Consider the following 71732-nt stretch of genomic DNA (forward strand, 5'->3'; position numbering starts at 1 on the left):
CATTCTGCTAAATTAAATATAGGTAAAGAAGAGAAATGCAGACATGGAAGTTAGGCATAATATTTTGAAGGAAGAGAGAGATATATGTAGAGGCTGGCAGGACTCCCAAAAAAAGTGTTAAAAGAGAAATTCAGGGAAAAGAAGTGTGAAGAATACAAAAAATTAGTGAAGGAGGACATCTTTCATGGATGTTTTCAGGGAAAAATAGTTGCGGCTTATTTTGAGGCTTTTATGCCCAAGACGGTTGATAGAAGGCTAGTTTCTATTTTAAATCTTGAAGAGTCTCAGATATATTTCTCTGTCACTTTTATCCTTACCAGTGTCACACATTTGAATACAGCGGCTTTACAGCAACACAGAGGAGGAGAGGGAGCCTGGACCTTGCCAGGTATCATGCCGAAAAGCAGCTAGTGCCATTCTGCAAATCTGTGCTCCGCCATTGGGATTTATCTTTGTGTTATTAAACACAGGGCAATGCATCGCCCCAGACAGCTCACAAAATAGCAATTCACTTCCAGCTCCTCTACGGATGTTGTAGTGCTAATGAAGCAAAACAGATCTCAGGGAATATAGCCACGTACTTAGTATGTGTATGAAACAGCTGTAATAGGACTCTGTTACGGCTGAGATTGTTATAGTTTTAGTGGAAAAAAGAATTAGGATTGAAATTGCAAAACAACCCTGCTCCTATAAAAAGTGAAAACGCGCTTGGAGAAATGAAGGTTAATAGAGTTAATTGTGGCAAGTAATACAAGAAGGCAACTCATGCTAGAGAACATAATCGTGATTCAAATAAAGGGGAATTGCAATTAAATGGAGGTTGGATAAACATGAATATCGCAGGAAGGTTTCCCAGCACAGTACCAGGGGGTTCTAAGATGCGGAGGCAGACGTGTGTATGTGATCTAGAAGTAGAGAGGCCACCATTGCCAGTCCCTCTGGGTGGTCCATTGCTGCGGCAGGTTGCCCATGCTGCTGTGCTGCACAGTGACACGGGCAACAACGGCAACAAGTGGCAATAAATTGAGTTAAGTTTGAAGGCTATTTTGCCTGCAGCTGTAAGTGGCAGGTGATCTCCCTGTCTTCATCCCAACCCCCAAGATTTCTCGTTCCTGCCGTTCCCCATTTCCATCCCCATCCCGCTGGGTGGGGGGCAGCTGGGTGGGAGCCTGGGTGCTGGCCCAGGCCAACCTGCCACAGTACGGCTCTGGGCCGAAGAAGGTGAGGGCATCCCACCCCCAGCTGGGGGGACAGGGGTGCGCGTGCTCTCCTCACACCGCCACCTTAGGCAACAGCCTATACCAAAGTATATACAGCAAACTTTTATATAGATGGGTAAATATTTATACTTGCCACATATGACGGCAAAACCTGACATTTTCTGTTAGTTTAAAATCCCTGATACTTTATTTTAGATGTACTGTGTCATCTCCTTTATATAGGTAATTATAATCTTACTTACTACAGTTTTTTCATAACTGACATTATTTTTAATGCGGACATTTAAAGTGACGTGCAGTAGTTTGATACTGAACACTGAAAGGCAAACAGAGGCTTTCCAACCTTACTGAAACAGGTACTTGTGCTTATTTCTTTCATTTGTCGAATTATAAATGTTCCTCTATGACCTATATGACATGAAGGCAATCAAATGTATTCCTCCCAGGACAACCATAAGACTTCCAAACAAGCTTTTTAATTTTTTTTCCCTTTTCTTTCCTTTTACTTGTAAAATATTTTTGCTACATTTTCAACTTTTAACTACATATGAGCCGGCAATGTGCTCTTGCGGCCCAGAAGGCCAACCGCGTCCTGGGCTGCATCAAGAGGAGCGTGGCCAGCAGGTCGAGGGAGGTGATTCTCCCCCTCTACTCTGCCCTCGTGAGACCTCACTTGGAGTACTGCGTCCAGTTCTGGAGTCCCCAACATAAGAAGGACATGGACCAGTTGGAAAGGGTCCAGAGGAGGGCCACGAAGATGATAAGAGGGCTGGAGCACCTTTCCTATGAGGACAGGCTGAAAGAGTTGGGGCTGTTCAGCCTGGAGAAGAGGAGGCTCCGGGGTGACCTTATAGCGGTCTTCCAGTACCTCAAGGGGGCCTACAGGAAAGATGGGGAGAGGCTGTTCAGGAGGGCCAGTTATGATAGGACAAGGGGTAATGGTTTTAAAATAGAGGGAGGTAGATTCAGGTTGGATATTAGGAAAAAATTTTTTACTATGAGAGTGGTAGAACACTGGAACAGGTTGCCCAGAGAGGTGGTGGATGCTCCATCCCTGGAGACGTTCAAGGCCAGGTTGGACAAGGCCCTGAGCATCCTGATCTAGTTGGAGATATCCCTGTTCCTTGCAGGGGGGTTGGACTAGATGACCTTTGAAGGTCCCTTCCAGCCCTAACCATTCTATGATTCTATGATATCTCTATTAAGAAAATCTAAATATACTGTATTTGAATACAGGATGGTATTCATTCACATTCTTCTAAAATTCCCATAGATTGTACTACATAACACAAACAGAACAAAAAAACTCCTGAGAATTTACTAAGAAAATCTGTCAAATACTGTTCAATTATTTACAGTATGGTTTAGAATCATTGTTTCACAATCCTTTGTATATTGTATCATAATGATATATATTTCCAGTTACCTAAGGAGAATGTGCACTGGAGTTTTATTATTCTCTACTCTGAGCAAGTAAACATCTCTCTAGAGACTAAGCGTTTTTTTCCCCCAAAAAAAGAAGGGGGAGATCTTTTGCTTTCAAATTTCCCTGTTTTTCCAGTGTTAACTGTATTCTAGACTTTGAAGCAGACTTCACAACCTCATATACAGAGGCTAGTTATGAGCCCTTACTGTCATCTTTAAGCTTGCTCCTTGAAATTTTTTATCCTTTAAATATTTTTTTTTAATCTTTACGATTTCCTCATGTATTTCTATCAGCTTACAGGCTGTAATGAATCTTAAAAATGGGCTTTGACTCAAAATGTGTCCCTGATGTTTTCTGGACCTAATCTTTAACAGGTTAGGTCACTGATAATTTAGACATCAAAATAATCCCATGAGTATTAGGATGGATGGCAACCCTTGCGAAAGTGAGATAAGGTTGAGAACAAAGTGAATAGAAACTAATTGTGAAACCCCCCAGCACACCTTCTCTGTATTTTTATTTCTGCAGTTGGCATGTGATACAATAATTGTCTCATTCACATTCCTGTCTTTGCTGCTTGCTAACTGAGTTTGTTAAGTTTCTTGTATCAATCAGACATACATTTATCAGCAACCATTCTCAAGATCATGACTCCACTGCCTAAATCGGTTGTTGAAACTTGATTTCCATACTGGAATAATTTATGTATCAAGGTCATTTTTAAACTCAATCAGTCACGCACAACGTTTTTCTTTCCCAGTCTAAAATGACATTTTATTTGCATGACCTTCTGTTTACTGAAGCTTGGTAAAAGACTACTCATTTTTTGGTATTTTAAAGTTTTCACAAAATTAATTTCCTGAAGGTATATTTCTTTTTGTCACGATACAGCAAGTATATACAGGACCTAGACTAAAATAGAGGTCATGTAGATGACAGAGTAACATTATTACACAAACCAGCTCTAAGGATTCTATTCTATATACACAAGTTTTGGCATCCTCCAAAATGAAGGTAGACACGGGAAAGTTAAGGCCAAGTTGCACACCTACCTTGAACACATTTTGTGTAGTCTGCTGTACAATGTTTCTAGAAAAAACAGGTTTCACTGGTGAGTGACATTTTCATTTCCTAAAGGAGAACAGGGGTTTGAGCACATATGTATTTATTAATTCTGCAACGAACAAAACTTAACTCTGCAAAATTTGTTTAATTCTCATGAAAATGTCATTGTTTTGGCTCTGACTTCCTGGCAGTTATTTTTTTCCACAGCTCTTGCAACTACAGTTACTAGACAGTTTTACATTATGAAGTAACTGGCATACGCTCTAATTTTGTGCTTTTCCAGAAAAAAAAAAGAGCTTTAAAAAGGAAACACTGAAATGTTTATCGCTTGTGTTTACCAAAAAGTGGAGCTGAATCTTCCAGTTATTTTGCTTCCTCCTCTGCCAAGCATCATCTCGTGAGAGGATGGAGCACTCTGAGCTGCCAGCCATGCAGAAGGAGCTCTGCACGGCTTACAGGTAGTGCAACGATGTAGTGAAGGGACAATTTTCCAAGGAACAATCTAGGCTAACAGTCTTCAAAACTACAACAAGGCTTTCTAAAACATTATGTTTAAGCTCAGTGAAGGCAGCTGTTCACCTCCAGTGCAAAACTATCACCAGATAAAGCAGTACTGCAGAAGAGATCAATGTTCTCTAAGTCACCTGTCTTGCTGGACTAATCTTCTTCATCTAATTTTGATGAAGGTGTCCCCATATATTTGCTTGCTTTAAACAGGATTTGAGAGAATTTTTTAAACATGGATCCCAGCTTAGTTCATAGAGACCAACACACCTTCAGCCTCACAAGGAGTATGGAAAGAAGTAACTAGTTCTCACAGGACTTCTATGTAAACAAGAGCCGTTTAACTTACTTTTCTGCAGCCAAACTACATACATCTAAAACTTTAATGCCCTTGAAATCTCATGGGGCTTAAATAATATCACTGTTAAAAGGTATCTAGCTAGGAAGAAGACGATAAATCAAGCTATGAAGTTCCTTTTTTTTTTTTCTTCACTGAAGAGCTTTTACCAGACAAAGGATTCCCAAAAGCTTTCCTCCACTGAGATTTGAAAGCCTGTGAGCCTGGTATCTGTCATTTGTCCAAATTAAAAATGCTAATACATCTAAATCCAGGTAAAGGTGAATCTCTTCTGCTACTACTTTTATTTTGCCTTAATTTTATCACACATATTGTCAGCTTTTTCACAAAGCAGGAAAAGTTGTGTCCCCCTATACGAGAAATATGAAGAAAAATACCCTAGTTTATCTATTTAGCTAGCGAGGTGATGCAGGCAGTGAAAAAAAATCATGAGGAGCACTTTATGGACTCAGGACACATCCTGATAAATACTATTTCTAGACGTAGAGGAGATGGAAAGAAGTTTAAATGGAATATTGTGTTTTTCAGAACGTTCTTAAGATAACAATATTTAAGGCTAGATAGATAGTTTTCTCAAAGAAAAATCTTTCTCAAAGCTTTAGTTAGGAAAGAGCAATTAGCAGTTCTTGGAGTTAATTTTACATTTATAATGGTAATTTTATTTTTCCACTTTTTAGAAGCAAAGTATTCTGCTATTCACAAAGCAGGATAATATACAAAGATGATTTACATACAATATACTCTTAGACTGCACCTTCTTTCCAGCCTGTGAGTCGTTTTGTTACAAAGTGCATGGAGAGTGCCACTACGGCTGTGTATCCTGCTGCTTTGATCAAGCGTGCTCACCCACCTGCTTTCTTGCAACTCCATAGGAGAAATGGGAGTTGTGAAAATGACAACAGTGCACTCCATGTAAGCATAGGATGAGAAACACTTTATTTATAACCCTGTCATATTGAGGCTACCCTAACCAAAAATAAGCTTGAAAGTAATCCTCCGACTTGTTTCTCTGGATTCTCCAGTTTCTTGAAATGCAGTGCATAAACCAGAGGTTTGTACTTCGCTTTTGGAGAGTCATAGCAGCATGGAGAAATCATCAAGGTCAGCTGCACTGTGGACAACTCCACATCTATCTGTGTCTTTTAAATTATACTCTCGTCTCTTCCTTACTGCCAATTATGGTCTGTCACCATTTTTCTCATACAGGTCTGGAGTGGTTGCCAAAGGGCCAGACAGAACCATTATGCTGACTTTGCTAAGACTTCTTCTGACACGTGTAATTATGGCATTTTTTCCCAGCTAGGGAGCACAATATTGAGGCCTGACACAAATGTCAAAGTATGAAAAGGGCATTTAGTGCAAGAACTATGGCACTGACGGCTTTACAGACAACTTAAAAACTTCTGTTCTGATGTCTCAAAGGGACCAAACAACCAGGGATATGATTTCCAAACAGACAGTTCTTTCACATGGCCCTTGAAATACATTATACTCCTGTGTATGTTAAGAAGTGTTTGCTACTAAGAAAACCCTGTAAATAAATCTGCTTGCAAATAATAAAATTCTTAGTCTGTTTTCTCAAGCTGAAGCCAAACATATACACTAACCCTGATGGCCACTTCCTTCTGTTTTACTACCAGCTTGACGTAGAATTTCATGTACCTGCACTGTTGGTGAAACATCATTATGTGAAGTCGGCATTTTTTCGTTCCCAGAAAGTTTCTAAGTCCTGACAGCTTTTTTAGCACAAACAAGGCTCTAAATCAAAAGTAAACCCAATGGTTGGCCTACCTTTGCTGTAACTATACCATTTACTATAAAAAAAAAAAAATCTTGCTTTCTCCAGCAGTGAAAACAACTGAAAATAAGCCACAGATGGATTAATCAGAAGGCAAGGCTGAGGGACAGTCACAGGAAAAAATCTAGCCTGTCAGTTCTGATGTTGACACGGATGTTTACAAAGGCTTTCAGGCAGCTTGATAGGGTAGAAACTCATAAACGAAGGGCAAAAGATAGTATTACATTTTCTAGTTGAAAATGTATTTTTATATAGTCTTGGTTTGTGAAAGGTGAAGAATTACATTTTTATCAAGGTGCAGTATGGGCTTAAGGCTAGTAATCTCAGTATTAGACTATAAACTTACATAGCTTGGAGTTCTTCTGATGTGCTCTGACAAATGTGCTCCATCTTGCATTTATGACAAAACTCTTGCACAGATGGATTACAGTTACCACCATGGTACAACATATGCTTATAGCAACTGGACATAGGTGGTATGTAATGCTATCAGCCAGTACTGCAGCAGGTTCCAATGAAACAATAAGAGCCTCAGGTATTTTCTTTTTTTTTTTTTTTTCCCCCACTGGGTTATAAATCAAGTAGGTTGGTTTGAAAATTTCTTCTGAAACAAAAGTTTTGGCAAGTGTAATGCTAAGAACTGGGAAGAGTCACAACCATAAGTCAAAGGCTGTTATTGATTCTACTGCTTTCAAGAAAATAACATGACAAACAATGGGAGTCAATTGCATTTGCTATAAAGACACCTTTCCAGATGGACATTAATGATGTCAGTAACTGCAGGTAAAAATAAAAGTTTATAAAAGTTACTTCATGGTGACGATATCAAGTACAAAATTTCTCATACTTATAGTAGGCAGCCACCAACACAGACTTCCATCGCTTTTGACTGTATGTATAGTCTTGACAAGCATCCACTGAGGGATGAAAGAAAACAGACAAATTTATAACTGCTGAAACTAATGGATTTGAAATAATTTCAAACTGATGTTTGAAGTTTTGTAAAAACCCCTTTGGTCAGCACAGCAGAAGTCCGTTACATTGTTTACAGCATAGAAATTCCTTGCAGTTTCACACAGATTGACATTGCTGGCTGCTCTGCTATAATGTGTGGTTACTCCGCTCTGCTCACAGACTGAGACAAATGTGTGATTCCTCTTTACTGAATACTTTCAAAAAATATGAGGATCTGACTGAAGTCATGGTTGTAGTGATTAATGTAAAGCAACATTATCCAGCTCTAACAAAGTATTACGTTTAGTTGTTATGAAGATGCAAATGAGATTACTGGGAGATAAATGAACAGGAGATAAATGAACAGGATGGCTGAAGTCCAGCAAAGTATTACTAAAGGTCTATATATGACATTTGTGGCATTGTATGAGGAAATATTGCATGAACTTTAGAATAGTCCAAATGTACCATTAAATGAACTCATAATAAGGGCTGATAACTGAACATCGGTGTATGTTTAATGTAAGGATAATTCACCGGTGAACTAAAAAGCTCATAACATATGATAGGTAACTAGAGAAAAATGCATTAGTTGGCGTTTAAGAAAGTGGTTAAATGTAAGAAGCTAAAACTTGAAATGTTTTCGTTGGTGCTGCTTGACAGATCAGCAAGATTGAGTCTGATTATTGATACACAGGGTTATGCTTGCTATCTGCCATGTTGCACTAAGGAAGAAACCCAGGTGAGAAATTTGGTCATGAAGGGAGCTTTTGCATTTGGGTAAACCTGTCTGAATCTGATTCCCAGAAGATTTAGATGAGTTAAGTCAATGGAAATGCTATGGGCAGTGCTGAGCAGCTACAACACTGTGGAGCAATATGGCAAACACTGGAAGAAGAAGACAGTATTACTGTTCTGTGTGCTGTTAACTTCTTTAGAGGACACCAATAATGAAATGTTTATTATCAGTCATTTGTCATGGGTGTGTGTCTCCACAATTCCTATCCTTACATGCCTTTGGGCTAGATCTCCTTTGCATCACTTATGTACATTCTTGTTTTACCTTATCTACAAAGGCATCCAGAATGAAAACAGTGAGTTTGTCCACATTTAAAATACCGCTTTCTTTATTGCAGTGCTAATGGGAAATTCAAGCAAAGGAAGACAAAAAAACCTCCCCATTAAAACCTAAAATCTCGGAAGATTCAGTTTTTGGGTGCGCAGAAGTATTATCCAGCATCAAACTCTTTATTATGAGCCATTATTTTCCTATGTCAAAATTATTTGCCATAAGTGATGGCTCTACTATATTTCATTGGATTCGCTTCAAGTCCTGTATCTGTTACTATGACAGACTTTAACGGAGGCTTTTAGAGGCTACTTCCTGTAATGCAACCCCAAAGTTGCAAAATAAAATCGGGAACACCAAAGAATTCATGTGTAGACTGGCTACAGCAATACCATCCAACACTCAACAAGATGAGGCAGCAACTTTGATCATCGGCTATCTGTTGTCTTCTATGACAATGGTTCTTCTAGGATAGGTGTCAACATCCACAAATATGTAGCGGACCTCAAATCTTCCTCTCTCAGGATTCTGTAAGGAAAACAATTTCAGGCTGTTTTTTCTCTTTTGGGGAGTTTAAATTCAAGATTAAGCTTGTCAGCTACATCGAGCAACTGTACATACCTCTTTGACTTCCACGTGGACTGTTCCTCTCTTCCCTGGTTCAGAGCCCTCAATATAGAACTTCAAACGCATATGTTTCAGTCCATCCTTTACGTATTCAATGTGACTAAAAACGGCAAAACAAAACCAAACCCTAACCAACCCAGCAAGGATACCTATTATATGCTAGTTAAACTTCAAATTTAAACTTCTTATTCGGAGGAGGTGCTTAACTATTTTGTGAGAAAGCGTATTCCAATGCAGTCCTTATGCTACCATGGACTCCTTCTCTACTGCTCTTCCTAAGCTTTACTGAGAGCGTATAAGGACTAGCGGAGTTAGAACAACTAATTAGTGGTTGAGGATTAACAGATGAGGTGCTTAAACGTCCGCACCCCAGTCCTCCCCTCAAAACTCAACAGCAATCCAATGGCTGAAGATTCTGGAATTTCCTTGCATTTACCCTAAAGTACCTCCAGATTCAGAACCTCCAGATTCAAAACCTGACATCTAGAAAGGAACACCCACATCACCAAGACGGACAGGGTTGGGTTTTTTTAGGCACTTAAACTAAGTTACCAAGCCAAAACACATAATGTTTTGTCAACTTAATTATCAAGGTTGGTTAAAACACATCAAAACAAACAGTTTACTATATGCGTTACTCATTTTGGCAATAATTTTGTTCTACTGAAGCTGCATAACTTTGGAACTGACAGCAGATCTCTAACCTAAATGCTGATATTTAGACTGAAGTTGTATTTCGCTCAAGTATTACATAAATAGAAAGGTCATGTCACTTTCAAGGCATCCATTTCCAGAAATTAATGGTCAAATTAGATTTCTGGTGCCAGTTTGTTTCCTACTGAATACTAACTGCTGCATACTACCAAGCTCTTATTTCCATCAGTCATGCCCAGATACACACTGTGAATTAAACTTCCAATACAGCTTAAGGTGACGTGATGGGTTACAGAGAACAAAGATGAAGAGCCTTAGTGCAGTAAATTCACATTCAAGGTGTTCATACACAAAAAACATCTGCACATTTTGGAGACATTTAAGGTCATCCTTATACTGTAGGCATAAACTCTATAATCTCACAAAGTCCTCAGCTTAAAAATTTATTTAAAATACTAGACTTTCAAAATTATAGAAATTAAATAATAGGAAAGCTAATATTCCATTTATTATTTGCAGTTTGTTTTATAGACAGATGCTTAAAACGTTTGTGAATATCCTTCTCATTTAGCAGCTCCACTTTAAACACTTTTTCAGAGTCTGGTGAAAAGATAAACTTCCACTATTAAAAATCATCTTCCTCTGGAAAAAAATTCTCAATTTCATGGTTCGAGTTATGTATCTGGGCTCATGAGTCCCATCCTGTATGAAAGCTCCTTGAATAAACTCAAGTCAAAGAACCCAATGAAGACAAAGCCTGTACTGGGTTGTAGTGCAGGGAGGATTTACATTTTGTAAGAATTAGTTCTGTTGTTTCCTCAAAAGGAGAATAATAAATAGCCACACTCATGAAAGGTTTAGGTGAGAGATGTTTTGTTAAATACACAATAGAGATGTGGCCTCAAGCACCAAAAAGCAGTATGAGAAATGGGCAGTCAATACTGTGTATCACCTCAGGACAATATAGTCATGACAATCTGTACAGTCATGTAAATCCTAGCTTTAAACGGGGCAAGCCGGATTCTTTTAATTCTGAAAGTTAGTACCTCTTACTCTTTTGGCCTGACAAAAACTACTGCTTCGAAAGGAGAAAAACTCCTAAAAAATTTCACGCTATTTGAGGGTTTCAGACTGTAAGCAGTCAGATCCTTGCTCCCAAGATGCATGCCTAAGTCTCTGTACTACTCTCTTCAGACTTATCCTATTTTTTGGAGAGATCAGCTCTATGTTTACTGTGCTGACTATTGTTTGTTTTATGGCACTCAGAATTGGCATTTTATATTGTATGTGCTCTGTGCAGTATGTCCCATACAGGAGGTACTGCAAAAAACTGCTTTCATTTTCACTCAGATGTGACAGGGTACGTCACATACAGTTCATTAATCTAGATCTAAGTTGCTACGATGTGACTCAAAATGTTTTTGCTGTGCAAAAACTACTGTCTATATGGGGCAAACACCGAAGGGCACCTGACAAGCTGTCGTCTTCCTCTTCTTGTTGCCTCTCCATAACCTTTAATAGATTCACCAAAAACACCAATTATCTACAAGAGAAAAGAGGTTTGAGTTGTCAGAAGGTTATTGCATTCAAACAGATATTCCAGTATCAGCTCACGCCCCTGCTGTGAACGCATTTTCTTTCAACAAAATGCCCCTTTGCGGGTCTGATGTGTCAAGAATAGAAGATTTTATATTAAAGAAAGCACTGTAAGGAAAATTCCTGTATTTCAGTGCTTTTCTTTACAGTCACATATTAAATGTTTAAAATAAATCCTACTAGTATCTTCCATTTGTACTGTCCTCTAAGATTATGACATTTTAATCTTCTTAATATGTATTTTATACTTTACTGACATTTTATGCAAAAAGGAAAAAAAAGTATGAAATATTTGCTCAAGTCTCCTCCAAGAGAGTGTTTCACAGTTCAAAATGCAAATGCATGCTCCTTCACATTTTCTAAAAAACCACTATTGTTTATGAAATTCAGCTTCCTTTTTTTTTCAGATCTGTAAAGTCAGACCAAATTAACCTATTTTTAAACTTAAAGTTGGTTAGAAAAGGAGGACGATTTTTACTGTATAAGTACTAGACAGAAGTTTTAATTCTACAAACTTGCTTCAAAGCAGTCTTCGTTTTTATTCTAGTGACAACTTGTCACTTCATTTCTAGGTTATTCTCAGTGGCATCTGTGGCAACCTCGTTTGAAAGCTATTCCATGCATTTCCTGTTTTGCCTGAAGTAGTGTTTTTTAGAATCTCCTTTTAGATTGATTTTTGTTTACATCCAGCTATCTTATGTGACTGCGTGATCACATGACTGTTCTCTGTCTCTTTTCCTGTTAGCTACAGGAATGCTGACTGTCTTTCAAATGAAAAGTTTAAATTCCTGGAAACTTAAGCAGTGCTTTGCAGAATGACAGAACCCTAGTGAAGTGTTACAACAGAATAACTGTGCTGAGGAAAGGCAGCAGGCTAGATCTACAAAATTTAAGTGGGATCAGTTGCCTCCCTGACCTGCAGACCTCCTTAAATACCGCGTTTAGTAGGCACTCAGGTATTTCGGTAAGACTTTCTGTATGGGGACGCATGCTCTGAAGGGGCAGACTCTGTATTTGCATCAGTTGTTGCGCTATGATACGCTCGCCTGGCTTTTAACAGGCTGATTCACTCAGGCTCAGTGCTTGCACTAACTTGTCCTGATATGCTCCAATTTGGAGCAGGCCCACCTCTCGCCAGCTAAAAGCACAGGCATGTCTGCCTGTGTTTGCCTGCTAAGCACCACGTGAGTCTTCTTGTAGCTTTGCTTGTGAGATTCCTTGTGCAAACTTTGACTGCAAAAGAGGTGTAACTACTGAGAAACATAAACTTGTGAATAAGGTTCAAAAACTAACCTCAGGATGAGATCTGCATTTCTCCAAGGCGTCTCCATAGATCTTACTTGGACTAGAAGAAGAGAATAGCTCTTTAAAAATCACATAGAACAAACCACCTGTAACAGAAACAGCAGCAAATGGAATGAAAACTGATCAAAGCAGATGGAATTAATGAAAAGTGTTTTCTGACAAAGAATATAGTTTTTAAAAATAACCTGTAACACCAATTCCAACAAGCACCACAATAAAATAGGTAAAGTCTCTTCCAGCTTCTTTCACTGAAATAGACAGAAAACACAGAAGTTACAACCTTGGGATAGTAAGACTTGCATAGTTTTCTTATATAAACGCTCTTCTATTAGTCTGCAGATCAAGTAACATTTTCGCAGAAGAGAAAATTCCAGTAACAGCTTCCCCAATGCCTCAGCACTAAAAGAAAGAGACCATGGAACATCTCTTATGTCGTACAGGGCATATTTGTATCTCTGTTTTCCTATTAGATGTTTTCAAGACCTAGAATAGCATTTATTGCTACTTTTTGTGTACAAGAGCTATTTTTTTTAAGAACTAATGAGGTATTTAGCAGTATTCAAGTTACCATGTAAACCCACAGCCACCACAATCCTTATGCAGAGAAAGGGAAAAGTAAAAATAAAAAATAAGCTTACAAATTGCACACATTGACTGAAAATAATGGATTTTATGAATTCTCAACCAAACGAGCAACAAAAAGGAGGGTTATTAAGACTAAAATATATATCTTATTTATAGAGATCGTTAACTGCAGTTTATCTGATTCAGTTTTTATATACTAGTTTTGACATAATGTACTGCTAAAAGCATCAGTATACACTCAAAAAAAAAAGTCATGAGATTCTCTGTGACCAAATATTTTTTGAGAACTTGGACAGAGACTACTGATCTTTTCAAGTGACAAGGTGCGCCCTTCAGTGAAGTACAAATTACCGAGGAAACTTTACTAACCATTCTTCCTGCAGTCTTCTAATCAGCTGAGGGTGTTTTTCATAAACCTTTTCAAAGCACTTAGAATTTCTGAGGCTAAATATGTAGTAACCACTTTTCACTGAAGTGAATGAGACCAAAAAAAGTGACAGCCATCCTATAAAGAAACTAGTATCACACTCAGAGCTTTGACAATTTTGCTGGAGGTAAACTTATTTTAACAGCATCGAGACAGGTTGTATGCGACAGGTTTTCCTTTTGAAAAGGAAAATTAGAGGCTACTACATCTTATCCCTGATGGGACTTAAACACTAAATCAAGGAGCCATTTGGAAGGAGACATGTAATTTCTGTTCTGCTTGTGCAATACATGCACCGAAGTGTTATCAACTGCTGCAAACAATATGATGTGAAAAGAAAGGGGCTAGTTCGTTTTCTGAGAATTGTACTTTTTTTTTTTTTTTTCCCAACTCCTGAGTTTTGGGGCTACAAAACCTCAGCCGCAGCAGTAACTTTCTCCATGCCAGCCTTCCTGAGCAGCGCACAGTACTCCCACTCACGAGTGCCTACAGCCAGTCTTACCTTTCTGAGCAGCCGACAGCAGAGTTTCCTCGCTCCGGCCCCTTCGCACGGACACCTGTTTGCCATCGTCGCCTGGCTTTCCAGCTCTCAGCCCCCCCGCTTGCGTCCCGATGCTCTGCCGGGCGCCCCGAAGCAGCAGGGCGGGCTCCCTGCGGGCGGGCTGGTGCCGCCACCTCGGGCAGAGGCAAGGCCCGGTCCCCGGCGCCGTCCCCGTCCCCAGCAGCGCCCAGCCAGGGGGAGCGAGCAGCCATCTCCCCAGGCAGCCCCGCAGCCCCGCCCGCGCCAGGGAGGCGGGCAGCATGCCGGGGCACGGCTCCAAGCGCCCTGGCGGGAGTACGGCGGAGGCAGCCGAGCTAAACGGAAAGTTCCTGCCGCTCGCCACCGCCACCGTTCTCCTAGGGAACTCCTCTGGGAAGAGTCAGGGCAGTCTCCCGCCCTGAGCGCGGCTCTGCGGCCGGCGCTCCAGGCCAGGAACCCCCATTACCCTTTACCCGCCGCCAACACCGCTGGCCACTGCCCCGGCGGAAATCTTGGTGGTGGAAGGGAGGAAAGCAGCGGCGGGCCCTGGGAGCGGTAGTTTGCACGGGCTCCCTCTTGCGCCCGCCGCTTGGAACGGCTCCCAACAGGATCACTACAGTGACCGCCATGCCGAGCGCCGCCACGGCCACAGCCCGCCCGCACGGGGCGGGAACCCGCCGGCCCGGGAACGCGGGGTGGAGGGGGCTGCCCGCGGTGTTGTGCGCTTGCGGTCCCGGTCATCTTTTTTAAGCTGTTGGGGTTTTATTTTTGGGTTTTTTTTTTGCACATTGTTTTTTTGATCTTGCACACATAGGTGCGTAAAAGCGATGCAGTTGGCGCTTCCGCGAATGGAGAGCAGAACGCCCGAGAAGACCGCGCTTCGGCTTCCCGGGGAGCGGCGCACCGGTGCGGAGCCGGAGCTCCCGCCGGGGCGGGAGGGGCCACGCTGACGGGACGCCTGTCGGAGGTGCCGACAGGGGCTCACGGCGGGAGTCACTGCGGTTCCCCGAGGTGTTAACGCCTTCCGCGTGCCCCGCACCGGACTGCTTGGGACCCAGCGCCGCCGCGGCGGGCACGGCGAGGTGCGGCGCCGATCCCCCGGGGCGCAGCCAGTCCAGCCCGGCTGCTCCACTCGGCGCATGCTGCAGCGCACGGTGGAAGCTCTCGGGAGAAGCGGCGTCCCTTCTTTCCAGTTAAAAATAAACTTCTAGGGATGAACACGAACTCCCGCGGATTGCTTTTCTCCCGGGCAGCGACAGAGCAAGGGGCGGTGCCGCTGCGGGTGTCCGCCCCCTCGGCCGGGGCAGCACCGCCTCCGCCGGGCTGGGCGGCCTCACGTGGGCGGTGGCAGCGCCCCCTCCCCCCTGTCCGGCGCGAAGCCGCCGTCCCGCCGCGGAGGTGGCCATGGCGACGGGCCGCGGCAGGGCCCTGCGGCTGTACGGCCGTGGCGCGCCGCCGGCAGCCGACGTGGCGGGTTCCCCTGGCGCCGCCGAGGTCGGGTCGCCGCGGCCTTTCCCGCCCGCTGCCGTCGCCGCCGTCCCTCGGCCCGGCCGGGCCGCCGAGCCCAGGTAACCTCCTGGGCTGCTGGAGGGCAGCCTCCCTGCGTGGGCTGAGGTGAGGCCGCCGCCGGGCGGGGAGCAGGGCTCTGCCTCCCCGGGGCTGCCAGCTTGTCCTTCGTCACCTTGTCCATGCGGATGGGTTGTTGTCTTCGCTTAACTCCCGTAGCTCCCCTGGGAAACACCTTCCAGCCCCCATCACGGGCCTGCTCCCTCACGGCCATGGTGCTCTCTTGGGCCTTCCCCTGGCGCTACGGAGGGAGATGTCTTTGTAGAGGTGACATGCCTTGAGATGGGAGCACTGGCGTGTCCAGGTGTGGGGAAGGTCCAGGTTTAAGGCGCTATTTTCTGTCTGGGTGGTGGAGCGTAAGCTTGGGTATGTGCTTGAGCTTAGAGGAGGTAGTGTAATAAGCAGTAGCCTGCCTACAAAGTACTAGCTAGCTTAGTGGCTAATGTGTATGTACATATGTATAACGTTCAGGGCAGCCAGGCCTTTGTAATAAATAGGAGGATTTCGTTGTGGAAGGTGTGATTAGCTGAATTCTTACAGTACAGTTTCAGCTTCCAAAAATTTAAGGCACCAATCTTAGAACCAAAGTTGCGAAAGCAGGTTTTTCTGCTAACCTATTTGTACAACCCTGGGTTTCACAGCTGGTTCATTCTCCCTGCTTTTTTAACCTGTAAATGGAAAGGATAATACTCACCTTTTTAGAATTTGCAGTTGTTAGCTGAGGAAAAAAGAAACAGATGTCAAAACATTGCTGTCTTCTCTGTTTATTGCCAGATATGCTTTAACGTTTGGAGAAGGAGACAGGCTTTGTCACTACTTACAGCTTTCTGTACATTCTTTGAAATAGATTTGTTCCCTGACCAGCAAAAACCCAATAGTCATGTCGCAAGTACCACAGGCTATGAAAGTGAAAATACTGATGCAAAACTGAGTCCCACAGATTGAAAGCTAATGAAATAGCAATTGAGGTGATTGTGCCTCCAAGCAAGAGCATCTCAGTTGCTACTAGAAGTCTCTAAGGAGTGGGAGTAACAGCTGTCATAGATTTTTAACTTGGGCAGGCAAGCTTTGTAAATGTGTAAAAGTGTTTCATTAATACTAATTTCAAATCTTAGCACACGCAATACTCGAAAAATAGTTTATGCAATGGATTGGCTGTTGTTTCTTCATACCTTGAGAATATTTTTGTTTTGGAAGATGCAAAAATTCAGTGCTTTTTTTGAATTGAAGCTTACAAAAGTGGTAGATAGTTTTCAAGACGTGTAGGCAACATTTTTCCTACTTCAGAAGTCCTTTCCTGGGGTGAAGAAGAGGGAGGTGCAAGAAGTGGTTAAAAAGAGAGCAAGAAGGACTGAATACAGGCAATGCAGGATATGCTTGCACCAGGTAAAGTGTGTTGCAAAGTCCAGGATCCAGCTCCTGATGTGAATTACTCCTGTACCTGGAGTCTGTGTAGGTATGTCACTGTAGCGTGTGCCCAAAGTAGGTGTCTCTGTGCTTTCAGCACAGGTACAGGGCAGCATAGCCTGGAACATGCTGCCCAGAAAGATACAGAACTGGTATTTCTGCTCTGTTTAACACAACTTGTATCTCTAAATCCCTTTAATGGCTTTTGAAAAATGCAGTTTGTTACAGCCTCATTATCTAAGTATGCTTCTTGATAATTTTGGAATCATAGAATGGTTAGGGTTGAAAGGGACCTCAAAGATCATCTAGTTCCAACCCCACTGCCGTGGGCAGGGAGACACTCCACTACACCAGGTTGCTCAAAGCCTCAGTAAAACATTTAATAGGCTTTCAGGGTGTAGTTGACATAAAGTTACTTTCTTGTAGTTGTAAATTTTGTTAGTCTATCAGTGATTGGCATCCAAGCTGAAACATGCATGTTTTTTTGTGTTGAGCTTGTAACAGTTCCCAGTAAAACTTGAGAGATTTTTAAATTTTTTTTTTACATAGCACAGTTGACAATGTCAGGCAGAGTTGTTCTTTTTTTCTGATTTTTATTTTCCTTTGAGCAGAAACTGGTCTTAAATCAAGAACAGTGTGCATTAAATGTATGTGCTACCCATGTACTTCAAAATTAGATTTTTTTTTTTTTTTCCCCTGACATTGATTGGTTGCGTAGAATTGCAGAGTTGGGTTGACCAGGTGTTGGAAAGTCAGCTGGCAATACAAACCATCACTAACAAAGCATATGGGGAGCTCTGCCTGCTTGGTAGCATCAGTGGGTATGAAGTGTAGGATTTGATTAAGACTGAAACTCCTTCTGAATATTTCTGTGTTTTAATGACGGTATTTGTAATTATAGCTTACAAAGTTCTTAGTATCAGAAAACTTGGAAAAAATACGTGGCCGGTTGGATTGTAAGAGTTTATTTGTGTTAGAAATATGCAACATTGCTTTCTTTAGTAAAAGAAAGTAATTTCTGTCCAAACTGCTATGTGTTAACGAGCAATAAAAACATTGATACCCATCTTGCCTGTAAACTAACATTATCTCACAGATTTGCAAGTATTTTAGCAGAGGAAAATCTAAAATGAGACTATAACTTTGTTTCAGGTATGATTCTGTTGTGTAGTTAAGGGAATTCTTTTTGAGCCTTGTCAATTTCCGTGAGAGTTTCAAGGTATTGTTTTATTTGCTATCTTTTAATGGCTTAGCAAAGTTGGATGGCTCAAAAATGTCTCTGAAGTAATGTGGCAAAACAATGGGCTAATCAGTGAGTTTGACTTACTGCAGGGGCCTATCTGGAGCTTGACTATGGTGGCCACAGTGGTGCAGCTATCTGATGTTAATAGATCTCTGCTGGATTCAAACCGATTGGGTGGTGTGACACTATTCACTTCTGACTGCTGTGAGAGCTTAATTGTAGGAGAGACACCAATGAGTTTAAATCTGACATCTTCCTGATGTCAGGTATTTCAACGTGGTGATAATTGTTTAAATTTGTGAGTTGATAATAATGAGTTACCATGTGATGTATTCCCTGAATCCTGTCTTAGCTGAGACATGGTGTCTAGGTGTGCACAATATGTGTATTTCTTCATTTTGTGATAACGTGACTCCTAACTCCTTCTCCTTTTTTAAAAAGTAGGTCAAGGAGCTTTGCTGCCAGGCCTGGGGAATGTCCTGAAACTGTAGATGATGGAATTAAAAGTCTGTATTTGACACCTCGCATAAAACGAAAACCTAGTTTGTGCATTGAGAGGTGAGTATGTCTTTAGTTTAGGAGTGAGAGTGGAAGACCACTTTGCAGACTGTAAGCCATCTTTTGACTGCTTACAGTTATTATGTTCGTACCTTGGCGATTTCCATGTTAGATGTTCTGAGTTGAAACGATTTGCTTTCTCGGCCTGCTTTGTGACCCTGTATTGACCTTCTAATGTTTTCTGGCATGGTTCTCCCTCACCTCCTTTTGTAAGTTCGTATGAAATATGTATGTTTTCCAAGTCATAAGAAGCTTTCAGCAATTTCTTTGCAAATCGTGGGCTTTGTTGTTCCTTGAGAATAAAAATTGTTGTTGTGTTACTTCAGTAAAAGCCAGTTTGGATTTAAACTTCGGATGTTTCTCTTGATGCTTGTTGCTTTGTATAGAGAGGCTTAGGATGGTGGAGTGAGTTGAGGGGGGAGTAATAAAGTGGCTGCTGCATGTTTGCTGCAAGGTAAACTTTTCCCTTCCTGTTTGACAGTGAAAGGATACTTTCAATATAATCGTGAGTTGTTTTCTTTTTGAAAATTAGTTATGTTTTTACAAAAACCATCTAAGAATATGTTACATGAAAGATTGATTCATTTTCTTTGTTTTATACGTTTTGTAGCTTCCTGTGTAGTCATTTCTCTGTTTTGCATTGGATGGGCAGTTCAACCTCTTATGCTGTTAGTTTAGTGTGAAAGACAAGAGAAAAAAGAAAATAAAATTACTTTCTCTCGGTTTCCTTCAAAGGAAAAATAATATGGTTGTAAAAACTACTGTTGAGTATTCTGGATCAAGCATATCGTTGTAGCTAATTTGCAGCTTTTTAAGGGATAATTTCTAAATTCTCTCTGGAATAAATGCACTAACTGCTTTGGGCTTACAGTGTTTTGAGTTATTTCACGTAATAATGGTGCAAGTTTTGGCACAGTCACTTCTATATTAGTGCAACTAAGATTCTGACTTTTAATACAAACCTTGGAGTATTGACATTACTATCATTCTATGCTTGAAAGCTATATGCTTCTGGAATAAAGTATTATAAATCAGCAAGTGTTGTAAAGGACACAGTAGTAAATGGACAAGAGACATAGCTGAGATGTCGACTCTCACAGCAGCTTGTATTTTCAGTGGTGATTTTAATGTTACTGTATTCTCATGCTCCAAAAAGTTAGAGTATAAAATGCATCTTTTTTAAACTCTGTGCAGTTACCAGATACTACTGGAAGGGTATGAGGTTTCTGTCTGTTAGTACAAACATCTTGGTTACTCATCTCCAGGTTATGTTGTGCTTGTTCTTCAGCTGGCACCTGCGTTTCAGGCAGCCTTACAGATGCACGGAAACATTAATGTTCTCAAGGTGCCACTCAGCTCTTATTTTGACACTCACAGCTTTGTGTTGACATAAATGAAAACTGTATGAGACCCCTGAGCACACATGGTTTGAAGATTTTGATGAGGTAGAGCATGGTCTCACTGTTTAGGATATTTCTGTCCTGGTGCATCCTGGGACCTGACACCACAGCCAGGAGGAGAGTGAGTACATGCAGTTCTGGAAAATGCTGTTTGTTATGGACTAAGTGTTAAAGTCATGGTACAAGCAGTGAGAAACTGAAGTTGCTTGAGGTAGTTTCATGTCAAACTGGGTGTCGTGGTTTTAGGCTGATCCAGCAACTAAAACTCACACAGTCTCTCCTTCTCCAGTAAAGTAGAGAGGAGAGAAAAAAAAAACCAAAGGGACTGAGGGTTGAGACAAGAACAGAGGGAGCACCCACCAACCATGGTCCCGGGCAAAACAGACAGGGCTTTCTCAAAGCAAAACAGTTTATTAATGGTTACTTAGAAGGACAAAGGGAAACAAAACCGGTTACTCGAGAGGACAGAAAGAAACAAAACCAGATTTTAAAACCGACACCTTCCCCCCCCCCTTCCTTTTCCTCCCGGCTCTACCTCCTCCCCCCAGCAGCACAGGGGGCAGGGACTGGGGGGGTGCAGGTCAGTTCATTCCGTGCTGTTACTGCTGCTTCTTTCTTAAAGGAGGAGGAGTCCTTACACCCTTTTCCCCTGCTCCAATGGATCCCCTACCCACAAGGAAAAATCCACAAACTTCTCCAGCGTGAGTCCAGCCCACTGGAAACAATCCTTCCCCACAGATTGCTCCGGTGTGGGCTTTACCACAATCTCAGATACTTAGGGAGTTGTAGCCACTCGCTCCGGCGTGAGTCGTCACGCAGACTCCAGATGCCTCTCTGCCTTGTCGTGCACCCCAACATGACCATCCTCAGGCTCAGGCATCTTCTCCCCACGGGCTGCGAGTGGGTCTCTGCTCCACCGAGGCCGTCCTGGTTGCAGGGGGGCCGCCTGCTATCTCACCATCAGCCGCAGGGGAAACTCGGCTCCGGCACACCTCCTCCCACTCCATCCTCACTGACCTGCTGTCGATGCGGCTGTTTCTCTCAGATCTCAGTCCTCTCCAGGTGAACTCAGCCCAGTGGGCACCCCGGGAGTGGGGTGCCCCCGAGTTCCCCAGCTGGCTCCGCCACCGCCATTCTCCGTGGGCGGCGCCGGCCTGACGCAGGCAGCTGCTCGGCTGGGAGCCAGGGAGCGGGGGCAGTGCCCTCCTCCCTTCTCTGCTCGATCCTGGGCAAAGCACCTTTTCCGGTTCCTTTGTCCCGACTTAAATAGGGCAATTCGCAGAGGCGCCCTATTGGCTCAACCCCGAGGGGGATGGCAGTCTGATCTGGTGGCCAGAACTAAGCCTAACCCGGTTCCAAAACCGGGGAGGTCGCAGGGAGCAAAATCCTTCTCCTGCCACCAGAACCTTCACCCCCTCCACAATAAACCATGACACTGGGTTAAAGTTAACAAAGTTTAATGAAAATGTAAACCCATAATTTTTCATGTTATTGTGCTGTGCCACTTGAATAGGTTGTCATGATTTTTTTGAAGCAAATGTTAAATCTTATAATAGAGAGACAAATCAGAACCCAGATGTGGCAGATTAACTCTTCAGGTGAATTTTGATTTGTATATAGGCAAGCTGATGGTTGTTTTGTTTTGCTCTGGTTTGGAATTAAAATTCTGTGCCATTGTCATTTCTGGAGTTTGCAGGCAAGTCCAGTGATATTTCTCTTTCTCTTGTTTTCCAGTATGCCATCAGAAATGCTGATGAAGATATTTTCCTATTTGGATGCTGTATCCCTGTTGTCTGTTGGCTGTGTGAATAAGCACTTCTATCATCTGGCCAATGACAAGTAAGGAAGAGGGAAGCATAAGTGCCAGTCTTAATCGTGCAGCAGTTGAGTTTACCTGAGTTATGAGGCTTTCTAATTTAGTTTCACTGATGCCAGAGCACTGGTGCATGTACCTACTGGCAATTACTCTGCTGAAAATGTGCTGCATGGCTCACAGTACAATGTGTTGTATGGATTTCTAGCTGTGCAAGCCCTGTGAAGTTTAATGGGAGTTATGAGGTGAAAACTAAATACAGTGTTTTGAAATGTTGCTTTTAGCATTTATTTTGTTGTAAAATTTGCATATATTTGTTTGTATCCACATGCACCTGCACGGGCCTTTTGGTTCTGGCAGTCCTTAGTGGTGTGTAGCCAGTAGCTTTGCAGAACTGCTGTAGCTTCCATAGTTTTGAAGTCCTACCTATTTAGCTCTTTCATCAGGTTTTTGCAGAGGGTTTGATTTGGTCAAGTGGTTCACCAGTGGGCTTTATCTGTTGCTCTTTCTGTCAGATTTTGGGGACTTCTAAATGAAAACAGAAGGGGTGAGGCTATTTTCTGTAAGCGATTGCCTACACGGAGTTCACAAATTGCTCCTACCAGTATCATGATAGTTTTATGAAATCAAGAGGAGAGACCCTGGTTGGTATGTGATAACTAAGATGCCTGGCTATCCTTTTTTTTTCCTAAGATTCTTCTGCATTAGTGGTGTTTAAATGAGAAAATGTCTTCCTCTATAGGAAGTTACTGCATCTGGCCTTTATCCATTTCTCACTTATTTGCCAAAACTTCTATAGCAAATCAGTTAACGTTGGCATTGACACCTTTAGAACTGATGAATTTAAAGGGAAGGCCATAATCCAGATTTATTTTTTGAGGCTGTCAGCAGGTGCATATAGATAAAAATTGCATAGCTGACACAAATTATGTATCTTAATACACATTTTCCGCTTGCGGATAGTAAGGTAGGATAAAATCATTGTGGCTGTTCAAGGGAAGCTGATTCCTCTGTCTCCATCTTAACAATGTTTGTTTCCATTTTCTAATCTCGACGGAGGTTGCTGTATGTGCACAAATGTGATTAGAGGAAAAGATACTTTCCCTTATCTAGGAGACTGACTGGTTCGGTGGGACCAGGTCACTTCTTCCCGCTGGGGACCTTCTTGAGTCTCTGAATCTTGTGGTGAATTAACAGAAGTTTTAATTGAAGTCCCTGCATATCTCTGTGACAAATCCAATCTTGGTTTTTAGGCAGAGTATACTCTTAAGGATATTTCTGGTGTCCTGGATGTACAGGATGCTGTCCTTGATGCAACAGGACCATCAGTCTTTCATTGTGATGTATTTGCGCTGCCTAATGCTGTGCATTGCCTTTGGGGTCTTCAAATAATGTCTGTGCTTGAATAGTTCCTTGGCACTTGTGTTTTAGGTGTAACTGTATAAGGCAGGAAAATGTTTCTGACCCCTCTTCCTGCATCCCACCCTGCCCCAGCACATGACATTATTCCAGCCTTCCTGTCATGCAGTGTGGGAAGCTCACATAGATGGATGGTCTGTCTGAAAGCCTGAAGGTTTTGATCGCCAGCAGAAAGTGCTTGTATAAGAGGAAGTGAGAAGCCAGAGCACCGTGGAAGATCTTTTTGCCTTGCCCAGATCTTTTTGCCGTTGTGGTCGAGTGATGACTGACAATGGTGCATGTCTGATTCTGGCCTTAGCGTTAGCGCTAAGAGATTGGGTTGGCTTGTTGTAATAGCTTCCAATAAGAGGCCTTAAGATAATATTATTCTTAACAGTTTGCAGAAAAAGTGGCATGTGTTCTGCTGTGAAAGGGGCGAAATTGTGCTTCTGTCTTGCATGCATTTTTGATTTATCTGCCCTGAATTCTTCAGAAGTTGAGGATGAAGGGGCAGTGATACCTACCTAAACACTTGTGATTCTGTCGTGGGTTGGGCTGCTCCAGCAACTAGACTCCCGCCGCCCCCACACAGCCGGTCACTCACCCTCCCCCACCCCCAGGAATGAGGGAGAGAATTAAAGGAGAAACGGGAAACCCATGGGTTGAGATAAGAACAATTTAATACAGAGAAGTAATACACAGTGTAGATGCTCACCACCCCCTCTTATCCGCAGCCTGTCTCGTCCCGAAGCTGCAATCCCGGACGAACGCGAGGCCCCGAAATAGAGAGGGGCAGAGAGAGAGAGAGTATTCTGAGAGTGGGAGTACTGGGAGAGAGAGGAAAAAAGGCAATAGAGCAAAAGCGCAGCAAGCGCAAAAGAGCAAAAGTGGCGAAAGAGCCAAAGCGCAAAAGACCTTCTGTCTGGCTGACCCTCACTTTTATACTGGGCATGACGCTGCATGATATGGAATACTAATTGGCCAGTTTGGCCCTCAATCTTAAGTTCCACCACAAATCACAAGGGGAATCATGTCCCTCTTGTCCCAACTATGCTCCCCCCTTATCCCGCCGTGCTTCTGCACTCCGGCACACTGAAAAGTCCTTGGAGTCTCAAACATCAACTTGCTATCAGCATTCTTCTCAGAGCGAGCCTCTGAGTAAAACCAAAACACGGAGCTCTTCTAGCTGCTAAAAAGAAGAGCTAACACTGTCCCAGCTAAAACCAGGACAGATTCCAAGTCCTCCTTTTTAAATCCTCTGCCTCCCTGCCCTGACTGAAGTTTTGAGCTTCTTGAACTGATTTCTCATCTGCTTGCACAATCCTGTTTTGGGAAAGGAAGAAGCGATATATAATGGAGAGTGAGGAGAAGGGTGGTAGGTATTGGTAGCAAGTCTGTCTTCATTCAGAGTACATTGCCTGAGACTGTACCTTCAAAATGCAGGAAATGCCTACTACTAACTCCTGTCTTTTCAGCATCGTGCAGCCAGACGCTGAGTATCTCTCCTCATGAAAGAAAGGATGCCTGTCTTGGGAGGGTGTTTCTAGTTAATAGGAGGGGGTTATAGGAGGACATCTTACTGGACTTCTTAGGCTGAATAAGACCAGTTGGATGATATGTAGCTCAGTTTCCCCTGACGATGGTGTGTCAAGGACATCTCTCCTCTGTTTTCACCATCCCGCAATTCTTAGCTACTTTGGAGTTAAATAAGAATTTCCTCCCTCCATCAGAAATGTTTTATACTACCTAATAACTGAGTTGTCTTTTCTTCTCTGATCTCAAAATTGAAGTATCTTAAATCTTTGTTTTACTTACAGGATTGTTCTTCATGTTCTTTCTCCCCACCCCCCCATTTTGATGAAAGGAAAGTTGAAAGCTTATATTGTCTCTGAACATCCCTTTACCAGTCACAGAAGCTTATGGGTCTTGTGTTTTAAACAGCTTTGACTAAAGAAATGGCAGTGGGAGATTGTACCTATACCTAGAGAGCAGCAGGCTGGAAAGTTTTTGCAAAATTTCCATGTACGTTTGCATCAGTAACAAAGAACCTGGCTCTCAGCATGTGGGGGCTTATTCTCAGCAGCTGATGAAGTGAGAGTGGTTTTCCTGGGTAGGAGGCAGTGTGGGATGGATTCAGTCCTTGAATGCTTTAATGCTTTAAGGAGGGGAAAAATGCATTACAAAGCATGTTAGTGTAAGTTTGCCTGGGGATAAGCGAGGACTGGTAAAGGTAATCTTGCTGATAAATGGTAGAGAATTTGTCTTGAGAATTTGTTTCTGTTGCTATTAATTTTCTTTAGTGCAGTTATGTAGACTGTGTGGCTAGCACCACAAAATTAGAAAACTTATTGAAAACCTTTATTCACAAATTGTTATTTGAGTTCTTGTAACTTCTTGTACTGAATATTCCCTGAACTGTCCTAGAGATACTGGGGTGTGGAAATGTAACCTCATATTTTTCCTAACAGGAAAGAGGAGAACCCATCATCCCTGTTGCATGTCTCTTTGATCCCTTCAAAAAGACATCTCTTCTCTGAGCTTTTCAAAAGAGAGTGCAGAAGGGATTGACGTGACAGTGGTACCACCACCAAACATAGGTGATTCCTATTGTCCTCCTCCACTTCACTTTCAGTTGCGTCTGTGTGAGAAACCTGAGGGATCCAGATTGTCTTTGTTGAATAAGAGATATTAAAACACTTTTTCCACTAGCTGATTTTGTTTGAGGAGGACGCATCATTGCTTTGGGATGAAATTTTCAAAAGTAACTGCTTAACCATAATCAGTTTTCACTTAAGTCGCAGGATATGACTATGTTAACTCTGAGCTTCATCCTGGATCCTGTATTTTCAGGAAGACTTTTCTTTATTTCCTCAGGATAGCTTTTGTGTCTGTGAAGGAAGTAGCAGCATAAGGGGAAGGAAGGCTTTTTAAAAAACACATACTGTAGTGTGCTATTGAGAGGCGTAAAACAGTGGCAAATTCCCAATATCTGATGATCCTACTGTCTAGAGCATTAGTCAAGCATTTTCTGCGTATGTAGTGGAGGTGTTCATCAACCTTACTGGCGTATTGTAAGAACTAAAAGAGCTAACTGAGTAGCTTTTTTTTTTTTTTTTTTTCTTTCTTTCTGTGGTAGAGCAGAAAGTTGTAAGTGGATCTTGTTTGGTATGTATAACCCAGAACAAGAAATGTGTTCAGAGATTCCATATTCTTTGAGATAATCGAGCAAGCCCATGAGAAATGCTGACATCTAGCATCTTTTGGTTCCTGAGCCTTCATGTTTGCACCGGGGAAACTGACCTCATGTGAGCTGTTGGAAGGTCAAAATGGGGAAAAGTGTACAACTATGCCTTTACATTTTCTTGACTAGTACCTAGGAGGCTACGGTTTCTGGTCCTCTGTAAACTTAGATTTAGATCAAAACCAGTTTGCCGATAATCTAGGACTTTATATTTTTCTGCTAACGTGCTCAGTGGTAGCTGAGACATGCATATAAGAATAATTAAGTAACTCTTCTTCAAATTTATGTGGTTTTCTTCTTTATTTTTATTTGCAGTGGAATCTGGCTGAAGATCTATTCCAGTTGTTTTCAACCAAAAAGGACAATTTGGAAAATGAAATCTGAAGAAACGGAAACTGTTTCCTTGGGCCGTGCTGCTCTACATGATAGAAAGCCTGGCTACTGGAAGAAAGAATACATGTTCAAACAAATAGCTGCTGTCAAAACTAGAGTAATGCGACTTGTTAAACGTGTCGATCCTTATACAGGTCTTCCATGTAAAAACAAAGAAGCTATGAAGTAAGTAATGCCTTGTCGCAGAAGATGTTTACTTGAGAACAATGTACAGAATATTAATGGCTTTGGAAATGCTGTGGGGATATGGAAATAGAGCTATAAAACATATATCATAATGGGAATATACGATGATAACCTGTGAATGACCTAGCCTGAAAAACATCAGTAGCAGTTAGAAGAAATTTAAAAATTCTTTTGGAAGCATAGTTTAAGTTTTGTCACTTTGAGATTGTTGTTTTTTTCTTTTAAACACCCTCCTCCCCTCTCAATTCTTAAATAACAGAGCCTCTGGCTTGAGTTGGATAATTGTTCTAAAGGACAAAAATGGAAAGGAACATGTAATGGAGAAGGCAAACCTATCATTTAAGGACACATCTGTTACTATACTTTGGTATAGTACAAGTTGGCCATGCTTAGACATCCTGTCAACCTTAAAACTATTCGGAGTTATGCCATTGCTTCCTGACAACAGCAGAGCTCCCAGCAAGAATGGGTGAGTTTTAACATAGAATTTTAAGGGTTTTTTTGGCGTTAACTGGTTGATAATGCGTCTGTAGGAGCTATCTGACATTGGCTTGACTTAACAAGTTAATTCTTTCTTAGAAAGCCTCTCTCGTAGTGTTTCTTCCAAAGCCTGTGTTCTTGTCTTCATTAATAAGGAGGCATAGTCTTGTTGCTACATTCTGTATGTTTCTTTCATAGACCTCGTCGACGTTCCTTAATTGCTGAATACTGTCTGGCTAACCTGACTGAAAGTAGTGTAGCAGTTGGTGCTGATAAGCTTGTCCAACTCTTCAGTCTGAATCCAGGACTCTTAGTAGGACTTTGGAAGGTAAGATAGCATTTTCTTTTAATACCTTACTATAACTTGAAGAAACATTCTTTTGCCTTGTAGTTTGAGAAATTTTTTTTTTCTTTTTTTTTTTAATGTGCTTTTTTTCTTTGGATTTTGAAAGATCTTGTCTAAACTGACAACAAGGAAATACAGGTAGGGACAGCTAGTTGATGATTTACTGTATTGTAAAGAGTTGTTGCAGGAGTATCTGTACTTTTCAGAAAAACCCCACCTCTAATTAAAAGAACAGTTAATTATCATAGTATATTAGATACTGTACTGATCTAATTTCTGTATTCACTTGTATTTATTTTGCAGTCTTCACATGCCAAAGTTCCATATAGACATTTTAAATAGAACAGTTTGAGAAAAGATGTGCCGATTCCCTGACTTACACCTTGCCCTATCCCTATCACTCAAAGTGATGAATTCTTACAAGGCAACTTTACTGGTTGTTTCCTTTAATCTACATCACCAGGTAGTCATATCTTGCTCCAGCAGTAGGAATGCTGTAAATCTGCCCTTTTAGGTATAGTCAGTTCTTTGAATTAAGTGTGTAAGTTAAGGGGTTAGTCTCTGTAGGCTGTGTGTAGAGATGGATGTCTTTAGAGAGCAGTGCAGAACATCTAAAGTAGACTTAGACTCTAAAGGAATCTGCGTCATTGCACTGAATACAGTGGGATCTAGGTGTCTGCCTGAAGTTGCATATGGTTAGGTGCTATGGAACATCTTAGATGTTCTTCTCTTGGACTGAATTCAGAGGTGGCAGCCCTTTCTTCCTCCCCCCTGCCATTTTTAATGATGTAGACTTACATTCTTTGGCAGCCTGTGAACAGTTGCTCTAAGCTATGTCTGTTTTCCAGCTGGAAATTCTTGCTACCTCAAATGTGCACACTTACCAGAGGAATTGTTTAAAACCTCAGAAGGAATATGTGTTTTACCCTTACTTAAAGGTGTCCGTTTCCTAGAAGACTTGAGACTGGCTGACCTGCATGAGCCTATTATGGGTTGTCTCAATCTATGAAGAGCTCCGATAAGTGAACAGCCATTTATTCTGTATCTTCAGTTTAGTAGATTGGTGTCCTTATGGTCTTGCTAGCGCATTACCCCTTCCCATGCTTGGAAAGAGAACTCTTTCAGCACCTGGAAATGGTTCAATCATAACTAAGTTCCGCAAAGTTGTTCAGCCTCGAGTGCCTCACGCTAGTATATTTTTCCTCCTTACTTTTCTGAACAGCTGTTCTTATTTTCTATTTCTAGGCAGTTAACTGTAGATGGATGTAATAATTGTAAATGCCACATATCTTGGTTTTTACTCATAGGTTAGCTGTGTAACAGAAATTGTTGATACTAGTAGTTTTGTTGACCAAGGACAGGTTATGTGGGACTTCTGATATTTGGATAGAAAAAGACAGAGTCTCTATGTGACTGACAAATCTCTTGTCATTGTATCTTTTATAGCTGTAATTTAGCACTACAGAAGTACAGGACTAGCTAGAAAAAAACCACAATCAGGTATGAGTAGAGGATGTAATTTTCTGTTTGGTAACCTAGAGAGGTAAAAACAATAGTTGCCCACTTTTCAGGATGGTAATAGACTGCTGGCAGTAAATAATTTTGCCATTGACTTATGTGTTTGCAACTGTAGGACTTAAAAATGCATTTTTCTTTTTTTTTTCTTAAAAAAAAAAGCTGAATTCCTAGCATTCTGTGTTCTTGAAGTAAATAGATACCTATGTCTCTGTTTAGTTCTCACATTGAGCTCTGAAGTTTTCTTTGAGCTTTATAGGCCTATAAAAGGTATGTCTTATCATTTTCCCAGGAGTATGTAATCTGGTGAAGACATCTAGGGTTTTACTTTGAAATTCAATATTTTTATTGAATAGCTCTGTATTCCTCCCTGATGTTAGCCCTCTTTGCAAAGAGTCCCTTACATCTGAAAATAAGCTTGATGCTTAGGTATTTAGTGGCTGGGAATAAGGCCTATTTGACTTTTTAGATATCTGATTTAAAGTGATAAGTAGAAGCTAGAGAAGTATAATTCATGGATTGCTGTTGATAACTTTTGCCCTGGCGTAGCTAGTTTCCCTCCCTTTCCCCATAATTTAGAAATACTGTGATCTTTTACATACATTCTGTACTTTTGTGAAAGGATGGTAGCAATTGTAGGAGTCCAAGTGTTAAAGCGAGCCATTATTAAAGTTATTACAGTAACTGGCAGAGTAATAAGCAGCAGCATTTATCTATGAATTTTAATACTCAGGAAGGCCTTGTGAAAAAAAAAAAAAAAGTATTTCCAGCTGAAAATACATCTACTTTAATTAACTTTTCAGGAGAAAAATGAAATTGCTTTTGTTATGGTGAGTCTTCATTATCATCAACTTCTTGAGAGAAGCACTTTGGGTTCTGCTACTATGTAAGTTTTGGTTTCTCCTTTGTGAGTAATAAAGATAACCTTTTGAATAAAGCTTTGAGTTTTACGGTTAAAATTGGGTGCTGGTAAGAGGTTTAGATTCGGGCAGTAATTAACGTTGTTTAATATAAACAACGGTTACGGTAACTATATACAAAGCTGTAGATGTATTTTCATACTAAAATGTCGCCATTGTTATGCTATTAAGGAGATAATTTACTCATACAAGTGTACTAGTACTTGCTGTATTGAGAAAGTCAGAAATGAACTGCCCATACTTCCTCCCTTTTCACAAGTGGTCTTTTTATTCCCTCTTCCTATCTGAAAGACCTAGAAAAGAGGGAGACATTTTAGGAAGTAGGAAAATAATCTTTAGCTCTGTAAGAGGGGAGAAAAAAATTCTAGTAAACTGCTAAGGTGCCTGCATTTATTTTTCAGTCCTATTGAAAAACTAACTGAATTTCCTAGGAAGTATTTGTGCATACGTGTATATTGCAGCGTGTAATACAATATCTGTATTTACACTGTAAATTGTTTTAAAAGATGGAGTTTTTAGCTTTAGAGGATGATTTGGAGGATTTATTTTCCCTCCAGTCCACCCCCTCAGCTTTCTGCTCAGACACTGTTGTATCTGCTGGTAGTCTTATGTGCCCGCCATAACTTAGTATGGCTCTTTTCGCACAGAAGGTAAGACCTAACACCATCTCCCTTACTACCAAATAGGGTCCTATGTAGGAGCTGCTCAGTTGCCTCTGGGATTTGGGCCCTTCTGCTCATCTGTGTGCAGTAGTTTCTCTTTTAGGTTAGGCACAGCCAAAATCATTCAGTAACAGCTATTCCAGAGAAGACTGTAACTAGTTGGCTTTTAGATTTGTAGTTAAGCTGATGCTTTTTTTTTTTTTTCATAAACGAGTGCGTGTTTTGGAGTTTAGCATGTACCTTTTAAAGTTGACTGCCATATTTTCTGCCTTTGGCTAAACTGGACAGCTGATTAAAAATATTAGACATTGTACTGGACAGCTTAAAAAAAGTATGATGAACTAGAGATGTTTGATTTTCAAAAGCATTCATAGTATCCTCTAATATTTTTTCCCCCACTTGAAACCTCTCCTAAGATGATAGTCTCAGTGTAGGGCTATTTACTGTATCTCTTTCTATTAAGTCATTCCCCCTTGCTTAATTCTGTTTTTTTGGTGTGTGTGTTGTTTGTTGTTTTTTTTTTTTCCCAAAGTCAATATGCCCTTCCACCTAATAAACCTGTATTGGATGATGTTGACCCAGAATACGGACTGCACGGCTACGATCTGCATCTTGATATGCACGGTGGAAGCTGCGCCTACCTGTGTGGAACATTCAAGAGCCTCTTCTGCAGAAAAGGTGAAGTTGACAGAACAGTAATGTCTGTTTTTGAAATGATCATTACTGTTAGTTTTCTCTCTGATAGTATCAGACAGTATCTCTTTTAAGCGGAGAAACTGAAATGGATGCTATGTTTTTGGTCATTGTGTGATTTCGTTATATCTGAATGGAGTGTTGTGTGGTGTCATAAGATTGCTCTATATGAAATCTGCCTGCTATTATATCGACATAGTGTCAGGCCTGAGATATAAGTTCTGCAGATTGTCAGGATATTTTTGTTTGGTTCAGTGCTGAGTTAATAACGCAGTAGGACAGCTTTTGGTGCAGGCTGAAGTTCTTTCCACTTGCGTACTCTAAGGGAGAGTGAGTTTCTCCTCATACATTTTGGAGACCTATTTCTGTAGAATTCTTCTCAAATATACTTTAGGTGCATTGACAGATTAAATAGCTTTGTAGAAGATACTGTGAACTTTAATATTTACAGCTTTTATTTAACATAAGGTTGCCTATTCTGACATCCTTTCGTTGTGTAATGAACAATATCAGTGGTTGTTTTTAACTGCTGTTTTTCAATTCTTAGCACTTCTTTTAGTGAGACATGATTAGCCATCCTTGTTGCCCATCTGCAGCCCAACTTAATTCTACGAGGGTTTTGCAAAATACATGGGTGATCTCTCTTTTGACTTAACTTCAAATCAACCCTGCGTACAGCTACACAGCTGTTTTTCTGTCAGCAGAGACAGATTAAAATATTAAACTTAAAATTAAACTGTTAAAATTAAACACTGTAAATTAATTATTGCTTCTCACTATTTTTCTGGTAAGTACTAATGAGCCTTCTGTTGTCAGAAAATACTTTTTTTGACGAAGACAGTAGAGGGCACTGTTATCAGGCTTGAGTGTTTTCACAATGTTAGAACAAATTTCTCCATGACTTTTTTTTTTTAATTTGTATTTGATGACTCTAGTCATTTAGACTGTAGGTTTGTGCACAGTGTGGAGTGTCGTAGTCCTCTGAATTTGAAACATACATGTTTTCAGATTTCCGAAAAGCTCCAAGCTTGAAATAGAAGAATACTTAAAAGGGTAAAACTTCAGTGAAATTCTATCCATGTAGCAATAGAAATCTCTCCTGAGGTAGTGTTCAATACAGGAGTCCTCTTTTTACCCTCCAAAAAAAAAATTTCTTCTGTATATTGGCAAGAGGGTTGAGTTTTGTTTTGTGTATTTTTTTTTTTGTCTGGTGAATGTCATGTTTTATTTTCTAAAATGAAAATTTTATGCTCCTAGCAATACAGCTGTACAAGAGACAGCAATGTGTGGCACCCTTTTCTTTGTTAGTATCACTTTTTTTGCTGCTTAGATTCTATTTCTGTTAAGGATTAAGCTGATGTTTATGCAAATTGTAGCAAATGTCCAGGAGCTATAGATGTGATGCCATCTCACTTTGATAGAGAATCTGTTTTATGATCACGACTGTTTTCTGAACTGTTTCAGTTTTGTGTCCTTTTGCTGTTTGAAAGCCTCTAGATTCTACTCTCACAGGACATCAGGCAGCAGAAGCCGTGGTTTTGCAGGCAATAAACTCGTTTGTCATCTAGTCCCTTCCATGTACTTGCACAATAATTCCTTTTGGAAAATGCTTGATTTCCACCATAATTTGTGTTTAAAAATGATGTAGTGAGGCAGCTTATGGCTGGCTGCTGTCACATATCTTCCTGGTAACTTGTTGTTCACTTTGCTCTTTCTGGTAAACATGGTGTTTCTGAATGTGGCCAACAGTGTAGGTTTATTCAAGCTGGTTGTATTTGATGGTTTGCGCGTAGTTTTTAGACTCTGTTCTAATGATACCCTTTGTCCCATTTTCTGGGAAGGCTCTGAAGCATAGAGGTCTCTGGCATAGTGAGAAGTCTTCCTATTTGTTAAAATTCTTTACCCAGTCCAGATTTATTTTAAATTATGGATGTGACGTGCTAATGGCAGTTCCACAACCTGAGACACAGATCAGTTGTCAGCTGTTATACTGGGGTTTCACTCTATTATTTGTTTCCATTAGGAAGCTGCAGACATGCCTAGGTTACCAGGGAATGCCCATTACCAGGTTTTTGCACTGCATTGAACCAAGAGAATGGAGTATATATGACTTGGATCTTTTTTCCCTGTTATTAATACTTGCACTGCAACTGTTTTGCCACCCTGTCTTGGCTATTTTTTAGCATTTTATTTTATGCTTCCTTCCATTTAAACAGAATTAGTATTATGGTCTTCTTGGCAGATACTGTAGGGCAAATATGCTAAAAACATTCAATTCAATTTAGAAGTATTAGAAAACTTTTCTTGTTTTCAGGAAACTGTGACAGGCTTTTCAAATGACTCATAGAAACCATGAATTCTACATCTATCTTTTTAATAAACATTCTTGAAATGTATTTGCCTAGGTTTACAAATTTTTAAGCATAGCTTTGTAGCCATATGGTAGTCTAAGCTTTGACTTTTCAATGTTATTCCTTGTTGATGTAAGTTGATGTGTTGTGCTTGCAAAATGTCATGGGGTGGTTTTTGTGTGTTTAGCTTTCAAGATTTGTTGGTAAAATATTGCATCATGTATTTGAAATGTTTTTGCTTGATCTTGAAGATGGATTTGCAAGTTTAAATGACCATTTCAGCATGGTAAGGCTGGTTGTTGCCACCAGAATTAGTGTTAAGCACAGCTTTCCCTGTGAAAATAACAATCAAATTACAACTTGCAACAAAGACTTGATTAGCAAAACAAACTTGCTTGGCTTTTAGCTAAAATAAGTGCCTTCGAACTATTGAGCTATTTGTTTCTTTCCCCTGAGATTCGTTTACATGATGTGTTCTCTATATTGGTATTCCCTTTATGTGGGAATATTTGTTCCCTATAACCTAAACTGATGAAAAGGCTGCTTTGCTGCTATATGTGTCTTGCATAAACTCTGGACTGTAGATACTATAAGGGTACAGTGAAACAAGTCCTAGATCAGGCTGAAGAAAACCTTGTCCAATTTCCTTCCTCTATGTTTCCCTTGTTATGTTTAACACAGCTTATTCTGCTCTTTAATTCCTTTTCTCATCTCACTGGGATGAGGAAGGGGAGCTTTCAGCACTTAGCACTTCACCTGCTAGCTGTTTTCTAGGCATACTTTTTCTTTTTCTGGATATGAGGACTGCAATGGAGCTTTCATATTTAAAAAAAAAAAAAACCCACAAAAATTATGAAGACTGGATTAACTAACTCAGGAATAATTAGCCTTCAGTTTCCTGATCTGTGTCACCTATTTCCATTCTGGCTTAACTTTAAGAAGTAACTGCAGCAGGGGATTTATAACTTACACCTTAGCCAGGTGACCCATCTAGCAATGCAGCAGATCATGTTATTAATGTCATGCAATAGTAGTGATGTCCTGGGCTTCATTAATTTATTAGCAGTATGCTTTTTTCATTCTGTTTTTATTCCACTAAAATTTTCATTCGTTTTGAATGAGTGAGATGAATAGCTGCTTCCATTCAAATCTGAATTGCAGATAACTGAACAGTCCTTTGGAAAAAATGCGTGTTGACTGAAGTTGTTTAAAGTCTCTTGTATAAGAGCTCAACTTTAAATGCGCACTTGCAATGTTCACGCAGTCGAGCTTGACTATTTATCTAAAATATTCTTATCTTGAATGAAATCTTGTCATTGGATTTGATTTACTCGGGTTTAGAACTGAACCATTTGGGTAGGTGTCAACTTAATAGCCTTTTTTGTACTTTGAACTGGATCCTGAAAGTGATTTCTGCTTACGTTTTCCTCCTTGAGCTCTGTGGGACTTCCCTGCAAGGACAGTGACTGTCACTGTCTGCAGCGATGCAATTTCCTTCAACCATATAAAATATTTCCTGGGCATAGTCGTGTTTGTTCCACTGTATTCAGACAGTGCCTGTGCTAAGAAACGTGCTGCTTTGTCCCCTGTCCTGTGTTGGGCTGCCTCCTCCACACAGGAAGTGCTCTTTGGACTCTCTGCTCCTGAGTGAATGTCTTTGCAGCAGTGGTTTGCGGCCAAGCGTCTTGGGAGCTGATTGGCCCCACATTGCCAATTCAGAGAAGTTTCTGGCCTTCAGCAGCTACCAGGCAAAGGCTTTTGCTTGCTCCTTTACACAGCCTTTAGCTTTTTAACTCAAAACCAACCTTTCTGATGTTGCTTCTTCTGTCTTCAGCCTCATGCTGCTACTTGGGCTTGATTAAAGGAGAACCACAGGCAAAACACTTGTCTTTTTTCACTTTTGCCACTTCCATCTTAAAGCCCTACAAGCCCCTTCAGTTATCGTCTTACCACCCAGAGCCTGCTACTGTGTCCTAACAAGGTGTATTTTCCTGGGAATTCTTCCTCTCTCTTCCTATATGTCTCCTGCAAGTGCTAGATACTTTAGTTCCATTTCTCCTCCCCCACTTCCCTTTGAGGTCTCTAGTGCTTTCATTTGCTCTTTTAAGAGAGTAAGTTTTTGCAGGAGATGAGTGAGGACACCTGACACGATCAATGTGATCAAACAAGTGAACCTTTATTTGCATACACTCAGCGTGCTTTATAGCTTTCTAAACGAGACTTGGCAATCTATGATTGGTCACAATACAAACAATAGCCCACCCCTTAGTATGATTGGTTGCATCCCGGAAGCAACATCATCATGGTGTCAAATTCCCTTTCTGCATCCAGGCACGTGCTCCCAGGAAAGGCTGGATTGTTCACATGTCTGTTGATTCTCAGGTATCCTTCCACAAGTCTTGTTCAAGGAAATTTGTTTAAGGGATGTCCTACTAAGAAATCTGCTTGTGTCATGATGTGATAAATTCCTATATATATATATATTTTTTTTTTTTAATACAGAGATCTTGTTTCTTGTGATGTACCCCAAATTATAATTATACTATTGGACTATCTGGTTAACTTTCCTACTCCAATAATAAGGGGAAAAAAGATCAATTGAAAAAAAGTCAATCTCTTCTAGGAGGAGAGGAAGGTGTACCAAAGAAATATAGTTACGTGTAATAATAAAATAATAAAAAATCATAAAGAAATCTTAATAATTCTGTCAAAATATGAAAGTGAGCCTTTGGAAAGTTGTTTAAAAAATGCAAAAATTCCTAAGGTAAAAACTTTATTCAAATCAAGGCATACTGCTTGTCAGTTTAAATGATGCAATATCCTTTCCAGAGAGGACTGATAGTTATCCTTATAGCCTGTTGTATAGGACTGTTTGAATTACCAGGCAGAGTAGAGATATATTTTTTTTTAAAAAAAAAGGGTGAGATGGTGATAACTCATCATTTATTTCACGTTATGTGTTCAGCTTGACTTTTGGGGAGTGTGCGTTGATGGAGGCACTGGTGACATGAAATTGAAATACTGAACATGGAATTTATACCTTGCATCTTTGTGTAAGTCTTCTTGGTGGCATTCAGGTTTTTATACTCAAATATACCAAATTTTATTTTTGCTGCTGCTTCTACTGTGGATCACAGAATCAAAGCCCCGAACTGTGACTTGAGTTCTCTATAACGTGCTTGATACTTAGCTGTTGGTGAATGTCAGGGCTTCTTATTGATGAGTGGGAGGAAACTAAAGGCATGGAGAGAAGCAGAGAGAACGTTTACAGTGTACTTGGGCTTAGTTTGGTTTGTAGTAGTATAACGTTGTATATTTCTAATATTTTCAGGTGACATTGAAAATGGATATTTGAGGCTCACAGTTGTAAGCTTGAAGGATAATAGAAAGCACTTGCCACTTATTGGGACAGTTGGCTTATCCTGGGAAACAGATGTGTTTAAAGGCAATGTAAAGGTCAGTCAGAAATATTTTTTGTTTCTGGAAATGCTTGTCTCAAAACAGAATGATGTTTATACATCCTAAATATGCTAATTTTAAAAAAATTATTTTTGGAAGGTGTCTGTAACTAGCAAAAAATACCTCAATTCAAATTCTACAAAAACGATGAGAATTTTGAGGAAAAATAGATTTATCCTTTCTGTCTTAGAGTCTAGATTGCATGATAGACCCATTACGCATGTGTGACAACTCCAGTGATTTCCACTCAGCAAAGGTGCTGTGACTGACCAGCACTGCTTGGAAATGCTGGACAAAAAATACACTGCAAATGTGCTTTTTGTAGAGGTTTTGGGAGTTTTTTGGTTGCTTTTTTTTCAGGCAACAAGTCATGAACTCCTGGGGAAATACTCTGCCATGCTGTTGCAGCATGTATGTGCAACAAAAGTTATAAACTGTTGGAGAATGTTAAAATGCCGATGGACATGTGCAGAAATTACAGTCCATATTCATGCAGTCAGCATCTAGCTCTAAAGTCATGTACATGTTAACTATATTTTAGAGGACTTCTCACTCATTCTCTTGTATAGAATTCCTAAAAAAAAAAATATTTTTAAAGAAAGTTTGAGAGTAGCTCTGTAGATTTTGCAATAGTGGTGAAGGCTCATATTTTTAAATGTACTTCAGCTGCACAGATATTTCAGACATACCAAAAATTCTGATAAATGTAACTTAAGCACTACTGAAAATAATCTGGTTCAACAGGATTTCAGTTCTGGCACTTACTTTGAAAAAAAGTAAAAATGATTATAACTGTTGTTTCTGTTAATCCCTCGTAAGTGTGGAATGGAATACTATTTGATAACATAATATTTTGCTTATAGACATTAACATACTTGTTTTATAGTTTACACTGTCAGCCAGCTTTCCTATGCAATGAGGAGTATGAAATTTATGTTAAAGCTTAATAATATGCTAGTATCTGTTGGGAACATCAACTACAGTTAAGCTTGGGTTACGGATTCCATTCAGTCCCCCCTCTGGTCAATTTTTTTTCTTTACATTCCTTGTTTGCATAGTGACAAGTTTGTTCACTTGTGTTTTTTCTTGGTTTGTACTAAACTTTTTTTTAGTTTTGTGGTTGTTTTCAAGAGAACAACAAATCCTTCCCCTATGTGTGTTAATAAAAATATCGTATGTTGGTAATTAGAAGAAATTCAGGCTAACGAGAAAACACTTTTAAGGCAATTGCCTGCCATCTTTAATTACCATGAATGTTCATTGAGTACTATAATTTAGAATAGGTGCTTTTTTTGAGGCTTCTGAAAAATTTTGAACTTGAATTAGCTTATTTTATCTTTATTTTGTATCCTATTAATTTCATTAGAACTATTTGCATGCTTAAAGTTAGTGGGATCTTAGCACATAATTACAGAATATACTTCATTTACTTGAAAAGCATACGATAGGAGGCAGGAAATATTCCTGCCGTGTCGAGCAGTTATCAAAAAATTAAGACTCTTGAGAGACCTTATTGTGGTCTTCAATATATAAAGGGGGCTTATGAGACAGACTGAGGGAGACTTTTTACCAAGGCCTGTAGTGACAGTACGAGAGACAACAGTTTTAAACTGAAAGAGAGTAGATTTAAATTGGTTATTAGGAAGGTGTTTTTTTTTTGATGATGAGGATGGTGAGACAGTGGAACAGGTCGCCCAGAGAAATTGTGGATGCCCATCACTGGAAGTGTTCAAGATCAGGCTGGATGGGGCTTTGAGCAACCTGATCTAGTGGAAGATGTCCCTGCCCACAGCAGGGAGTTTGGACTAGATGATCTTTAAAGGTCCCTTCCAACCCAAACCATTCTATGATTCTATATGACTTACAGCTGCTTGGCAGAATTTTTTCTTCTGTGAAAATAATCATGAGGAGCATATAAAAATCTGTGAAAATAACTGTCAGAGAAAGCAGAGAGCTGGCTGTAGTCTTTAGCTTAGCTCTGTCCTATGTGCTTACAGCGTAAGTTGTAATATTTGTTTGTAGGAAAAAATAAATGATTTTTTTTTTCTTTTTTTAAAGCCTTCATTTTGTGGTGAGATATTGCACATGTCGACACATAGCTGTGGGTAAAATTCAATTTGGCTTTTAACATAAATCTCTCAAAATCTTAAAACATATAAAGGCCAAATAAAATCATCCACAGCAGCAGAACATGCCACTACTTGAATTTTTTTGTCCGATACTCAAAGGAGAAAAAAAAAAAAGCTTTTTTTGGCACTTCTGGGTATTTTTTATAAAAAATTAATTGCTGAAGTACAGATAGTTGGAAATATATGGGAAGAAAACCTGCCCCAACACTCAAGGCTGCTCTGCTTTACTTTTTGTAATTGACCTTTGATATGCAGGATGTCAGACGAGAAAATAGTAATTCTTTCTTGTTTCAAGTAAATTTGTAGCTCATATAAGTTATTAAATGATTCTTATTTGGTTTGAATTTTGTATTTTCAGCACAGTCTACAGTAAGAAATTAGGAAAACTGTATTGCATTACCTCTTGTGTTTGTGCCATCTGCTCTTTATTGTATGACTGAAGTGCAGTAATAGCAAAAGAAATGTTAAAGCAATAGAAGCACAACTATGTAGTACAGTGAAATAAAGCACTCCAAATTAAATTTTTGGCATGAAATATGTGATGTTCATTTGTTTATGCTTTTGGACCTGATGATACTCCTGAAAGTAATGCATATATGCAGCATAATTAAGATCGATTCTTCAGATTCTTAATCTGATTCATTTAGTGATTCAGAATTCGTAAGAATAGGTGACAGCTGATATTAACAATGACACATAACCCCTATGTATTTAAGGCATACGTGAAACTGTCAGCTTGCACGTGCCCAAGAATTGGCATTCTGACTTTAGCATTACAAAATGATGTAACTGTGTAGTGTTGTAAAGAAATATTTTCAATAATTTTTAGAAGGAAGAATTATTTGGAGGGTAGAAAGATGTATTAATATTACCTTTTTGAGAACTGAAGCTTGCAGGCATTCAAAAAGTGTTGTATATCTTTTATTTATAGCTGACATTTAAAGGTAATTGTTGTGTGTGTACTCTGCCTTGGGAGTGATATCTTTGAGTGTCTTTGCTAACATTGCCGCATTCACACAAGTTTAGCATCAGAGTTTAAACTTAGATTTCTTTCTCTTATTGAAAGTACTATCATTATTTGAATGGCAAGGTAACTAATAATTGAGAAACGCGATATTAAAGGCTTAAAAACGTTTGAGAAATAATGTCTGATATAGGCTGGCAGTGCTACCTTCTGTAACAAAATTTTTGATATCTGTAGGTTGCAATTTTGATTTCTCTAGGAAACGTCTAAATAAGTATTTTTGCTTTGCAGTAGTCAATGGGGCACTATCAGTTATATTTTGAGTTTTTAGCATTCATTACAAAATTTACTGTCTGTTGAACCCATGATATTTCTTCTGAAATCAGGGACAGATCTGCTTACTGCACTGTGGCATAGGGAAATAATCTTTTCTGCTTGTGTTTGTAGAACTGCTACGTGATGGATGTTACTCTCTTGGATGAAACTGGAAAGCCCTTCTGGTGTTTCAGTGCCCCGGTCTACATGGAACTGTCTTCCAAGGCATCCAGCCTTTATGACTACATGGGTTGTATTTATACCACAGACTATGCAGATTCAGAGGGTAAAGTCTGTGTGGAGTTGGTATGGTTGGAAGAAACAATGGAGTATTTTATAGTCAATTTGGTGCTTTATATAAGCACCAAAAAGGTAAATAACTGGTATGGAACAAATTACTGACTTAATTGGGTTACTAATTTCCTTGCTTTAAAAAAAACCCAAAACCCCACTCTAAACTTCTGATGCTTAAAATTGATACCAATGAGAAAGACTGTTCCTGCAAGTTTTGTGCCTTTTAGATTTTCAATAACAAGTGCAATTGCATAATTTTCTTTTTAATTGGTATTGAAGGGATTATAGATATAAATGAATGGGTTTTTTTCTGCGTTGAACATCACATGGTTAGTCTGGTTTTGGTACTGGCTATATTGAGTTATTTTTAGGAATATTACTTGTTACTATTGTTAGCAAATTGCTTCTTGTGAGAGCCATGCTGTGAAGACGCCTTACCTTACGTAAGCTCCACTGTTTTTAAGAACATTGACTTTTATGCCTAGTAGTAAAACAGCATGTGTGCTGTTCCGTTCAGATTCGTTAGAGTGTTACTGGTAAATAACAGGTTTTGTTAAATGCGGAAATACTTTTTTTTTTTCAGAAAATACTTCACTTGCATGTATTCTAGTAGAGGATTTAAAAGGTAGAAGGAAGCCACAAATCTGAACAATGTGGCAGTTAAGGCGTTTCTAAAGAAAATTCCGTATTTATATCTCTTATGAAATTTCTTTAAATTACTTTTTCTTCTGTTTTCCCATGTTCTAACCTTCTGTCTGATTTGAGCCTAGATACTTGCCTCATGTATTAGCCTATGAGCAAGTTTCGCAGTTACCAGCACAGCTGAGCTGACTTCTGTTCTTACTGAATGTATGTAACATGCAGTTGTTTTGGAAACAATGTATCTCTGATACCGTTCATCTAACAATAAGTATTCATATAAAAATTGGATGTATGTGCCTGATCTTTCAGGTTCCTTGAAGTAACTTTAGGAACAAATCTTCTGATCCTTGTATAAAAAAAATAAAATGACATGATATTAACACTCCAGTGTCCTTACATAGCATGTGGCAAATGGCAAATTTGTGTAGTTTTGCACAGCTATATTGTTGACTTCTGTGACTTTATTATGGTAGCGATTTCCTTAAAAATAATTTCTCTGTTTTCTTTATTCATTGACATACATCAGTTGGTTCATACAGGCAATATTTATGTGTAAGCACTTGTGCTCTATACTACAGAGACAGTAGGAGATCTATACTACAGCGATAGGGTTGTTTCTTAATGTAACTTTCAAAGATAATAAAGTTTAAGATGATTCGGTTCTTGTTTGACTTGTATAACCTTGCCTAATGAAGAACTGGTAACATTTCTGTTTGGTGGTTAGCCAGTCTAACAAGCATGATCAGCTGCATTCTGTCTCCTTCCTTATTGACTGCTGATGGTGACTGGAACCTCTTAAAGTAATATAAATGTTGTTTTAACAAGTGGACTGAGTGTGATGAGTGCCAGGACAACAAATGCTGAAATTCATGCTGCACAGACAAGTGTCAAAAAAGTCAAGATTTTCTTTTGCCTGAAGTCAGATTTTGAGGCACCACCTTTAGCAAGGGAATGGTAGCTCAGTGTAAAAGTCCTCTCAGTCATTGGCCTCACTGCTAAGCCTGTAAATGAAGATGTAGAATTACTCTGGCTGCATTGATCCTTTGAGATGTGTAAGCATGTTCTCTGACCTGGTGTGAAGCTGCTGAAGTCAATGGGCACTCAGCAGCCATAAAATGGTAAGAGTTCTGTCATTGCTTATTCTAGCTGAATTTTTGTTGTGTTTGCAATGTTTGCTTTGTTTTGTATTTTAAAAAAGTAAAGTATTTAATTTTCTTTAAAAAGCAATTTCAATTTCTGAAGCATTTGACTGTTTTATATGGTTGGATGTTTTATAGAAAATTCTGGTGTCACTATTGGAAATGAAACGTGAGTATGCTGTCCCTACCCCCAGTACTCCAGTCTAGTAGCCTGAAAGTTTACTAACTGAATTAATGAGGAAGAGGGTAAGTCCTTAGCATCACTGTCAACCTAAAAAGTTGATACAAGGCATAGCAGCGTTTCTTCAGGCCTACTGCTAACTTATTTCTGCGTTTTGTAAGCAAGAATATGTGTATGCAGCAGACCCACGCAACTGGTGGTTCTGAGATCTTCAAAAATAGACGTATCTGTTGTAGGGCTGTTCTTGCACATTTTCACTGAAGTAACAGGTCCATAATCTTGTCCTTTCTGAAGACAGGAAGACAAAGAATCCATTTTTACTTCTTCAGATAGGCCTGAGATTGACCTAAACCTGCTGTAATATTATGCCATGTATACACTGCTTTAATTTCAGCCGACAGTTGCTTTTAACTTGCACAGCAGAAGTAGACTCAATAGTTATCACCTGTATGATGAAACCTGGAAAGTTACATGTGGCTTCACTCAAACTTCAATTTTCTCAACTCCCATCTTCCTTTCTTTGTATAAGTGAGGACATAGGCTGGACCTCCACAAAGAAAAAGGATGATATTAGGTAACTGCACTGGTCCATTTCATGAAAGGAGATATAACCTGTTCCAAAAAAACTACATGTCTTGATAAAATCTCTGGCTAATCTTCTGCTAAGTCCCTTTTTATATACCTGGTGCAAAAGGGGGTAGGATGAGTTGTATGTCCCACTCTGCAATATAATATTCTTGCTGTATAAAAGACAGTTCTTACAACAAACAGGAAGAATGGAGGCACCAGTTGAAATCTGATCATCAAAATACACAACTGGTTGTTGACACTAAGCCTTACAACACATTTTTCTCTTAATGCCTCAGGATTTCTTGCAGCTGCCTTTAATGATTTTGTTAATGTTCCGTACTGAAGACAGGACAATGTCTTTGTTGTAATTGCATCGTTTATCCAAGTAGTAGGACAATTTCTGTGAGAGAAAGTATAAGCACTTGTAAGTGGAAAAAAACAAAAAAGTTAAAGATTTTACTTATATTTGTGTGCACTTTGGGGATCAAGTCATCCAAGTAAAAAGAGAGTAACCACTGCCAACTTTTAAATGTGCATATTTAAGTGCTCTGCAACAGATAGAACTGTAATATTTTTAAAAGGGTGATTTACCTCGTAGGCAAGCATAAAAACAGTACTTCTGTTTATTTTATTGCAAATATAATAGTGCTCATTTAACATAATGAGTTTAAATTGCATTGAAAAGGAATCAGTTAGTATGAAAGAGTGATTTAATGAGAGGGCTTTTATGAGATTATTTCAACAGTGGAGGAGCTGTCTTTTTAATAGAGCTGCGTCTAAATGTTAAGCCTGCCATTTGTCATTGTTTTGCCAAATGTCTGCTGTGTACCTAAATGCTTCCATGTTCTGTGTTCTTGATTTTACTTTTTTTTTTTTTTTTTTGGAAAGAGGTACTTGTAAATGGAAAATGCCTTCAATCAACCAGTTCATTAATATTCTTGGGTACTTAATGTGATCTTCCACTGATGCAAGCTGGAACTGTGTTGGTTGGGTTGATATCGTCTGAAGAATTGTCCTTAATTTTGACACTACTACTCTGGAGTCATTGCTCTTTACAGTAGTTGAATTCCTTCAGTGGGGAATTAATAGCAGTATGTATTTCTGAAGTCTTTGTTGTGTAGGCTAGTAATCACAGTATTTTTATTCAAACTGGCCTTTCAGTTATTTTCGTTTTTCTTCCCATCTTTTCGCAGTTGCCATTAGAGAACTAGCTTGGCTTTCCTAATGGGTTTCTGTTCCAATGTGCTTTTGATGCATGTGATTGAATACAGAAAGCAGTTATATGGTGGATAGCCTCATCACAGATATTTTTTTTTTCCTGCCAGGCCTCTCTGCGCTTATTTAGCAGGCATGTTTTGATTTGCATTCATCCATTAGGTATTTAGGTATGGTCTTGATTTTGTTGAAACTCTTCTCATTGTCAAAGGTCACTATGTAATGGCGTGTGCAGGGGTTGCAGCTGGAGGTGGAAAGAAGTTCTGTACTTCAGGCGTCAACCTCTGCCTCTTTTTCTTATTTTTTTCCCCTATTGCTTTTACTTCTTTACTTGTTTTTTCCCACACTTTTTTACATCAAATACTGCCTCTGTCTTATCTTAATCCAAGTGGTATCCATAGAGGAGATCAGGGGGGATGTCCCTTGTTCGTTCATCTGTTGAATGTTTGGCAGGTTGGCTGCTGGAAGCTCCAGGTTCTTTTTTAGCTTCATCAGTGTCAGGCAAATGATTGGGCCACATAGTAACTACAATAAATCTTGTTTGATCTTTTCCCACGGATATGGAATTGAATATCTTATACAAGTGTGGGGCGATTCCTGATGTCCTTGGTGAAAACAGGGGTAGTTGCCCAGTGGATTAAAGCAACAGAGACAGAAGATTCCAGTATAATATAAACTTGTAAACCAGCAAAGTTTATACAGATTATATCACACTGGTAGCATCTGCTTACTACTGGCAGAATTGGACAGTTTGTAGAATAGGCTTCAGCCATTTGTAAGGAAAACGTGAACTGAAGCATGAATTTAATATGTGTGGTGGCTGCAGTCTGGCAACAGGGGCTCAGTGAACTTTCTAACCATCTATTCTGTAAAGGACATAAACCATAAACCAGCACTTTTCCCTGCCACTTTCACTAGTGCTTATTTTTACGTTACAATCCTATAAGTTTGTGACAGAGCGAGAGAAGTCACACAGACATGTGAGATTTGTCTCAGCTAGTAGAATTTTCAGACTGTAAAATAAAGAGTAGGGAAAAGAGAGAGTCCTTTTGTGCAAATGTTTAGTTTAACTTCAGTTGCGGCTTACTGATTCAGTAGAAGAAATTGCATACCAATTATTTAGCCTTAAGAATGTTAACACGTAAGGAAGTTTAATGAGTTAGTTTAAAAGGAATTTTGTAATTTGCACTGAAATTGGTTAATCTTATTCATTGGGTTTAAAAATCTCCCGTTGATACTATAGGTGATGCTTTTCCTAGTTTGCATTTTAAGTGAATGTAAGTGCTTCCTTCAGGCAGAGATGTTGTAAGTAGATCAAGAATGGTGCAGCATGGATGGCACTAAGGTTCATCAGCAAATTCACTGTGGGAATGTCACCTGTGGACATACACAAGTAGCTCAGCAGTCACGTCCTTTCAGCTTTGCTAACTCTAGAGACACTAAAGGTGATGCAGCAAGTTAGCATCACCAGCATACAGAAATTCCATCCTGCAGTAGCATAAACTTGCAATTTGGTTACAATCTTCACTTAACTGTGGGAAGAAGCAGGTTTTGACATACAAGCAGTTTATATCTGTGTTACCTGCTTTTCAGTTACGTGGCTGATCTTATCCTGCTGACTTGAAATAACCGTAAGGTTATTTTATCAAGCATATTTTATCAGATACTGAGAGAAGGCTATGTTGAATTTATTTGACTGGATTTTAACCAGTGACTTGAAAGATACCATCTGCTACAAAATCTCACTTTGAGTATCCATGCATACATCTAGTTTGGATTTTGGGGAATAAAATCACCACGTGTTTCTCCCATAGTCCCAGTTTTTTTTCAAAGAGAATATTGACAGAAGCGTATCTGTGGGAAAGGGTTTTATCCCAGCAGGACTTATGTGATAAGCATAGTTAAACCTGTGAGTGTACATTTGCAAAGTCTAAGGTTCTGTCAATACGTAATTTGCTTTTGGTATTCATGTTTCCCTCATTGCCTTTATGAGAAGGTTTATTCCTGTGCTTATTGGAAAGTTTCTCTGTCTTTCCAGCATTACACAGGAAGCACTGTTCTTGTGTTGAAGCACCTGCAGTCATGTAATGTAATGGTAAAAATGCATCTCCTCGTAATGGCTCCTGATCAGGTTACTGTGAGAAAGATAATTTTGTAAGGTCTCTGTCTAAAATGCCACTTTGTTTCTGAGAAGTGAAGGCTGACAATTGGAAACGGGTGCTTGAAAAGAATTCCCAAAGTATCTAGGGCCAGTTTTGCTAGGCTGAGAAAAATGAAGTTCATGTCCTTTCCCTTTCTCGCCCTTCCAGCCAGCGCATCTTGAAACTGCAGCAGTAAATCTAGGGGTAGTCACGCAAATGTGCTTTCCTAGTAACTGCGCTCCCCGTGTGGTTACACCAAGGAGCAATCCTGAGTTTGTAGGTCAGGATGCATTTGACTGTATGTGCTTGCTTATCGCTGCCCTGGAGTCACTCACTGAAGAGCTAGTTACTGAGTGTGCAGTTCTAGTTCGTACTCGTTGTGACCTTTGGGCTTCTGCACATTTTGTCTTGAATAATGTTTTTTCAGTAGCAATTTAGCTACCATCTAGCAGCCTCTATCTCCTCGGTGAATTCTGTTCCAGGCTCCTTGTTTTCATTATGCCTGGGTCAATGCCAGTGGTGCTATATCCTGCTGGATTAATTTCTATATTATATGTGAAGTTACTTTCTTGGAGTGGAAAAGCCAGGATCGTTCCACTGTAAAATGTGCAGGCAAGGTCAGAGTTGGACTTTGCTGCTAAGGTTGACGTAGAAAATGGGTTATATTTCACTTTCTCTTAATTTGTATAGTTGAAATGTAATTGTTCATCTAAGTTGAAGCAAGAGATTTCTTTGAAATGTTTCTTATGCTAGCAGATCTTTGATCAATGAAACGGGAATCAACAGCTTGCATAGATTTTAAAACTCTTCACTGCCCGTGCTCTGCAAATGACTCTTATATTGTCTTTGATATCATAACAATGTTTTTGTCCAGTGCTTCCTTAGAATTACTCAGATTTCTGTACAGCATGAAGCTGGATAGATTCAGAAAATGTTCCGCTTTACCTAAAAAAACTCAAAAAGCAAAGTTTTTAGGGAGTAATCATAAGTCTTATTTTTATTATAGAATTCGGAAGATCTGATAGTTTGTATGATGTCTTTGGCAGTGCAACCTGTGGCCATGTGGCTCCTTAGCATAGATTTGTAGATCCGTGTGCAGGTTCAAAGAATAGTGTAGCTATGGTGACATAGGGTTAAAGTGTTCATACAGGACTCTGTTGATACGGTTCCGGAACTGGAAGCATGGTGTTGGCTTGGGTATTCTTCTGAATTCTTCTGCACAACATGCAACAAATAGTTAATGATTTGATTTTTTTAAAAAACTAAGCAGCCCCTAGGCTGAAAAATTGTAAGCGTTCTGAGTTATTAGAAAGTCCTCCTGATATTTTTTTTTTTTTTTGTAAATAAACAATGAAATCTACAGGCTACATTGCTTTTGGAATTGATGTAGTGCAGCATCTGAAGGTAGCCAAGAGCCAGTCTAGTATGTGTGTGATGAGGTTAAATTAGACACAACTGAAATGTGACACAACTGTACAATATTTCTGATACCTGATGGACAAGGATAGTTCAGCTCGTGTTGAAGCCAAATAAAATAGCAAGTAGATGTTGTTTGCAGTAAGTAGATTGACCTTGAGTAGTATTTGATGCCACAGTGACAGCTGAAAGATAATTCTATCAGATAGCAAGAAATATATTTTTTCTGAGACAAGAACCAAGATGTACATCATAGCAGCAAACTTCTAATAAGATGGAAACTGAGGATAATTCATTATGGTGCTGTGGAAATTTACTGTGGCTGCTGAACAGCTTATAAACTATTATTATTATCATCATCATCATCATTATTATTATTTTATAGTAATGCTTTGGCCACAATGAAAAAATGAAACATTTCCTATTCTAGTGTTAGGAACTCATTTCATGCTGTATACTGCACTCAATAGACATGGTTTTAATCGGGCATTTACATGATATGATTTGTTTCCAATGTTCTCTGTTGTGCACGTGGGAGTAATTTATTTTAGCAGCTGGAAAATGCACTTGAGTCTGTGGTATACATTGACGTGTAATTTTCCATTTTCTTACATGCTGATGGCATTTAAAGGCTTTGAATTGTTCACAGCAGTAGGTGTTCCTTCTAGGGGAGATAGAACAATGTTCTCGTCGTAGGCTCAGTTGGATCTCCTTAGTGCACCCTACTGTTTTTGGTATGTATTTGAATAAATGAATGGATATGGACAACGCAGACTCATGCAAACTCATGATTATCTGCACTACGTGAAACGTTGTTAACATTATTGTCTCAAAACCCCATTGTCAGGCATTGTAGCACATGGGAATAAAGATAAAACTGCAGCACAGAGCAGACTGTCTTGGGCCAACAGGGAAAAGGTGTATTTGCAGTTTGGGGAGAACAAAAAATTGCATCAGAGTTAAGGGCATCACTCAATGGAAATGTAATCATCTGTCAATCAAAATGACTGCTATAAAGGGGATACTGTAATAATATCTGTTGTGCATTATTTGTGTTTCTTTAGTATGTAAATGTATAGTGTATCTTCCTCAGTGTCCTTTATAGTCTTTTCCCTACCTGGAAAAAAATAGAGAGGGGAAGAGGCACTGCCTTCTTATTTTAGACTAATAATAGCTGATTTTCAGTTTTTGGAAGGCTTTATTTCTGTGAGTAGCTGTGTTTAGTACTGTGTACCTCTTAAGAGAATAGTGGACTTGCTGTTATCTCACATGTTGAATACAGGTAATAGCTCATTTTGCCCCTTGCCTGCAATCCATCTCTGTTCTGGGACTCTTGGGAAGAAAGCATCCCTTTGAGAGGTGTTGTGGTTTATCCATCCCTAGCTGGCAACTAAGCCCCACCCAGCCACTGGCCCACTCCCCTCAGTAGGATAGAGGAGAGAATCAGAAGGGTTTAAAAGTAAGAAAACTCGTGGGTTGAGATACAGTTTAACAGGGAAAGCAAAAGCTTCGCACACAATCAAAGCGAAACAAGGAATTCATTCACCACTTCCCGTGGGCAGGCAGGTGTTCAGCCATCTCCAGGAAAGTAGGGCTCCGTCACGCATAACGATGATTTGGGGAGACAAGCGTCATCATTCCAAATGTCCTACCCTTCCTTCTTATTCTCCCAGCTTTATATGCTAAGCATGACCTCATATGGTATGGGATATCCCTTTAGTCACTTAGGATCAGCTGTCCCAGCTGTGTTGCCTCCCACCTTCTTGTGCACCCCCAGCCTACTCGCTGGTGGGATGGTGTCAGGAGCAGAAAAGGCCTTGGCTCTGTGTCAGCACTGCTCAGCAGTTAACTAGAACATCCCTGTATCATCAATTCTGTTTCCAGGACAAATCCAAAACATAGCCCCATACTAGCCATTATGAAGAAAATTGTCCCAGCCAAAACCAGCACGAGAGGAATGATGAAACCAGAGATGACTGGACGTTATTTTGTAAAAGCTGGTCTGAAGTAAATTGCTGAGAAGGTATTAATGCATGGTACGGAAAGCAACTGGTTCGAGGCTCTGATAACTGCAGTGCTTAGATCTGATCACTGTATCAAGTGCGCCAGGCTCTGTTGCAGGCTGACCCTTCCTCTGTTACGATGAGTCTGATGCTGATGCCTTCTAGATGCTCACATAAAACACTGAGTTATCGTAAGTCTTTGAAATGGGTAGCTTTGCAAGGAATAGTGGGTGGTGGCGGTTCCCACTCTGTTAAATTTACCATTTTCTGAAATGTCAAGATAGATGTTTACATTAGAGTTTCATTTGACATTTTTCAACCCTGACTTTTTGTTTTTGCAAGGTGCTTTACAATAAGATTCCTAAAATAATTACTCCCTCACCCATCTAAAAAAAGGAAAGTCATTGTCAAACAGGTGCTTTTTGACGTTTCAAAAATCTGTAGCATAAAGAGCCATAAAATGTGGGCAGTCAGAACAGAAAAATACTTTGGTATAAGTAGATCAAATAATTCATGCTTTCAAATAGTTCAGCTGTTAAAAACTGCCTCAGTAAGGTGAATTCCTTCTAAGAAGTCTGACTTGGAGGGGAAAAAAAAAAGAAATCTATGACCTTACCTACGACTAGTACAATGTACATGACATCAACTCCACTAATCTTTTCTCGTTGCTTCTATTTGTTACTCTCTATTTACATTGCCAGTATTTCTCCTCAATTAAAATGAGTATTTTAGCAGATGCAGGGAGTGAAGTCTTTGTATTGAGGTAGAGTCTCTTAGTGGTGAATACCTTGTGGGGTTAGAACCCAATTGCAGGAGCGGGACGTTGACAGAGGCAGGTGGCAGATGTATTCTCTTGTTTGTCATTCTCATGTTGTAATAGTTGAGGAGAAAGAATGAACTTGTGGAAATGCTCATTGGCAAGAGATACATGTTCCAGTCCAGTTTTTTGTGTGGAGCCTTTTAGAATGCATATATATTAGAAGTAATGGCAGTGATTAAATCCTCTTGCTCTTTATGGCAATTACCTTTTCAGAACGACTTCCATTGCTTTCACCTCAGCATTAATACTTTAGCTGAGGGATGTTTTATACTACGTTTCCCAGAACGCTTACGTAGCTGACATCTGAATATTCTCAAAATAGATCCTATCTGTCATTTTGATGCCAGATTGATGGCTTATGACTTTCACATGTAGGAAGATTCATTATGACACTACAAAGTACCTTATTGTACAAAACTGCATAATACAGTATGAAACTGTATTATTTATTATTTCAGTTTTGAGGCCTTATGATTTCATTACCTGTCTGACCTTTTCTGTCAGATGTTATGGTTTCAGCAGAATCTTCCTGCATAATTAGAAGTTTATTCTCAATATTGAAATGTTTCCCTTCATTATCTTACTATATGCACGTGGAGTTTCCTGCAGTATTTTCAGTAGAGACTCTGGCTTTTTTCAGTTCTTTCAGTTTCTGATATTACCCTGCTCACTTACACCACTGAGATCTACAGAAGCTTTGGTGTTTAACTAACAAACTTCTCGCTAAGTATCAGCAAGAAGTGAAGATCTGCTCGAAGTTATCTCTTTAACAAAGCAAGCAAATTAAAATAAAATCGTTATAATTTAGAACTCAAATTATTCCAGTGCAAAGCAGAATTTTAGTCTCAAAAATTGGTGTTCTAATTCTAGAAGTTACGATTTCTGAGCAGATTCATTGTTTATGCAACATGACTTTTCCTATCAATAATTCTTAGATTATGCTAATTAACAGAATATAATAATTTACATATAAAAGGCGTAAGGTGGCACTGATATATCGTTACTTAGGGCAATGCAGACTATACTGATGAAGAGCGCAGAAAAGTTTTATGTCTCAGTGCATCAGGAAAATGAAGTGCTGGATGGCTATATTCTCGAGTTCTCATACTGCACAAAAGTACTGATGTTACCTGTGCTAAATGATCCTTCAGATTTAAATCACAGTTATGATCTGCACCGTTCAAGCTGCTTGTCGCTGATATGCTCTTCTCTTTGCAGCCACTTCTGGAAGTATTTGAAGGCTTTAAGCTGGACTCAAAGTTCACTGGAGCCCCAGTCTGTGAAAAAATGACAACATGTTTGTCATGAGCCTACAGAATGAAGAAAAATGCTGTGATGATCCTTATATTGTGCTTCTCTTCTCCCTGCTTGATTTTCCTCTCTTTCCTCAGCCTTCTGTACATCTCTCTCCTGATAGTACTGTTTCCTGCAGTCTCATATCTCTCAGGTGTAACAGCTTGTCCTGTCTGTCTTGGTTGGTTTCTTGGATGCAAATGGGAATTTGCATAAGGACTGTTGCGATTTCAGCGAAGAAATGTGAGAGCTAAAGGAAAGCATTATCATATTTGTGTTCCTTTTAGTTCGGTGTCAAGTTTTCTGTCCCTTGTTTGGTGGTTCTCCTACCCTTCTTTCCTAGTTCCCTTCTCTGAACATTTGGAGTAAATTTTTCCTCATCTGTGTCCTCCCTCCACCATGTCTTTTCTTCCTCAAATTTTTCCATTCTCTTTCTTATTCAGAATTCAAATGTTTATAAATAACTGAATAAAATTTGTAAAAACTGGCACATATCCCAGTTGTTTATGGTTGTCCTAGGCTCTTTTTGGGTTAAGAAATCATTATTTTGCTCCTTCCCAGCCCTTCATGATTTAGAGATACTTCCCTTGTGTTTAAAGATCTATCTGTGCTTGTGACCTGCCAGATCACAAGATCTTGTGTAAGATACCTCTGATACATCTACTTATAAGTGGAATAGTGTTGTAGATGAGACCAGAGTTTCTTCTGTCCTTTTCTCTGTCTGAGACTGTTTATAGCAGATGCCTACATAAGATTTTTAAGTTTTTAGTTAATAGAAGAGCTGATGTGAAACTCACAAATAACACTTCTGTTTAAAAAGCTATATTGAAACCAGGCTCTGCAATGCCATGGTACTTCAAACTTTCCTACCAAATTAGGTTCTGTAAAGAACAAAGTCCAGTCACAGCTGATACTATAGCAGCTACAGTTGCTTCCTTCAGACTTACTAGATAAGGTTAATTAACAAAGTTGGATGGGAAACAAAGACCATGTTCCCTCAAGAAAATACTAAGCTTTACTCTGAGAAAAATTGAAAGAATTTAGATTTTTAAATGGGGAAAAAATCAGACCTAGACTTTCTTACAGGCTTCTTGTTTTATATGAAGTTTTGATCAAAGCAATATACTGTAGTTCCATTTAAGTATTTATTACTTTGCTTGTAATCTGTCATACTTTATAATGAGAGCATGACAAACTTTGATTTTTTTTTTTTTTTTGCTTGGTAATTGGGAAGATCTACATTTTTTATGCATTAGGAAATGTCAAAACTTTCCAGATCTGTTTCACAAAATTCATTGGTATAATAATTCTGTGAAATATCTGTATTCTGTTTTATTTATTTATTTACTGTATCAGGCGAAGGTTTGTGTTACAAGAGTTTCTTTGAAACTTTTAAAACTCAGGAATATTCTACATGCCCAGCAATATGCTGGCTGCTTAGACATGCATATATTTTTCTTCTGCAAACTTGACCAGTTGAGCTTCTGTTGGTTTTGCTTGCTTTTTTTCAGAGTAAAATGAATTGAAAGTGAAGGTATTCTGAATAACAATTAACTTGGGCTTGCCAAGATGCTGGAGCTGTAGAGGTGATAGAAATGTCCTATTTATATCCTTTGTTAATTCCAAAGTCTCAAAATGCAAATTTGTCACAATCTCTCATGAAAGGTCAGTCATGGAATTTATTGAGGAGATATTTTCAAAATTATCAAAGCTGGATTTGAAAAATGAAAGCCAAAATAATAGCCTGCAGGATGTGGGGGTTTTGATTAAAACTTTGTCTATATTGATCTACTAAAGTTTTTTTCATAGGAATGTAGTATTACATTTTCATAAGTTAAGAGAACTTAGAAAAATCCTGGCCTGCTGCAGTGAGCCCTGACTGAACTGTGAGGAAAAGGCTGGACTTAGACTTACAAGCAAAATGAAGTTTATTCATAGCTCAAAATATTTGTCTTGTGAATCTGTTTTAGTATTGGGAAACAGGAGAGCAGGCAGTAAGTTGGAAGGCACCTACAGAGAAGCTGGTAATAAGAGATTTTAGAATATGAATGGAAAGAATATGTATGGGATGGTTTGTGTGCTCTAGCTGTACTAGTGACATTATAATTCCTGTCAAATCTTCACAGCTGGAAGTAGTTTTTAAAAGAAGAAACAATTTTCTGCAGGATATGTTTTTTCTTTTAAAAGATCGTTAAAAAAAAGTCAAGGCTGTTTTGAAAGTATGGGAGCATTCAGTTAAGAAAGTGTTTGCTTGGAAAGTAACTGCTGCGGCTCAGCATGTAGCTACGATTGCCTACTGGAGCTAAACGTAAAATAATCAATTAATAGCCCTGTGCATCCTGAATCGTTACCTCCTGCAGCCCTTGTAAAGTCCTCAGTGTGATGGCAGCGTTTCTGCTGGGTTGAGAGTCCTCAAACCCTACTCAAATGCAAGAGAACCACTGGAGTGAAAGGGACATGCAAGTAGACAGACAGACAGCTCTGAAGTTTGTCTGTATGGTGAGAGTTCCTTCAGAGGTGGAAGAGGACTGCAGAAATGCCATTTATAAAGTTGTAGGTGAGACTCTGTCAGCTACTTTCACCAATAAAACCTGGCTTTGGAAGTGCAGAACTTGGCTGCAAAACCTTGCTTTGGGCTGAATTTTAGTCTGAGTCTGACCTCATCTTAGACCCAGTAAGTAATTATTTTTGGAGTCTGTAATACTTAAAGCCCATAAATACTTATTTTCTGCTGGTTTCTGTCAGACCTGCATAAACTGCATTGCTGCATCGTGATTTTATTCCTTTCCTGTTCAGTTTGGTTTTTTTTTTTTTTCCCAGCAACTTGAACTGAAGAGTCTAATGTGGGTTTTGTGTTTTTTTAAATAGTTTAAGGCAAAAATCCTTTATCCAATATCTAGAATTTCTGATCTTATAATTAGTGTCTTGTTCATGCATCACAATGTTGTATTATGCAGTACCCATGTACTCTGTGCTAGTGTAACTTGTTTATTCAGATTTTACTATAATACCAGTTAAATTGTAGTAGCAAACTTTGAGCTAACTTACTGTTCTGTCTTTTAATAAACACGTGCCATGATATTTAAGGCATAAGTCTAATGTCTTAGAAGATGGCAGCAAAAGGCAGAATTTGTATTCCTGCATAGCATTTATTCCAGAAAAAGTCATAGTTTCTGCTGATAAGAAAATGAAAATAGTTAGATGTGAATTTAAAGACGTTAGGATGATGTCATGGGGGGAATTGTTTGACTACAGACCAAGTCTTTTTCAGCAGGCTGTCTCTGAGAAGTCTTTTTTCTTTTTTTTTTTTTTTTGCCTCCCTTAACAGAGGCTAAAAGAGTGATCTTGAGGGAGAGCAGAAGGCCAGAGCAAGCCTGTAATGATTATTTGACAGAATATCCTCCCACTCGCTAACCATTTTCACTGTAGGACTTCTAAGGCTGAATTTGGTTTCTATTCATTTAGTAGATCATCTTGCTGTCACAGAAGCGTCTGTGGAGGTTCTACTGTCATTGTGCGTTCTGTTGCCGATTCCTTTGAGTCTCTTGCTGCAGTGCAACCTGGGAGTAATTGCTCAAGCAGTACTTCCCACCACCTCTGATTTCAGGGCTTCTCTGAGACAAAAAGACACTGACCTGATTTCCTCTGATGTTTAAAGCCTCTCTTGTAAGTCCTCTGGTATCATACACAACCGATAAATGGATGAAAAGAAAGAGATGACAATAAACATGCTCGAAAGCATCTTGCCAGTGAATGAGCAGTGAAACAATGAATTATGCAGTGTGTGCAGCACAGTAGAGCATCCTGCTCATGTTCTCATCCTTTATTATAGTAGATAACTGTGTGCGTATGCAAGTAGAGCAAGGTTGAAATACTAGCTTATGTGTGCGTTTTCAAGGTGAATGAACCCTTTGTTGAGTTACTGCACTTAATTCTGTTTCGGGAGGAAAAAGAATGACAAAAATACTTTAATTTTGGAAGGTGAACAGGTGTATGAATTTCTTTGGTACTGAAGTCTACCCTTTTTTCTAAGTAGTAAGTGTCATTAATATGCTCACTACTGCAGTGGTGTTTGTTTGGTTTTTGGTTTTTTTTTCCTTGTTTTCTCTGTGAGGATGCTTATAAACTTTTAAATGATAGTAGTAAACTAGTGATACGATTTTACAGCATGTGCGTGCCCGTGTCTAAGCAGGCAGACTGTCTGTTAAAGTCAATGGCATTATGTCTTTTCTGAAGTTACAGGCATGCTCTTTGCTGGATGGTTGGATGGTAGCCTAAATCTTTTCTGCTCAATGGAACCAAGAAAGTGTTGTGAGGTGAGAGGGACAGCCACAATCTGGCATCTGTGTAGCACCAGATGTGGGCCCTATGTATCATTAGGGTTAAGCAACAAAATGGAAATATTCCTTGCAAAAAGTGTAAAGAGAGAGAACTTTAAAAGTACTTAGCGTCATTTGAAAGCAGTTGTAGATAACCTTCACTTACAAGTTAGCAATAGTTTACAAGTTTCCTGTCTTCTCTGAGGATAGGATTTTCTGAGCCTTAAAAAACAAGCTGAGAGAGATGGAGGAAGGAAGCATGAGAAACACAGGTACATTGTTTTAAAGACAGCATTGTATTTTTAAGCTCAATTAAACTCAGAATTTCATGTTGCTGTTCTGCTAGAAACAATATAAGAACAACTAACGTGTTCTGGTTTAATGAGGTTTACTCTGACAGCTATTTTGTGTGAGCACAAGACAACCGTGCATTTGCTAGTCAAGAAGTAAATGAACCTGGATTCCTTATCCTGCAGATCGCTGCAATTGGTACAGCAGATACAAGGCACCAATGTGCTTTCTAACTGAATCAGAGGTTCTGAAAAGAACCTCTGAATCAATTTTTTAGACTAGGCTTTGTTGATTTTTCTTATTATCAACGGCATGCTGGGGTGATGTGTTTGTTTAAATTAATGTGCAAATTTTACTTAAAGTATTTTGAGTTAAAATAGTTCAAAGAACAGCATTTATCAGAGTGAATTCTGTCCAGTCTTTATTTAGACCCACCTATAAAGAAAATAGCATATCACTCTGTCCTGAAATCTCTTATTTGAGAAGGATTAATGGTTACTCGATTTTTTTTTTTGTTTAAAACAAATAAAAACCCTACCCCAAAGGCTACACAGCTGCTTACTTGCTTACCGATTTGGGAGAAGAAATGTCAATAGAAGGGGTATTGAAATATTTGTTGAAACTGTTGCTGTTTACAGAAATAATTTTTGAACTATTACTTTCTCTTTAGAATGCAGTTGGTTTAAGTCATTCAAACAAGTGTTTGAGTTTGGACAGATTTGATATTTACCTCAATTGTTTCTTTTCCTGATCACCACTAACAGGATCACACAGCCCTGCTTTTCCCTTGCAAATTAATTTCAATTAAATGTGAATTAAAAAGACTTCTTTATTTTTTACCTGGATGTGCTCTTCATCAGAACTTGAATTGCTAACTTGCACGCGCTATTTTTCTTGCTTTCAGAAAAAGCATTTGACAGTCCTAGAAACTGAATTAACTAACTAGTTCTAGAAACTAATTAACAAAGCAGAGACACTGGTGGCAGTGGCAGTTGTATATTTCTCCACAGCAGCCCACCTCTGTCTTTGGCCTTACCACTGTTTGGAGAAGTTAGTTGTCTCTTTGGCCGTCCCATTTATAGCTTCTTTAGCAAGATTGACAGCTGATTTGCCTATTATTTCCAAGTTTGATGATGATTTTTTGTGGTCTTAGCACTTGTACATGAGGATTTAATTGCAGTGAGTTCAGCAATCTTGTTTCAGATAGGTTTTCGAGCTCTCCTACTACCTCATACAGATGTTTGGGAGCCTATGACGTGGGCTCAGTTTAAACTCTCAGTTTATATTTCTCTCAAGCGTTGAGGGAAAACAACAAGGATACCTCTCAGAAGAATCAAACACAGAACCAGCATACCGTGTGTAATTGTATTACTGTTTCTAGAACAGCCAGACACTGCAAACAGCCTTTTCCACTGAGCACAACATTGGCTGAAACCACAGGTTAGGGAACTGAACAGGCAATTTGCAATCGATGGGGAAAAAAAGGAGGATACTAAGCTTCACTGAGCACTGAGATGATTGTGGATCAATTGTGCAGAGAATTTGAGGAAACTTAAAGCAGCTTTTAGTAGGTTGGCTGTTTACACAGCGTTTAATGTGGTGGACAAGCTATTGACGACTTTTGTGGATTGCATTAGGCCTTGTATCCATCCAAGTCTTTTTTTGCCTTACTGCAAGGATCAACACAAAGGTGTTTGTGCCTTCTGTAGCACTAATCTTAAAACTGACAGAGTGTGTGTGTAATGGAAGGAGTGGGTCTGCTGCTGCCCTCGTGCAGGACAGGACAAGCCTTAACTGGTAGTGCAAGTCTGTTGCAGCTGGATGTTGCTGGAGCATCGCTGTGACTATTTATCCTTTGAGCAACCTGGTTCTCTGAGAGATGAGGGGGAAGGTAGGTGCTACTACTGTTGTAATTGGTTTTGGTATTTTCATCAGCCTTGGATTTAAGGCAGCAGTGACCTGAGCCTTGTATTGGAAATCTGTGATCTATTGCAGTAAGGCTTACTTTACACCTTGTAATTTAATTAATGTGTAATTATAAACTCGCTTAAATCAGGAGTTATTTCTTCACAAAATGTATGAGAAACCACAACCCTGTCCTGGAACCTTATGGAGGATTAATTTCCTAAATTGCATAATCTTACTGATTCTTTTCAGTGAAGATCCTCTACTACCAATAGCAATTTGGGGTTTCTTGTGAGAATGTCCATTGTATTACAGGCTGGAAAGGCTTTTGGTTGGTTGGTTTTTAAGCAGCTGTTGCGTTATTCTTGATTGCTTTTCTCAGTAGTCCTGTGCTATGACAGCTTTGTTTGGATGTGTAATACTTGCGGGATTTTTTGTGTCAAAATGCTAACATGCCAGGTGACATCCATACTTTTGTTTGCAGGGCTTTTGGCCTGTCATGAACCCACAACTCTATGCTATTGGGAACGACAGTGCACATAATTGACAATTAAAACCTTCTGAAAAAGGAGAGACAAAAATGTCCCTCAAACACTCTTTGTATTAGCTGCCTTTCTCATAGGAAACAACAAAGCATTTTTCATTGCCTTTTTAATATTCATAGTCTTAGTCTAGAATTTGGGCTTTTTCTGCTCAGCTGGACTACGTTTGTATCATCAGTAACAGTATAGAGCTTCATGTTGGTGATCTCAGTAATGCTGGCCAAGGAAGTTTGTTTCTGAAGAGTAATTTAGTCCTGCTGTGGATATAGTACCTTACGATACACAAATGAATGACATGTTCACCTGCTGTTTTTCCTGACAGAGTGTCCCCACAGCCCAGCCAGTTTTTCTGTCCGTCAAAAAGTTCCTACCAGCATGCCTGACCTTTACCATTATATTTTCAAACAACATGGGTGAGCCAAGAGAATAGTGAAATATAGTCATAGAATCATCATTTAGGTTGGAAGAGACCTTGAAGATCATTGAGTCCTACTGTTACATAAGAATTGTGGGAAACCCTTATTCAGTAGCCCAGGATTTAAACTGATTTCAACTGTCTTTTTATTATTTTTTTTTTTTTTGCCTGTCAAATTCTGATTGTCTTCATATCGTCACTGAAGGGTGATTGTCACTGTTCATTTGAGGCTGTTAAATTTCCAAACGTTTTTCAGGGTTGTTTGTAATATCTAAGAGTGAGGATCCAAAGAACCCCTTCTGCCTAGATTACAGTAGCTAGTGATGTGAACAAAATACATTTGTGCATATACACAGATACACACGCATCTAAGTACTTGCTGCTTTTCAGTAAACTTTTAATGATCTTATGTGTCTGGATTATATTTTGAAATTTTTTTAGTTCATGGAAGTTCATGAAGAAGACTGTTCTTCATGTGAACAAACATCCCATGGGATTCACACTGTATTAAGATACAGTACTTCCTTCTCCGCTGCCTTGCATGTTGCATAGTTTTACGCTTGCATAGCGTGAGTATCAAATGGTATCAGAGCAAAATGCCATAGGCAATGGCAGAAGAATGGACGAAAGCAATACTGAAGACGAGCATGGCCCTAATTGTTTCTTGCAACAGTATCATGCTTATAAATAAAATGTAATAAATCTATGCCTTCTGCTAAACAAAACAGAGAGATTAATTTATTTCTTGGAGTTAGACATGATGGATTACATTTCGAGGCTTCTGATGCTGCAACAAGCTAGTGATTTATAGTTTGTCATCTATAATTAAGAGTTCCAAGTAGAGGTGTTTATTACTCTTACATAGCACCATGGCCATAAAGCAACACCTGTGCACAGTGGTTGCACAAGTATATGACTGAGATTCTCAGTTGGTGCAAATGAGCTGAAAATCTAGCTCCTGACTGATTTCTTTTATTGCTTTCAGAGTAAACTTGTTTTCTTTGACTGTACCATGCCAAGTTCAAATTAATGTCCTTATGTTACGTGGTTCTAAAAGTTATTGACACAAAACCACATTTTTGCCTCAGTTTGTTGTGTTGATTTTTTTTTTCATTGCCATATTGAAAGTGTTGAAAAAACATTATTTTCTAGTAAATTGGGAAAATGCTTTAGGAATTCAGGTTTCTGTAAGATCAAGTTTTTCTAACACTGTTATCTGTAGTCTGTATCTTCAGATATGCATGTGATTTTCTTGTTTTGACTACCTTCCACAAGTACCTAGGTGAAATAGGTAAAGTTGATTTGTATTGGTACACTACTCTCTGCAGCTGCAAATCTGAACTTGAGTGTATGAATTTAAAAATCAGAATATTTTATTGCTTTTCTTTGTTTGGCATCTTTTTAAAAATACGTTAACTCTTAAAGTCTCTTTTTTTTTTCCACCAAGTATCAGCCTTCTGAAATCCTGTGTGACTAATCATAATAATAATTTAAAAAAATTGTTAATAGCTAGAAAATTACACTCATCTCTGTCAATCCTTCAATTAAAAGCCTTTAGGTACCTCACTAAACAATTTGTAAGTTTTCATGCTGTTCTTGATTTTCTTTGTTCATGGTCTTTTATTCTCTTGTTTCTTAAGGTCACACCAAAACAATTTGACTTAAAATAGGAAAGCACTAGGATCATGAAGGAAAAAGGTACAAGGAAAACATTGTTTAATGAAAATATTTTAAACAAGTCATGATATTTGATGGGAAATTTATTTCCTAATTAGTAGGATAACATACTGTTACTTTGATTTAATTATGTATTTGATTTGATAATTTAATTTTGAATTAATAATTTGATTCTGTATTTGATTTAATTATGTATTAAAGGGTGTAGATTTCAATTAGATCTGAGGAAGAAATTCTTTACTCTGAAGGTGGTGAGGCACTGGAACAGGTTGCCCAGAGAAGCTGTGGCTGCCCCATCCCTGGAAGGCCAGGTTGGATGGGGCTTCGCGCAACGCGATCTAGGGGAAGATGTCCCTGCCCACAGCAAGGGAGTTGGAAGTAGATGATGTTTAAGGTCCCTTCCAACCCAAACCATTCTATGATTCGTAGCTTGCTACTGTTCCTTATTCAGAGTAAATATTTAAAACCCCACTGTTTCAAAATGTTTACATCTGCCCTTGCGTCCAGCATAAAATTAAATGCTTATCATGCCTAATAAAATTGATCTATGTTTTCCTTTGATTATCTAATTGTTTGTCAGTAGAATCAGGTGTAAATATGAATTTATGACTAGGAAAAAATCTACAGTGATTTCTGGAAATACCAAATTTTCACTTTCTAGGAAGAATCAATTATTAGTCTGTCTTTTATTGAGCAGTAAATGGATTTATTTGGACTGTATGTGACATTCACCCATGATTATTCAGATAGGTTCCCACTCCTGCTGTTTTTCTGCTCTTGGAGAGCAGCCAGAACTAAGGATTGAAGAACAGAATTAAATGTAGTTTTACTTTATGGAAGACTTCCTACGTTCCAACTACCTTTTTACACTTTTCAAAATGTCATTGTCATAACAAATAACTGAGACTTCAATCTGAGACTTTGTTGCAGTTTTCTGTGGCAGTCAGTAACTGGTATCACTGCACAGCACAGGAGATATCAGTTGTGACATCTTGTTGGAGGGGTAAAAGTCAGTACTTTCTTTCTCTCTTTAGAAGGGGTGAGGTAGAGCAGGAATATAGAGCTCATGTGGACCATGAGATAGAAAAGTTTAGTATTACTTCTGTTGTTTTAACTAAGGCAGTGGTGTAAACAAAATGGGAGAAACCAGCTTGCAAACAGTGAGCCTGCTCTTCCTCTGGTATACAGTGCAAAGTGTGTAGTCTGTTTTTTTGGTGTCTTCCCACACCCCCTTTCATGTGCCTGCTGGGTTAGGATTTTAAATAAAATCGTGTAAGTACAGAATGGCAGAATGGTAGAGATTAGAAGGCACCTCTGGAGGTCATCTGGTCAAACTTGTCTTACTCAAGCAGGGCCATCTGGACCCAGTTACCCAGGACCGTGTCCAGATAGCTTTTGAATGTCTTCAAGGATGGAGATTCCACAACCTCCCTTGGCAACCTGTGGCAGTGCTCAGTCACCCTCACAGCAAAGCAGTGTCTGCTTATCTTCAGAGGGAGTCACCTGTGTTTCAGTGTGTCCCTATTGCCCCTTGTCCTGTCACTTGGCACCACTGAGAAGACCCTGGCTCCATCCTCTTTGCACTCTCCCTTCAGGTATTTGTGCCCATCGACGAGATGCCCCGGAGCCTTCTCTTCTCTAGGCTGAACATTCCCAACTCTCTCAGCCCTCCCTCACAGGAGAGATGTGCCTGTCACTTCATCATCTCTGTGGCCCTTTACTGGGCTCTCTCCAGTATGTCCACGTCTCTTGTACTGGGGAGCCCAGAACTGGACCCAGCACTCCAGCTGTGGCCTCACCTTTGCTGAGTAGAGGGGAAGGATCACCTCCCTTGGCTGCTGGCAGGACTCTTCAAAGGTCTTATAGTATTCTGCTCCCATACTGCAGAAGGCCACCATCTCTCATAGTCTGTCGTCTTAAGCCACATAAAGCAAAGTTCTCTGATTCACAAATGGTTTTGATTAATTTGGTTTTGGCTTTGAGGACTTCTAGGTTCTGATTTCGTATCAAGGCCGTACAAACTCAGTTTTACCTTGGCATTCTCTATCAGGAAAACTCACGGAGAAATTCAAGCATACGAGTCCCTGTCGTCACACTTACTGGCCCCCAGCCCAGCTCTCCAACTCCCCAAGCAACACAGAGACCAGCTCAGAGAGAGACGCTGCTTTGCATCACAGAGAGACTCTCCGACTGGATTTATCAACCAGATTATTTACCTGGAAAATAAACTGCTTTGGAGTAGGGCCACAGCTTGGTTTTGTTTGCATTGACAACTCAAAACGGTGACAGTTTTTCCTCTGCACTGCACGAGTTCTGCCCCATGCCGGTGTTTTGAATGGTCTTTGGTAGGGCTTGTGAAAGGTGTCAGAGTGAGAATAACCAAAATGTCTGCAAGTGAGCTGAGCAAAGTCAGGGAGCAGAGAACATCAGGTTTGTTATGAGAGAAATTGAATTCAGAGTTGCTTTTAAATTCTCTATGGAGCCGTTTTCTGCAGAAAAGTGCTTATTCAAGTTCAATGTGAAATAATTTGTGGGAAGCTTTTTCTAAAAAAGCTTTTGATAGCTAACAGTCATTGTATTAGCATTGATGTGTGTGTCTAAAATATGTACATGAGAGAGTGACTGTTAGATTTGATGTATGAAACAGGCCTTTCAACAGGATTTGGGACAGAACCAAGTGTCAGCATTTTGCAGTGATTAAAAGTGCTTTTATGTATTTGCCATCTCTTGGAGACTGTTACAACTCTCACAACAGCACAGACTGTCACCATCAGGAGTCAAAAATTTCACTTTATAAGTCGTCAGTTTTTTGTTTGATGCTTGTGAATAATATTATGTACTAATTAATCTCAGTGGCTCTGACGAGCGCAACTGTTGTACGCCTGTGCCCTGTTTGTGTGTCTCTGCTCAGGGTGCTGTTCTGAGTCTCTCTCAAGTTGTTTGGACTTTCCTTTTTGTTAGTTATTGTTAGACTGAAAAGCTATTAAACGATAGGGACGTGTGTTCTGGCTGGGTGTAGAAGGTGCAGAATACAAACTGGATAGTGACTGTTTCCCGAAGAGACATCTGTGTAAAGGGTCGGGGCCTTCCTCATTTATTTATTAGCCTTCCTATAAGCAAAATGACACTTGGGGATGGCTATGTTGGATCAGAACGACTCCCATTTGTTCCAGGGACTGTTGCTATCAGGGGACAGCGTCAGTCATCTTTGGAGGAAGAATTTGTGTGAAGGAAACCGTGTAAACTTTTAAGCAATTAGAGGTTGGCCGAACTCTGCTGAAGATGATGTGAGACTGCCCAGTGGCTGCTGTTGAGCAGTCCAGCTCTGCAGGGCAGGGGCTCCATGCCAGCAGCTCCCCTGGCACAGTGTGGAACAGAGACCTGGAGGTTGGGCTGAGGCTGGGGCAGGGGAGGGGGACAATCTGTTTAGCACCAGGGAAGATGGAAAATAGATTGACATGTCTGTGTAGAGACCCAGCTAGAGCTGGTGTTGCAGACAAAAATCTGGCTTATACAACTACAGCACCCTCTTTGAAGATCAGCAATTGCCAAGGAGGGATGGATCTACCTGAACAAATGGGGTGAGAACATCTTTGCCACTAGGCTGGCCAGCCTGGTGAGGAGAGCTTAAAAGAGGACCAACACGGGAAGTAAGGATAGGAAGTAGGTGAGGATGCAGAGTGACAGTTATAAGAGGAGCCTCAGGAATGATAAAACAGGAGAAAAGACACCTGTATAAAATGTACATGCATGAATGCATGCAGCTTGGGAAACAAACAGGAGGAACAGTAACTCTGCTTGTGGTCACCAAACCTACAGTCAAGCTGCGTTAACTGCACAACAAGGGGAGTGATTATCCCCCTTTACTCATGACTCGTTAGGCCATATCTAGACTAGTATGTGCAGTTTAGGACAACTCTCCTCCCCAATGCAGTAAAGAGGTTCAGCAGAGGACGCCATGCTTTATGCTTGCTGTTACTTTCTTATTCGTATACAGAATTGCTAGGAAACGTAACACCAGTCTTTCTGAGGCCACATCATTTCCATTGACAAATCCAGTAGACAAGCTGGCCTCAGTTAATGCCTTGGAAGTATTTCAATTTTCTATTTTAGATGGAGGACCTTAGGTGTCTGATGCTAGTAGAAATCTATGGAAGCTGATCCGGCATAGAACTCCTTTCAATTATAATTTGGCTGCTAAAGCTGATCTTTCTTGTTTGTTAACCGTAACCGTAGGATATAGGAATTAATTTGACTGAAATAATAGCTGAATCTGCATATGCAGAGATTTTATCTTTCAAAAGAAAATATTTTGATTTTTCAGTAAGTGACACTTATACTCCTGTTCTGGAAACAGAGCCTTGATGATGCACTTCACGCACTTAGTATGTCGTGAATTATTTAAACAATTGCATATTAACATTACAGATGTGACAGTTCTAACTAAAACAAAACTTCAATATAGACTGGCTTTATGCCTCTGCCTAAAGCTCCAATTTAAAAGCTTGTGATGCTTCAGCAAAAATTGCATAACCTATGCATAAGCATAGAGCATTTGAATTAAGAGATTATAGGATAGACATCATAGACAGCTCCAACTCTATCCAGTCTTCTCACAGTACCTTTTGCTCTTGTCAAGTATGAATTCAAATTCATTTTCTCCTTTCAGAGGAATAGAGACTTCAGAAACAGCTTTCTAGCTAGCTTGCAGATAATAAATAAAATTTTCTGCTGGCCTGCACATACTGATGAATACACCTGAACTGTTTTAGGTTACACCAGCCAGTGAGCCAGGGGTTACAATCAAAGTTCATCTGTTTCCTTGTAGGAAAGTTAGTGTAACAGAACGCTGATGCAGTTTATCTCCAAAAGATGGTACGTCGTTTTGCTGGTGAATAATATTCTATATATTATAATGTATCTCTCTACAGTACAGCACCAGTTGTTGCAGACCTATGGCTTGAAGTCCACGCTAGTTTGAAATCAAGAGAAAAAGATCTTATGCATGATAGTTTTTGATTTTTATTGGGGTTGTTTTTGCTAGCTAAAGCTTGATGCAAATATAGTTCATATGTTTGAATCAATATTTAAAATCAGTATTTTGTGGGAGTTTGCTATCTCGTCTTGATCGTTCGGCCATCGTGATGTTTTACGTAGTGGGCTGGAGGTGTTTTCAGTGCCAACATAAACACTGTTATGTACCTTGCTGAATTGGGTGGGCATATGAGTGCCTTCATTTTGTTAGGACTTCTAACAGGTTAAGCATGTTCTTGAATAACTTTTGTAATTGTGGCAAAATGGGGTCCAACTTTTGGTCCTTGTTCAATTTTTTACCTATGCAGTTGATCGGAGCAAGGCTGATCTTCAGTTTCTAAGATGATACCAGTTTGCCTGAATAAGAAAGTGAGGACAATGAGATCTGTCATACTAGTGCATATAAAGACCTCTAGATAACTGGCTGTGGATGGGAAAATGCAATATTTCTTATGTGTGAATATACTGATAGCTTTAACTTGGGTCACTTAACACTTTGCTTTCCAGATTTGCAGGTGGAGCTCTGAGAGTATCAGTGCTGCACAGACCTCATCTGCTCCCAAACTCTGCCTGACAAGAGTAAATCTAGTGCCACGTTTTAAATCATGTGGAATGCTTATGTATGGATAAGACCAACAGAGTTAGTTGTATTGATTTGTGACTGGGTCATTTTGCTATTGATTTAACATGTTATTGGCAAGTAACACACCTTGCGTTGCAGAATGATATGCCTGTTAGTGAACTCTGTTTGTCACTGCCGACTGATTTGATTTTTCCTTTCTAATGGAAACTAAATCCCTAGCTGGCAAAGGCTGAAAAATTATTTCCATTGCTACATCTAAGTTTCTGTTAACTCTGATGCCTCATTTGCCATTGGCCTGGTTCTTGCCATGCAGCTGCGTGGCAGGAAGCAGTGCAGTTGGTGTCACAAGATTCACTTGGCCAGCAAAGTTTTAGAATAGTTCTGAAAACTTCAGAATCTCCTTCTGAGTGAAAGGTCGTGCTTCTGACCAGCTGTGCACTGCATAGCGGCTCCGTCCACCTGGACCTCACCCGGTGAACCGCGAAGCTTTTGGGAATGCAAAGAGGTGAGAGTGTGCGTTAGGGCTGCCTGCAGGTTTTCTGTCCCTGGGTAGATGCTTCAGGGATACTCTCTCTGGGGCTGGGCTGGAGTGTGTGGCAGCGTTTTTTCTGAGCTATACAGCTGGATAATAAAATTCATGCAAAAGACAGTGGATGAATAATCTTAAACTAATATTGTGCTATATTTGTCCAGCTGCTCTCATGGGACTCCTCTTGTAGTTTGTTTTTAAGCAGGAAGCTAAAGGGGCAGCTTCCCACTGAGTCCCTGTGAGCTGCATGGAGGCAGAGGGTTCAGAGAACAGTGATCCCAGCCACAAGCTGAGGAAGAAACTTTCCTGTAGTACTTTTCCACATCACTTAAGAGTGACTAGAAACTAAGATAAATTGTCATTGTAATTGACATTGTCTACCTGAACTTATCCAAAGCATTTGATACTGTCCCACACGACATCCTTATCTCTAAACTGGAAAGACGTGGTTTTGATGGATGGACCACTCGGTGGATAAGGAATTGGCTGGATGGTCGCTCTCAAAGAGTTGTGGTCAATGGTTCAATGTCCACGTGGAGGCCAGTGACGAGTGGTGTTCTTCAGAGGTCGGTACTGGGACCAGTGCTATTTAACATCTTTGTTGGAGACATGGACAGTGGGATCGAGTGCACCCTCAGCAAGTTTGCAGATGACACCAAGTTGTGTGGTGTTGTGGACATGCTGGAGGGAAGGGATGCCATCCAGAGGGACCTTGACAGGCTGGAGAGGTGGGCCTGTGAGAACCTAATGAAGTTCAACAAGGCCAAGTGCAAGGTCCTGCACGTGGGTCGGGGCAATCTCAAGCACAAGTACAGGCTGGGCGGAGAATGGATTGAGAGCAGCCCTGAGGAAAACGACTTGGGAGTGCTGGTGGATGAGAAGCTCAACATGAGCCAGCAATGTGCGCTGGCAGCCCAGAAAGCCAACCGTATCCTGGGCTGTATCAGAGCATGGCCAGCAGGTTGAGGGAAGTGATTCTGCCCCTCTACTCTGCTCTCGTGAGACCCCACCTGGAATACTGTGTTCAGCTCTGAAGTCCCCAACACAAGAAGGACAGGGAGCTGCTGGAGCGAGTCCAGAGGAAGGCCACAAAGATGATCTGAGGGCTGGAGACCTCTGCTATGAAGACAGGCTGAGAGAGTTGGGGCTTTTCAGCCTGGAGAAGAGAAGGCTCCAGAGTGATCTTATAGCAGCTTTCCAGTACCTAAAGGGGGCCTACAGGAAAGCTGGAGAGGGACTTTTTACAAGGGTGTGTAGTGATAGAACAAGGGGCAATGGATTTAAACTGAAAGAGGGCAGATTTAGGTTAGACATAAGAAAGAAATTCTTTACATTGAGGGTGGTGAGGTACTGGAACAGGTTGCCCAGAGAAGTTGTGGATGCCCCATCCCTGGAGGTGTTCAAGGCCATGTTGGATGAGGCTTTGGGCAACCTGGTGTAGTGGAGGGTTTCCCTGTCCATGGCAGGGTGGTTGGTACTAGATGATATTTGAGGTCGCTTCCAACCCTAACCATTCTATGATTCTATGATTCTAAATTATGGCAAAACATGAAAAAAGTACCAGCTTAAAAAATATTTTAAAATTTATCTTTTATAAAGAGTTACACATTCTGTACTATTAAGCTGTGAGATACTACACTTCTTCTGACTCCTCTACCAGTATTTTTCTGAAAGATCTCTGAATGCTAAAAAAAGTTTCCTTGGGGGGAAGAACCTGCCCTTGATTAGTGTATTTGGCTTTCCCAAAGACTATTAAGCTTCTAATATCACATTGAAAGACCAGGGGACAAATCACGGGACATTACCACAGGCACGTTGCTCTTCTTTGGAACACGTGAAAGCTACTGCATCACAGAAGTACTGAAGTCTTTTAAATAAAATGCTGTGTTTTGGGTGTGATACTAACCCTGCCCTTGTTTGATTCTCAACAATTTTGTATTGAGTTACAATTTCAAAAATTGCCCTTGCGTGTTTCTAATTACCACAAAACAGGCATACAATAAGGAATTTTAAAAGATTATTAACCCAATTACCTGTTTTTAATGAGGCAAGACATCTTTTAGGAAACTGTAGTGTTTGGGACTAGAAGCATTTTTGTTCAATGAAGGCTTCGTAAAGCACAGGCGTTTGTCTTTTTTTGAAAGAAAAAGTTGGCTTTTTCCTGCCTGTTTTAGAAACTCAGTATAGATATTTGATTCGAATAGCTGGGCTTCTAGAAATGAAGCAACGAGGATTTTTATTATGATAAACAATTTAAAAAGTGGAAGGTTGTCGTGTTAAGAATATGGAATGGTTGAAAGGTTTAAGTTTTTTTTCAAGGTATATGTTCTAACTAAAGTTCAGTTGAATTAGAAACAGCTGGATATGCACTACCAATTGAAAGCAGGTTTTGATTGTTTCAGGTAAATATTTAATTCTGAATTTGTTCTCCTTCAGCTGTGATGAAGATGTGAGGAGCTGAGCAGCAATTACCACAGTTGACATAAAATTAGTCATTAATGTGGGAGAGGTGAAGTGAAAATGGCACCTTCAGCACTTTCTGGACTTATAAATACCCTTCAATTTCTGCTGCTGTCAGTTAGTTGAATATGTTCCCCTTTGCAGTGCTGGATTTTCCACTGGCTTGAGACAACAGGCACGAGCTATAGAGTTGCTGCTTACTGGTGAGGATGCAGAGCTTGCAGAGAATTCAGCTTGGCTTTTAGAACAGAACTGTGAAATTAACCTTTTTTTGCCTCTGACAGAGAGGCAAAAAGAACAAGCGCCATTTTCTGCTTCCAAAAATAAAATATATATAGATGTTCTTGGTAATAATAACTATCTAGGGCAGTTCATAGATTCATAGATTCATAGATTCATAGATTTCTAGGTTGGAAAAGACCTTAGAGATCATCGAGTCCAACCATCCCTAATCCCCATTAAACCATATCCTCAAGTAGATCATCCACCCTATTCTTAAACACATCCAGGGATGGGGACTCAACCACCTCCCTGGGCAGCCTATTCCAGTGGCTGACAACCCTTTCAGAGAAGAAATGCTTCCTAACATCCAACCTGAATCTCCCCTGACTAAACTTATGCCCATTTCCTCTTGTCCTATCACCCATCACTAATGTAAAGAGCCCTTCCCCCACCTCCCCACCATCTTTTCTCAAGTATTTGTAGGCCGTAATCAGGTCTCCCCTCAGCCTCCTCTTCTCCAGGCTAAACAGCCCCAACTCCCTCAGCTGCTCCTCATAAGTTTTATTTTCCAGCCCCTTGACCAGTTTAGTCGCCCTTCTTTGGACTCGCTCCAGGAGCTCAATATCTCTCTTAAAGCGAGGGGCCCAAAACTGGACACAATATTCCAGGTGCGGCCTCACCAGTGCTGAGTACAGGGGCAGGATCACTTCCCTGCTCCTGCTAGTCACACTATTCTTGATACACGCCAGTATCCCATTGGCCTTTTTGGCCACCTGGGCACACTGCTGGCTCATATCAAGCCGGTAGTCAACCAAGACCCCCAGGTCCTTCTCCGCCAGGCAGCTCTCCAGCCACTCTTCCCCGAGCCTATAGCGATGCTTGGGGTTTTTATAC

The 71732-nt window shown here is 39.8% G+C and overlaps 2 protein-coding genes across 3 annotated transcripts; one reads left to right on the plus strand and one right to left on the minus strand.

Moving 5' to 3' along the window:
• Positions 1-8504: 8504 nt before the first annotated feature.
• On the minus strand, positions 8505-14391 carry TIMM21 (translocase of inner mitochondrial membrane 21). Its single transcript, XM_086609172.1, has 6 exons — positions 14091-14391; positions 12762-12824; positions 12565-12662; positions 11145-11218; positions 9016-9121; positions 8505-8922 (listed from the first exon to the last, which is right to left on the minus strand). Exons 1-6 carry the CDS (start codon positions 14389-14391, stop codon positions 8830-8832), a joined length of 735 nt encoding a protein of 244 aa, XP_086465298.1. The 3' UTR covers positions 8505-8829.
• A 1121-nt stretch (positions 14392-15512) lies between these two features.
• Positions 15513-41549, plus strand: FBXO15 (F-box protein 15). 2 transcript variants are annotated; one of them, XM_086609173.1, is made up of 11 exons: positions 15513-15676; positions 18090-18092; positions 18766-18882; positions 22017-22121; positions 27050-27292; positions 27573-27782; positions 27992-28121; positions 30458-30540; positions 31769-31914; positions 37612-37736; positions 41280-41549. In XM_086609173.1, exons 1-11 carry the CDS (start codon positions 15513-15515, stop codon positions 41547-41549), a joined length of 1596 nt encoding a protein of 531 aa, XP_086465299.1. The 2 variants fall into 2 exon arrangements, with proteins under 2 accessions (XP_086465299.1, XP_086465300.1); XM_086609174.1 differs by having other exon boundaries at positions 15528-15670; positions 18084-18092.
• The last annotated feature ends 30183 nt before the right edge of the window (positions 41550-71732 follow it).

Source organism: Tauraco erythrolophus, chromosome 3 (genome assembly GCF_009769465.1).
Source record: "Tauraco erythrolophus isolate bTauEry1 chromosome 3, bTauEry1.pri, whole genome shotgun sequence".
NCBI lineage: Eukaryota > Metazoa > Chordata > Aves > Musophagiformes > Musophagidae > Tauraco > Tauraco erythrolophus.

Coding starts and splice junctions, on each gene's coding strand:
- TIMM21 (XM_086609172.1), bottom strand. CDS start 14,391: ATGCTGCCCGCCTCCCTGGCGCGGGCGGGGCTGCGGGGCTGCCTGGGG. Junction 12,825..14,090: donor GCTGTCGGCTGCTCAGAAAG/GTAAGACTGGCT, acceptor TGTCTATTTCAG/TGAAAGAAGCTGGAAGAGAC. Junction 11,219..12,564: donor AATGCAGATCTCATCCTGAG/GTTAGTTTTTGA, acceptor TTTCTCTTGTAG/ATAATTGGTGTTTTTGGTGA.
- FBXO15 (XM_086609173.1), top strand. CDS start 15,513: ATGGCGACGGGCCGCGGCAGGGCCCTGCGGCTGTACGGCCGTGGCGCG. Junction 27,293..27,572: donor AAAAACAAAGAAGCTATGAA/GTAAGTAATGCC, acceptor CTTAAATAACAG/AGCCTCTGGCTTGAGTTGGA. Junction 31,915..37,611: donor GAGCCTCTTCTGCAGAAAAG/GTGAAGTTGACA, acceptor TAATATTTTCAG/GTGACATTGAAAATGGATAT.